General features: G+C 41.2%; 1 protein-coding gene, 2 long non-coding RNA genes and 1 pseudogene across 4 annotated transcripts; 2 read left to right on the top strand and 2 right to left on the bottom strand.

The window, feature by feature from the left end:
* Nucleotides 1-606: 606 nt before the first annotated feature.
* Nucleotides 607-28,505, bottom strand: STOM (stomatin). The gene is made up of 7 exons (XM_079926521.1): nucleotides 28,334-28,505; nucleotides 15,265-15,368; nucleotides 14,248-14,320; nucleotides 13,142-13,224; nucleotides 9,747-9,950; nucleotides 8,635-8,769; nucleotides 607-2,682 (listed from the first exon to the last, which is right to left on the bottom strand). The coding sequence occupies exons 1-7, from the start codon at nucleotides 28,392-28,394 to the stop codon at nucleotides 2,488-2,490; spliced, it is 855 nt and encodes a 284-aa protein (XP_079782647.1). The 5' UTR covers nucleotides 28,395-28,505; the 3' UTR covers nucleotides 607-2,487.
* A 2,645-nt stretch (nucleotides 28,506-31,150) lies between these two features.
* On the top strand, nucleotides 31,151-38,131 carry LOC307188852. The gene is made up of 4 exons (XR_013829077.1): nucleotides 31,151-31,482; nucleotides 31,864-31,943; nucleotides 33,125-33,286; nucleotides 38,037-38,131. It is a non-coding gene; the product is annotated as an uncharacterized lncRNA (long non-coding RNA).
* A 302-nt stretch (nucleotides 38,132-38,433) lies between these two features.
* Nucleotides 38,434-39,486, bottom strand: LOC307188851 (kunitz-type protease inhibitor 2-like; annotated as a pseudogene). The gene is made up of 2 exons: nucleotides 39,191-39,486; nucleotides 38,434-39,139 (listed from the first exon to the last, which is right to left on the bottom strand). The product of its transcript is annotated as a kunitz-type protease inhibitor 2-like (transcript).
* Nucleotides 39,190-52,358, top strand: LOC307188853. The gene is made up of 3 exons (XR_013829078.1): nucleotides 39,190-39,403; nucleotides 43,921-43,960; nucleotides 52,273-52,358. It is a non-coding gene; the product is annotated as an uncharacterized lncRNA (long non-coding RNA).
* Nucleotides 52,359-72,089: the final 19,731 nt, after the last annotated feature.

The following is a 72,089-nucleotide window of genomic DNA, read 5'->3' on the forward strand; positions in this document are numbered from 1 at the left end:
GCAGGTAACACCCATTAGTTTTATATCATTTATTTCTCTTTTATTTATTTATTTATCTTTTGAGGTACGCGGGCCTCTCACTATTGTGGCCTCTCCCGTTGCGGAGCACAGGCTCCGGACGCGCAGGCTTAGCGGCCATGGCTCACGGGCCCAGCTGCTCCACGGCACGTGGCATCCTCCCGGACCGGGCCACGAACCCGTGTCCCCCGCATCAGCAGGCTGACTCTCAACCACTGCGCCACCAGGGAAGCCCTAGTTCTCTTTTTAAGTAGGGGGTATGCCAGTGTGATTAGCTGGGTGACAGTAAGAAGTGAGGTCCTGTCCTGTTTGGATTAAGGCAAAGGGAAATGAGCCCAGCCAAGGATTCAGTGATCTCAAACTCCCCAGGGAAACTGCAGGCAGGTGCACCAGAGGGAGCCAAGACATGAGAGACGGCAGATGGACCACGGCCTCTCCTCCTCCTCTGGCCCAGGAAAAGCACACAGAAGCCAAAGCGGCTAGTCCAGGACTGGAGGAACTGATGTGCCGCTTCTGAAAAACGAAATCCACATACACGAAATGCAGGCAGAACGAGACTCACCCAAAGAAAACTCTCACCCAAAGAAAATGAGTAAAAGTGCAGTTTATTATGTACAGCATTGGAAAGGGAGGCCACCTGGAAAAAACTCTCATACTAACACTGTCATCCTAGAGCTCCTTCTATGCCTCCTCACTCCCAGGCAATTTAATTCCAACCTTTTGGACTATGAATCCACAAGGCAGAAGAGCGAAGGTTGTTTGGTATCTGGAGATAGACTCAAGGAACAGAAAGCACTGAACCTCTAAGTCTGACAAGAGATTTTCAGCCAGGATATGTGGTTGTCTCCTGGTCCTCAGTGGTCGAGGGTGAGCCACCTCACGAAAGAGACAAAATCATTATTTAAAAATTCAAAATATAAATGCAGCTTGAGTTCCAAGCCAGAATGCTCTGTATATTGTATATCTAATGAACTCTACCAGGCACCTGGATCCACGGTGGTTCAAGGTTTTGTAAAATAACCTTAGAAATGGGCTGTCAGGAGGGGACTCTCGTAGGCTGGGATTTGACAGAGTGACCCAGCTAAGGACAGATATGAAGGGCAGCTTTGGGTAAGGAAGCTGCTATTCTTAGACTTTTCTAGGTGAACTCAGAGCTTCAAAGAGGAAGTGGTACAAATGTCACCAGGCGGCTTTCCAGACCAATAGAAGAATGCCAGGCTACTTGGCTTCACAGGCATTTGTGAAACGGAAGATGCTTCTTAATATTACAGCAGTGGTGGTTCAGAAGGGCTGACCACTTCCTCCTCCAGCATCACCGTATACGACAGAAAAAAAAAAAATCACCAGGGAAATAAAAAGGATTTATACCTATATAGATATGCTAAGCTTGAGAGCATCTTCCCAAGCTCCTTGGATATTGTGTGCCCGAGAGACTATGAATTCCTTCTACTACTTAATGAATGGTAACCAAGATAGCTCACAGTGTACACGAGTCGATAGCATGCAGACAGGAAAATATAATGGTTTTCTGAAGATATATTTTTTTAAAGTATTAGTCCCTTAAGCTATTCAAATGGGTATATAAACAATGGCTTATAGAACTTAGAGAAAATTTTATTTAAAAAAATCAAAACTATTTAGAACCTGATATATGAAAATAGGCAAAAGTGAGAAAAAAAAGCACTTTTGTGACAAGTATTTAGCTGGTTTGAAAGACCACAGAGGAATCATTTACTCATAAAGGGGCTCAGAGAAGTTAAAAAAACAAACCACCCATGTTATTTTAAAAGGACGTCTACAGCAATGGATTTAGAAGTCTTTCAAGGGTTAGGGTCATCATTTTCCTTGGTCTTCCCCTTTTTCTCCAGTGCTAACAGGTGCTGGCAAGGACATGTCTACCCTTAAGTAAGGATTATTTTGCAGCATCGGGGGGTGTGGGTGGGGCAGTTTGAGTTTAGAAGGTAAACTGATGTTAGGGAAATTTCCTTAGCTGAGACTCCCCGGAAGTAAGGCACATCTGGCCCAGAGAAGCTGGTTGTAGCCCGAGGTCACTGTTCTCTGCAAAACATTTGTCCAGCCAGGGTGTCGGGTTGGGATGATAGTCTGCCTTCCTCCTTTTGGCCTGGCTGCTGACAGAGGGCACAGAATGACTCAATGAGATTCGAAAGAAGATGGATTTAACCTATCGCATAACAATCTAAAAATACGAACTTTGAAGTATTTTAGAGTGAGAGATTATCTTATATAAATCATCACTCTCACGTACTATTTACAAGCTAACAACCTTCATCTGTGGCTAGCCAGGAGCACTACACGTTCTAAGAACATCACACTCAACATATGGAAAAAGGAAGGGAGGGAAGAAAGTCAAGGTTCCCACCCTATTCCCTCCTTATGGGTTAGAGGCTGGTTTGGTCCCCACTTCATCCTTAGGAGGGAAGAGGTCATCTCTGCATCGGCCTACATGGCTCACTGTTTTGCCCCCATGATGCCTTGCAGCATATCTATGGGCAGAGGGAAGACGATTGTCGAGTTTTTCTCAGCAGCAATGGTGGTCAGTGTCTGAAGGTACCGGAGCTGAAGGGCAGCAGGAGATTCGGTGATGACCATGGAGGCTTCTTTCAGAGCCCTGGATGCATTCATTTCTCCCTCAGCGGCAATGACCTACAGAACAGTGGCAAGGAGAAGTCAAACCAGAGAACACGGGCGGGTGTTGAGCAGTTCAAACCGGGGTACGTCTAGCTCAGGTGGTACACAGAGCCTTCCTGAGAGTCAGCCAGAATAATTCTAAGGAAATCAATTTCCAGACTCAGTTCCTGTATGTTCTTTTTCCTGTAACTGATTTGCGTGAATATGTGCCCGAGGGCAAGACATTCTCTTTTACTATTTATTGCCTTTCTCCCATTTCTAGGGCACCAAACAAGGGGACGATTCAGAATACCGTGTAGGGGCTGAGAAAGTGAATGACCCCAGTGACTGGATACAAAGCCTTTTGCAAGTCAGATGGATTTCCAATGCTTTGATTTCAAAGAAAGGGAAGAGGACCTTATTGTACTGCAAGCGGATGGATAATTAAAAGTATTTTTTGATGAAAGATCACTGTAGGATTTTTTAGCACGTAAATTCAGAGGGAGTGCTAAGAATTGTATAAAGTTACTTAAAAAAAACCTTCCAATTCCATCTACTTATTTATATAAATAAGGTTTCTTACTCCTTATACCTGTAAAAATGAAAAGTAGAATTGATGCTGAATATTGTCTTATTCTAGCAATAAGTAACAACCATCTACAAAGACATGGATTCATTCCTCATTCATCTCATTGAGACCCTTGCTTGTAGTCAGAGAAATTTTAAAAATATTTTAACTTATATACTAAATGTGTTCCAGAAGGGTGAGAAAATAATTCAGGACAAAATACATTATATTAGGAAAAGACTCTGTGGGGGAGGTGGAATGGAAATAAAAGTTCAAGGAGAAAAAGAAAAAATGAAAAATTCCTAATTGCTAAAAGAACTTATTCTTTCATCATTCTATAAAACAGAGGATGAAATCATTACGTTATCGAAATTTCACTGGATACATTTAAAAGAATGATGTTAACAGTTGCATTTCAAAATGTCAATTTTTAAAACATGCCAGGACTTATATGCTTGACAAGTATATACATTCAAAATGAAAAATTTTACATGTCTATTTAAGATGTGAGATGGGACGTAGAGTTTTTCTAAGTTCTTTGAGGGGTTACATGAGCAAAAAGTTTGAAGATCACTGGAGTGGTGGGGACGGCAGGGGCGATGGAGTCTGGATGGTCTTAAGCTCAAATCGCAAACCTAACCCTTCCTAGCTGAGTGTCCTCAGAAAGGTTACAGTAAGTCCCCCACAAACGAACGAGTTCCACTCTGAGAGCACGTTCGTAAGTCCAATTTGTTCGTAAGTCCAACAAAGTTAGCCTAGGTACCCAACTAACACAATTGGCTATATACCGCTGCTTCTACACTTGCTTCCAGACATCCTGGGCTTGAAATAAAGATACTGTACTACTGTACTCTATGCAGTACTGTAACGTACACAAAAGCACAACCACTTGGAGAGGATGCACGCACACGACAACGTAACCCAGACACGTGCACTAACTTATGTTGACTGGACACGCACTAACGCACGTTTGCATCTTTGAAAGTTCGCAACTGGAAGGTACGTAACTTGAAGGTTCGTATGTAGGGGACTTACTGTATTTAACATTCTGAGTCTCAGTTTCTTATTCTTAAAATGGGATAGCACCTACCTCGTGGGACCATTGTGAGGAAGACAGAGAAAGTCTATTATATGTTGAGTGTATAAACAGAGGCTAATTATGTAGGAAGGGCAAGCGCCAAGTCAAGACCTAATTTTTGGATCCACTTATACCCTAATTCCTAAAAGATTCAGAAGTCAAATCAAGGCAGTTACTTCTAATTCGTAATCCTAGGAGAAGAGGTGTAAACACACCATAATCCTCAAGGCTAAAAGCGTAGTTAGGCTGTTCTCACAGGGATCTCAAAATATTAATGGCTCTTAACACTGCTGTGAATATCAGAATTGAAAGCAATAGTCTTATGACCAGTACAATTTCATTGACGTATACAGTAAACGTTGGGGGGCCCCCAGGTGTCAAGCCCTGTGAGGGGCTAGGGATAGAGGCGGACTCCCCTGCCTCCCTCAGCTCCTGGCCAAGTAGGGGAGACAGACTGGAAGCAGATCATTTCATTCCAGTGTGACAAATGCTGACAGAGACATGTACAAATGCCGGCACTGAAAGGAGAGCAATTTTTGCAGAAGGTGAAGTGGTGAGGTTACAGAAGAAGCTGAACATTACAGGACGAAAGCCTTGCTGTCTGGATTAAGATGAGAAAGAATATTTCAGACAGAACACATGAAAAGGTACTGAGGTGTAAAAAAGCTGGTGTATTCCAGGATCCTGTAAGGGGATGAGCACTATGGGGAAGAAGGAAAGGTAGGGGATGAATGAGGCAAGGTTGGAAGGTGGGGGGGTGAACGGGGCAGAGGGGAAGGTGGGAGACGAATGGGACAAGGTGGGAAGGTGGGGGGTGGGAATGGGGCCGGGTAGGAAGGGCAGCACAAGCTCGGGTGTTTGTCTTCACCCCGGAGGCGATGGGAACCCTCATCAGATCTAGTTTGAGCAAACACTCCGACAGATGTCTGAGCATCAGTAAGAGAAAAGACCGAGAGGGGGAGCTTTCAGAGTGTTTTGGTGCCAGTCACCGGCAGTGGGGATGGAGGAGGAAACAGACTGGGGCGCTGCTCAGGAGGGAGACTCAACAGTGTGGGGCAGACTGGGACGGGACCAGAGGGGCACAGAGGCTGAGTCCAGGTTCCTGGATTGCGGTGCATTCGGTGAGACAGGGGATACTTACTGGGAGATGGAACCCAGAAAAGAGGATAAAAACCTAAATTTATCAAGGCAAACCATTATGCCCTACTAGATGTGTGAGAAGGGGCCAGTGCCAGCTATACTGAAAGGGACTCCGGGAACTGTCCTCCCAGGCAAACACTGGAGAGAACGCACAAGCCGACCCTGCCACGAGAATGGCAGGCTCTGATTTTCTTTCCACGTCATCTCAGATGCCCAGTTAGGTCCTTTTTTCTGTCTGGACATGGACCAACTGCAAAGATAGCTCATCTCCCACTACCAATCAATACACCATCTCTTGGCTGGGAAGCCAGACCCACCCGGCTGTCTCACATTTTGTTAATAGAAAAGCTGCTCTGAGTGAGCTGCCCAAGAGGTGAACACGATACCACAGGCTGTGTCTAATACAGGCCAAGCGGGCACTGCGGGTAGGATGTTAGGAAGCAACGCAAGCTACCCATGGGTGTGTGCACCTTCTGCAAAAAGTGCAGTAGTCCCCTGTCAATCTGCACTTCATCTTTACAGACCGTCGTGTCGAAAGCTGGCATTTTCAGGTACGTGGGCCGTCCTGCTGTCTCCTCCTGTGGCCTGGGGGGGCTGCTCTGAGGGAAGCGCCAAGAAAGGTGACCTGCATTCTTGCACCCCACCCTCTCAATTATTAGATGAGTAACCCCAGAGATAGGAGCCTGAAAGCACATGCCAGGCACTCTTCTGAGAACCGTGAAAAAGGAAATAAGGGAGAATTTGCAAGCACGGAAGACATTCCATTTCCAGTCATTAAGAGTTGGTCTGAAAACTTTAAAAAGAGGTCCCCCTAACGTATCATAACACGTTCAGGATAATCTGTCCTCTTTCGTGACCTTTCTTCTCACAATTACGCTTGTGAGCACTTACACGTTCATCTCTTTGCTGTGCGGTGCACCTTCGTATGAACCACATGTTTATTTACCCGTCCAGCTAGCAATGGATATGTGGGTAGTTGCCAGTCGGGGGTAATTACAAATTGCTGCTGGAGCACTGGAGTGAACACTCCAGCATGTGCCCTTTGGTACACAAACATGTGCACTCCTCGCACATACAGACAGACAGACAGTTCTGCAGAGCGGCTGTACCGATCTATATTCTCACCAACAAAACCTCCTCCCTCGCCCACACTTGGATCTTTTGTTTCCTTTTTTCTTTTTTTAAGCCGTTCTGGTGGATGGTTAGCGTGGCATCTGCTTGTGACTTGCATTTGTGTTTCCCTGACGGCCAATTAACTTGAGGAATTTTTCTCTGAAGTCTCTTCATCTATAGACTCTCCCACCCTTTTCCTCTGCAATTTATTTGTTGAAGAAATGGTGACCCCTATTTCCCTGAGAACTTGAGTGCAGGGCCTTATGGCTGTTGCGGGGTCACTGTACCTTATGGAAGGATGAGACTCATGGTGATTCTGCGTGTTAACCGCAACCTTAAAGACAGCCTCACCCAAGTGAGAGCACAGTAATTCAGAATTCTAACCAGCTTCCTTTATCTCTTCTTATTGTTAGAAAGGGAAGTCAGGAGTTCTCTTTCTTAACTGGTGAGAATGCTGGTAGAAGAGGCTCGGTCCGTCCTGGAAAGTCCCAGAAGAGGCAGTGGGGAGCAGAAGAAATTCTAATCTCCATGGTCACTAATCAACTGTGTGCTTTTCAGGGAAACACATAACTTTTCTGGGCTTTGACGTTTTCATCTAAAGTGTGAGATGGCAAATAAGTTTCATGTTTAGGGCCAATTCCAAGCAGTTGCAGGCTGTCGCCTGGAGTGTTTCAGCACTGTTCTAAGGTCAATTCAAGCTCAGGGGAAAACGGTGCTGTGGTTAATTACTGGCCTGGGAGCCTGAGGGTGGAGTGGCAGCCTCTGGGCCAGGTATTTGTCACCTTCAGAAGATAATCCCTAAGGACCCTTCAGGCTCCGATACTCTACGTATTCTATGTATGATAAATTCTATTATTCAATATGGTTTGGAAATGGGGCTTTTGGTTAATGACATATTCTAGGTAAAAGCGATTCCTAATCTTCCAAATAACTAAATTATAGTGGGGCATATTTAATATCATTAGCACAAATGTAATTTAATCTTCTAAATAAAATATGATGGTTTGGAGAGAAAGTACTTGAGGGTGTTGTAGTGTTATCACAAGCATCAATGAACACATCAGGCAAATCTAAAAATCCTGGTCAGTAGAAAATTCTGGATGCAGTGTGTCAAATGAACTACTATTCTATTTGGTGCTGGCTAAAAAATTATAGTGACCAATCCGTAGCTTACAGGGCATCCTAACAGAAGGGCAGGGTTCTGTGGTTAGCCAATTATCACCAGTTACTACTGTTTTCTAACGGCAACAAATTGGTTCACTCCTGGTATCCTAGGAGATCTGTCACATCCACAGCAACCACCCCTATGAAAACTATCCCTCTTCCTCCACCCATTCATAGGTAAGGTGCCGTGGGACCTTATTAGGATCTTTGAGTGAAGTTGGACTGAAAAGAATCACTCTGCTGTGAATTTGGAATCGGGGCTGGTGTGTCTCCTTCAGCGTTCAACTGGGGAGACGTGCACTTGGGACGTGCACTTGGGAGTCAGACGTGCACTTGTGACCTTGGGAGAGGCCACAAACAGAAAGATAAGTGACAAAAAGAGAAGAGGAGAGAAAGGAAGAGGAAATAGTAAGAAGAAAGAAGAACCTGGGAAAAGACAGAGAATGAAACAGAAGACAAAAATAAGGAAGGAATGAATGGTAAGCAAACTGATGCAATTGCCCATCTGCTCTGAAGTCAGAACTGTTAATGTGTCCTTAATAGGGGACTGGGAGAATAATGTATGGGATGTGCAGTTAGAACGAGGTAGATCTCTGTGCACTGCTATTCCCAGGAGATACTGTTGAGTGAGAAAAGCAAGGTGAAGAACAGTCATGTATTGTATGATCCCACTTTTGTAAACCAAACAAGCCAGTAGACTAACAACCTAGTCAAATAAACCCCAAATGGAGATCTTCCAGTATGTACACTAAGCTGTGAAGAGTGCTGGCCTCTGGGGGAAATGTGAAGTGACGGGGAGAGCCTTCATCTTCACTACTTCAGGATCGTTTCAATTTTTTACAACAAACACGTTTTCCTTTGTGTAATTAAAAAAGAAAACTCAACAGGAAAAACAAACGGGCTACAAAAAAAAAAAAAAGGTTACCTTGGCTCGGGCCTCCCGGGATGCCTCTGCTTCAGCAGCCATGGCTCTCTGGAGCTGCACAGGGAGCTTCACATCCTTAATTTCCACACGTTCCACCTTTATTCCCCAGTCATCAGTGGCATCATCCAGAGTAGTCTGTTAGGAAGAGAGAAGGAAGCTAGGAATGTTCAGCCCCACCCCGTGGCCTAAGGTAGCTCTGTTCATGGGGATTTGGAGCGGGAGAGGCACTGGTGGGGGGTTGCAGAGAGATCAGTTATCCATGCAGGCAGGGAGGCTGAAGTGGGGGGCTGGGTTACTGGGGAGCGGATCCTGATTCCGTTACTAATAAGCTAACGTGGGCTGGCAAACGTTTTCTAAAAGGGTCATATAGTGATTGTTTATTTTCAGTCTCTGTTGCAACTAACCCTACCCTTGTAGGTCAAAAGCAGCCATGGGTAGTACGTTAAACAATGGGTGTGGCTGTATTCCAATACAACCTCACTTATAAAAACAGGTGGCCAGCAGACTCCTGAGCCAATGTGACTCTGTGTGAGCCACGTTATTTCTTTGGGCTTCAGTATCCTCCCTTTACAACGGTAGGAATGAAATCATTCTATTCTATTTCATATGGTTGTTGTGGGCATCAAGTAAGACCAGAGATTTCACACACAGTGAAGTCTATACAAATAATAACAGTTCAGATTTATAGTACTTGATCTTTTCTGAACAAGTCAGGTTTGATTCGTCATCTGTTACGTAAGCAAGACTGGAAAGCGTAAGAGTTGCAAAGGCAGTCACGGGACTCGCACAGAATGTGGCTTTAACTACCCCTGCGCTATCTTGCAGAACGGCCTCTGAACTATTATGCTAAAGAAAAAGGTTAACACTAATTCTGGGAGAAAAAAATACACACTGGAGGGAATTAAAAAACAATGCACACATCGGAGTGTTATTAACCCAGGAGCTAATTATGTGAAAAAAATCCCCTTCCATCAAGTTTGGTAAAACTTTTCTACAAAGAAAAAAAGGCCGGTGATCCCCCAACTTGACTTGATGAAAAGTTCTCAAATACCCATTGACCCTTTGCTTTATTTTCCAACTTCTGTGAGATGCAGCACTGGTGCGCTCCTCACCTGCATGTTGTGTGCAATTTCTTCCCTGTCGGAGAGGATCTGGGAAAGGTTCTTGGTGCCCAGGACATTCCTCAGAGTCGTTTGTGCCAAAAGACGGGTTGCGGAGTCAGCGTTGGTGATGTTCGCCACAGCTAGGGTAGCGTTCTGAACGCGGTAGTAGACCACGCCGTCCACACTAATTGTCACTGAATCCTTAGTGAGGATCTACAACACAAAGGAAGCAATTTTACAACTGTCAACCACCTCTTTCTTTAATAAAACCGTAAGGAATGGTATGTGACAGAACACCTTAAAACACTAGCTCATCGTCTTTAGTAAGTGCTGTTGACTAAATGTTTGTGTTCCCCCAAAATCCATGTTGAAACCCAATCCCCACTGTGTTGGTGTGTGGAGGTGGGCCTTTGGGAGGTGATTAGGTCATGAGAGTGAACCCCTCGTGAATGGGATTCGTGCCCTTAGAAAAGAGGCCCCAGAGAGATCCCTCCCCCCTTCTACCATGTGAGGACACAATGGAAAGACAGTGGAAGCAGGCCCTCATCAGACACCGAAGCTGCTGGTGCCTTGATCTCGGACTCCTCAGACTCCGGAACTGTGAGCAACACACTTCTGTTGCTTGTAAGCCACATAGTCTATGGTGGTTTGTGACAGAAGCCCCAAGGGACTAAGAGAGCAAAGCATTAGAATGTTAACTATGTCTACAAAATTTTAACAAAGTACATTCATTTATTTATTAATTCCATTTCTTCATTCGATCACTTAACAAATACTGAGACTTAGTAGCGGTTAGCAGCAGGAACTGTGCTATGTTCCAGGGATAAAGGTATGAAAAAACTTGGTTCCCACTTTCAAAGAGGTTGAGGAATCAAGGGAAGCTCTAAGGGACTAAGGATGGACAGTTTTAGGTGGCAGAGGTGATACATGAACTAAGCCTTGAAAAAGGAAATAAACATTTTCTGAGGATAGAGGGAAAGAGTATTCAGGGCAGAGAGAATAATGTGTGAAAGGAACAGAGGTACCAGGGAGCCGAGGTTTGATGAACTGTAAGTAGCAGAGTGTTACTAGAACAAAAAGTGAACGGAACTGTTTTCGTAGGGTGAGGTCCAGGTGGAAGTATATTTACAGCAGGCTACGTGGAAATGCTCAACAGGACCCAATGAATCAGTGCTTCCTAGCACATCCAAGGGCAAAGTCCTTGGTTTGGTGTAAAGCCCTTTGACATCTGCCCTCTGGCTTCATTCCTCCCCACTCCTGCACACACTCTATGCTAGATGACATGCAGGTCCCCACGTGCACCATGGGCCTTTCTGCAGATGGCCCTCTCCTTGCATGTCCTCCCTTCCCTCTCCCCCACGGCTTCAGGCTGGAGTGTCCTTACTCATCATTTAAGACACAGCTCAAGTGTCCTCTTCTCTATGGAACTTCCCTGATTCACTCGGCAGAGTTAAACACGCTTTCCTTTGCCCCTTCACTGCAGTGACACGATTTATCTACATCATCACTTCTCTGTTAGACTATGAACGTCCTGAGGGAAGTTTGTCTTTGTATCTCTAGCACTGGCAGAGCACTTGACACACAGCAGGTAGTCAGTAGACAAGAGATGAACGGGACTGAAACGTGGTCCCAGGAATACAGTGAGGGATGAAGAGTGGGAGTGAGAGAGTCAGGAGACCCCAACTATAGTTTCAGCTCTGCCGGCACCTCCCTCGGTGACCTCCAGCAAGGCCTTTAGACTGACTTAGCGATTCCTCATTTGTGAGATGGGGCTAATAATACGGCCCAAGTCTATGCAAATTTCTCTGAAGGTCAAAGAAGAAGATGTTTGGAAACGAAGCCCTTTTGCAAGTGTAGAGAGCTATGTACGTGGAAAGTAATAAAAACAATGATAGTACACAGCAGTTTAGTTCTGCAAGGCATCAAAGCAGTCATCCTTTTTTTTTAGTAACCTAAAAATACTTCTAACCTGGAAGAGAAGTGGGGGATTTGTAAATAGATACACAGTATATTACCATCTTGTGTGAAAATTAATCTTTTCCTACGATGCGATGGGAAAAGGTGTATCGTTTCTAAATGAGTTCTTGCCACTGTGACTCTACCACAGCTGGAGCTCTGTAAAGTTGCATCCTCGCTATCTACTGATTATTGTAGGCGGAGTGTTTATCTCCCTCCGCAGTAAGTTCACAGGGGATCAGAAAAAGGACTGCTTGCCAAGTTCCAATCCGCTCTGTGTTTAGAAAGCAGCTGGAAGGCAGAAGCTCACAGTGACCCTGCCAGACGCCTGCCATGTTTACAGAGGAAAGTGCCAGGAGAATTCCCCGCTGCCCTGAACGGGGCTCCTAAGGGCCAATCTTCCACGCAGAGAATACAGCAATGCTCTCAGTCTTGTTCTTGGGGGTGAAAATGATTTCCGGTTTCACCTGGTATGTGTGGATTATGAAGTCTGACCTCCCTAACTACTTGGCTCAGCGCCAGCAGGGAAATGCCTGAGCTGGTTTCTGGATTTTGTGACAAGGCTCCACCACTCTGCTGAGTACCTGGCCTGTGGCCAGAAAACACTGGCCGTTTTCTTCTGTCCCTCCCGTCATCATGTTTTTAGGCTTTCTATCTGCGACGGTTATTACAACTCCTTAGACACGAGTGCCAGGATGGCCATCACCGCGTCAAGGGCCAGGACGGACCTGCTGTAGGATGCACTTAGCATGGAGCTGTGGGGAAAGCACTGCACAGGGAATCCGAAGAGCTGCCTTTGAGTCCTGGCTCCACCACTGTAGTTTGGAGGAATTCCTCTGTCTCACTGCAACCATCTACTTTCTGGGTTCTGCTGTGCGTTTCAATGGTGGTTTGTGGAGCAATTTGAAAAAGCCTGAAATAATTACTAATATAAAACATGATATGCTTATCTAAAGTACCAAAGGGGCAGTTTCTAATTCTTTGGCTTCTAACCAATTTATTTAGAATACAGTCAAGAACCGTAAGAAGAATATCGTATCAGAAACCCAGAGAGGAGAAGTGTGGTAGTAAAAATGATGACAACGGTGATGACAGTAATATTATACTTACATTAACATGACAGTACGTTTTGTAATAATAGTAACGACAAGCACTTTCATAGCACTTACTACCTATCAGCCTCTGCTCTAAGCACTTTACATAGAGTATCTCATTTATTCCTCACAAGAACCATATAAAGTAGGTCCTGTTATTATAACCTCTATTTTATAGATGAGGAAACGGAGGCACAGAGAAGTTAAAGAACTTGCTCAAGGTCACACAGCCAGAAAATGGTGAGGGCAGACAGCCTCTAAAGCCGTGCTCTGACTACTGTCCCCTGCTGCCTCTCAACGCCAGGCCCCTTCCCCGGTGACAGCTCAGTTACTCACAGCAAAAGACAACCTTACCTCCTGAGGAGGAATATCAAATGAAATAGTTCTCATGTCCACTTTGATGAAGCTGTCAGTGCACGGCAGAATAAAAAACAAACCTGCAACAGAGACATACACGAGATTAGAGAGAGACACCAGCACCTGACCAGCTCACCGCACCATTCAGTTCTAACAGAATCAACCTGATAAACCGAAAGAAAGCAGTTCACCTCAGTGAATGAGCCAGAAGCCAGGAATGTCATCCTCGACGCCCGCTCTTTCTTCCCACATCTAACTGTCCCCACAAGACCTGTGGATTGCATCTCCTTACTTCACTGTTACTGTCGCCCATTTGTTTTCCCTTAGACCAACGCAATCACTTCCCAAGTCATCTTTCTAATCCTTCTAGTTTCTCTCCTATGAACCAACACAAACCCCTGAACAAGCCGTACAAGGTCCTGCACGACCTTGACCCCGCTTACCTCTTCACCCACTACGCTCTCCTCCCGTCCTGCACTCTGGCTGGGCCGCCTGCAGTTCCCTGAGCCTACAATGCTCTCCTCTGCATTGCTCTGCACATATTCTGTGCTGGGAACACCTCTCCCCTGCCTCACACCCTTTCCTGGCAAGATGTCACCTCCAGAAAGCATCCACTAGTTGGGGTCATCACTCTTCTCTGGGTTTCCACAGCCATCTGTGACTGTTTGACCATAATACTTATCACGTGGGATTGTAACTACCTGTTTCCTTGTTGGTGTCCCACCTCCAGGCAGTAAGATCCTTGAGGGCAGGGACTGTGTTTTCATCTCCCTTGAATTCCCAGAGCCTGGAACTCAGTGGGAGCTTAATCGAAGTTTGCCAAAAATAATGACTGAAAGCATTTATTTCAGTAGGGACTCTCACGCTCTAATTTCGATAGCTGTGGCTATTCTTGGCCTAAGATAAACTTATCAACTCAAGTAGGAAAGGGAGGGGAGAGGCAGGGGAAAGGGTAATTTCTGGTAGGCAGCACTGCTATTGTTGCACAACTTCTGCTATGAGAACTCTCTTCTGAGTCAACAGAGACCCTCATAAGGGAAATCACATCAGTAAAAGGACGAATCTCGTTCTCCAGGCAAACAGTTCAGAATCCTAGTACTGACCAGGTCCTTTGGCGCCTCCTTGTAAGATGCGACCCAGTCTAAAGATGATGGCTCTTTCATATTCTTTTATGATCTAGATTAAAAGCACAAATAATAATTTAACATGAGGAGTACAAGTATTTATATGCATAGCTTTCAAAATACATATTTCTGCTCCAAACAAGTGAGATGCCTCTATTTTCTTTTCTTCTCTATAATCCAGATAATAGCTATAGGTAACATGGTTAATGTTTAATCATCCCTGCCAAAATAACCAAGTTATTTACTTTTATTATGGATCATAAAAGCAATAGATACTCCTTGTATAAAATCTGGAAAGTATAGAAGAGTATACAGAAGCAAATCCACGCTCCTCAGCTGTTAACATTATTATCCAGTTACTCATGCATTGTCAATACAGGAAAAAAAGCGCTAAAGTCCTCATAGCTTGTCTTCTGATTCCTTAAATTATAATAGTAACATAATCTGAAAATTCTTAGAGCATATTTTCTCTTTTTAGGAATATGAAAATGATAGTCATTTATCACAGTATTAATAACTTTATAGACATTATTAACGTTATTAATGTATTACTAACACATGCCAGGTGTTGTGATAAGTACGTAATTCATTTAATCCTCACAACAGCCCTATAAAGCAGGTGTTGCTATTTCCTCACATTATACATGGCAAAGGTCACACAGTAAATAATGGCATCAGCAGTCACACCTCAGCATCCTGACTCTGGAGGACTTGTTCTCACAGGACTACCCCACATCCCTGACTCCAGAAAATTTTAGATGGTGATCCCTACTTTAATCGTCAGGAGGGGCTGACTGGGCAGTGGCTGAAAAGAAGTCTTAAGATTCCATGATAATTGGTGACTAGAGTTAAGAATTATAGGCCAGTATGGTCTCTCTCTCTCTCTCTCTCTCACACACACACACACACACACACACAAACAAACACACACACACACAGTGGGCTTATGTACTTAGGAGTTGACCCCTTTCCAGATGTTGATGAAATATTCTTTACCTTTATGCACATCCATATTGACAATGGGAAAGTTAAAACTGTGAACAAGAATGATATGGCCACCAAAATCCATCCACAAGGTCCCAGGCCTGCACTGGGGCTATCTGTGAAAACCAAAAACATACAGCTCTTATCACTGTTCTTAGCATGGTCCCCCCATCATCTTCATCCTTGCTATTCACTGAACACCAGCTGTTTACATGTATTTTCCCATCGAATCCTCATAAAAACCTTGAAGTGCAGGTGCTACTTTCCCTAATTTTTATTATGCAGTGAAGTGATAAAAGTAAGAGCCAATCCCAACTACCAAGAAGGTTACAGTTTAGCGGGCAAGACAGACAAACAGATCATTATAATACTGAGTGCAGATACAGTGTCCGTTCAGCATATTTTGAAAACACAGAATAGGGGTAACTCACACCACACCGCTGGGATGGAGGTGAAAGTAGGGTGGGGTGGGGTGGGTAGGCAATGGTGATGGTTGTCAGAGGGGCTTCTTGCAGGATGTAATGGTTAAGGAAAATACCAACGAAAAGGGGAAGGAGGGCAAAGTGAATTGAAGCCGAGGGTACAGCACAATTAAAGGTGAAAATCATATGATACACGCATATAAGCTCATTTAGGTCCTCTTTTTAAAAAGGCCACCTGTAAAATATCTCACTGGGTATATGCACAATGTATCATCCACATTGGTTCTGATTTCTTACTATTATGAACAATGCTATAACGAACATCTTTGTACATAGCTTCCCTCTCACATTTCTAATAGTTTCCCTTTTCTGTAACATGGAATCGTTTTTTTCCTTCTTTTTTTTTTTTGGCTGCGCCATGAGGCTTGTGGGATCTTAGTGCCCCGACCAGGGATTGAATCCACACCCTTGGCAGTGAAAGCGTGGAGTCCTAACCACTGAACCGCCAGGGAATTCCCTGAAGTAGCTTTTGTCTGATCACAAAGATAATACATGCCCCACTGCAGAAAAATTTAGAAAAGTATAAGAAGGGAAAAATCATTCAATTCAGAGATGATAAATATTCTTCCAAACTCTTTCTATGTGCATGCATTTTTCGAAGTAAATAAATAAAATTTGTCACCTATGTTTCTCCCCTCTAGATAGTGTTCTTTCACCTTCTTTTTTAGCCTGTCGCTATGCATTTGTGCTTCTTCTGTTTTAGTTTTAATTTTTTATCAGTTAAACTTGCATAAAGTTAAAAAAGTCAAACAGTTCCACGAGTACAAGAGGGCAGTCCCCTGCTCACCTCTTGCAATTTCTTCTACTCAAGGCAACCGCTCTTTCGGCTGAATATTGTCGTATTTAACCCCCCTGTTTCTAAATAATACACTGGTTTGGTTATTTGTTGCTTTTTTCAGTGTTGAGCTTTATCTGTTGACTTTCTACCCCTCCCCCCCACATAAATATACCCATCCTTGGAATTGCATCATAATTTTGGTTAGATCAATATCAAATTTTATATTTCATGAATATGCAAATGCCATTCAGAGCTAAGCCACGTAGTGAAGCATAATTCGTTTTCTTTTCCTGTACAACTTTTTTTTTTTTTCTGGAGTCAATGTCTGTCTTTTTCCCCTTTGCTTAGTTTTCAATGTACTTATTGATTCAACCCCAAACGCTTCATCAATCATCTACACCTCCTTTCAGCAGGCTCAGGTATTCTACCAATTTCACCTTCCAAAGAAGAGTCTTGGAGTCATGTCTGGACCTATTCATGTTCCTGGTGCGGCAACCATCCCTCTGATCGCCTTTCACTGTCATCCTGGGAAACTGCCTTCCCTTCCTAAGTTGTGTTTCCCACTCTCTGTGTCCAATGTCTTCCTCGTTTTTAGTTTGTTTTTCCTTTCTGTGGGGGACAGAGGGACTGAACAGGCCGAAGGATAGATCGCTTTTCTTATCAACCACAGAAGGCATCTGCTGTCTTTCCAGGAGCTCTTTTAATAATGGGAGGGAGGGAGGTGGTCAGAGGGGAAGAGGTAGGCCAGGCATGGGTTACTACTCAGATCAGGAGGGGCAAAGACAGCAGCAAGATGGGGCTTTGAATAAATAGGAGGCCAAGAAAGAAGCAGAGTGACGGCTGGGAGCACGAAGAAAAGACACACGTGGGTATCCAGGTCAAGTGCTCTAAAACATAAGATGAAAAACCAGAAATACACGAGTACTTTGGTTATACACGACTTTGTAGTTTTCCGATCCTGTGTCATAGTGTCAGGTTAACATCCTAATGCGTACTTAAGTAAAAGTGAGCTAAGTTAATCCTGGAGGCTTCTAAGTTATCATTTTGAGGGGTACGGACATGTTCAGTGAGAGAATACTCCAAGCAACGCCACTTCTCCACAGGTGAAGGAGCCTATCAGGTGCTGTCATAACGGATACGAATCACAGCAGCCTTTTTAGACAGTTTGTTATACTTCATGCACTGTAATAAATTACTTTAGACACGTATCTCATTTACTCCTTACAAAGCCCTGGGAAGTTAGGTGTTTTTAATTCCACTGTACAAATGAAGTGACTGAAGCAACATCTTTCCCAAGGTCACAAAATGGAGGACTTGGGATTCAAACACAGGTCTTCTCACTCCAAAGGCCACGTTCTAAATCAATTCACTCTTTGACCCTTTGCCTCTGAATTAAAAAAAAAAAAAAAAATCCTTTAAATTAAAGAAGTTGTTGTGTTTGGAGCACTTCCTCAAGACAGAATCCAAGCTGGGAAAGCATGGTAGGAGTTCCAGGAATGAATCTGATATTCTTACAGAGGAAGCCCCCTTAATTCCAGCTGTGCCTATTTATAGCAAGAGACAGTCTCAAGGCTCATTGCCAGGCTCAGGTCTAGGTTTCCAAAATGAAAGGAATTCCAAACAAGGAAGAGATGGGCCACAAATACTTATCTGACAGCATTTGGTGCTTTCTAAAATACTGCCCCAAGTCTCCCATATTCCAGGCAAAGTTCTGTGTCCTGAACTGTAATAGATGATAAACTCCCTGAGGGCAGGGATGTTTCTTTTTTATTTTTATATTCTCAATGTCTAGCACAGTACCTTGCAGAGAGTGGATATAAAGTACTTAGCCAGTTTTCCAACTAGATATGTAATTTCTTGTGCATTTATATCCCTTATTAGATGAATTTCCTGAGAATAGGGAATGTTTAAGTTTCAACTTTCTGTGACTTCTTAGCTGTGCGATCTTTACCTCTCTGAACCTTTGTGTCCTTACTTGAAATAATCAGACTGGCCTTGCAGGACTGAGGCAGTGCTCAGTAAACACAGATGACAGTTTTCTGTCATTCTCCTATTTCACTCAAGTGTTCAATTTCCATGATGAAAAATGGGAAAATAGGTGGCTTTTACTCTTCTTGATAAAAGCCTCTGAAACTACTTAATTTTTCCCTCACTTTGTGCCTCCCTCCTGCCAGGCTAGGCCTGGACATTCAAAGACCTTCAAGAAGCTGATTAGTGAATCAAATTATTAAGTTATTGAATTATTATCTACATAAGGACAAACGGGAAAGTACAGCCCAGGTTTTTTGTGCTCAATTTCCACTATGTTGTTGAAAACCCCAGATGAGTATATGGGATTTGAACGCAAATCAAGAGGAAGAAGAAATTAAGTGGATTTTCTGAAAACTGGACTTGGTCTTTTTTTGCGGTACGCGGGCCTCTCACTGTTGTGGCCTCTCCCGTTGTGGCGCACAGGCTCTGGATGTGCAGGCTCAGCGGCCATGGCTCACGGGCCCAGCCGTTCCGCGGCATGTGGGATCTTCCCAGACTGGGGCACGAACCCGTATCCCCTGCATCAGCAGGCGTACTCTCAACCACTGCGCCACCAGGGAAGCCCTGTCTTTCACTTTTCAAATGCTCAGCTAGAAATAATCCGAGCGTACACACTGGAGAAATGGTGCTATTTCATAATATTCTAGTGCCTTTAAAATGAAACGATCCCATTCTCAACCCTGAAACTCTTCCCCACCTGGTTATAGCTTAAAAAGGTGCATAAATCACATTCCTCAGAGAGGTGAGGCTTAAACTCCACCAGGCTGTAAACAAACTCTTAGTCATTTCCAGTCAGTACAGCCCAAAGAGGAAAAGAAATCTCAGTTACTCCCTCAAATTTTATGAAATTCATTTCCTTCAAGATTCCCACTTATTACCCTGAGGACTGAATCCTCCCTCCTACCTTTATGAGGTAAAAGACAAATAATGAACAATAGGTATTTCTGAGACATTTTGGTTGATATACTTGTTGATACTTGCTGGGTAGGAACAATCTTAAAGATTAGGGATCCCATGATACTTGGTTGTAAATACCACTTTGCCATGGTTTAGAGTACTTTTTTTTTTCTTTTACTACAAAACTCTTTCCTGAAAACCGTGGTAGAATAAAATTTTAACCAAAGCATGGTATTGAAAATGGATATAAGCCCATACATTAACATTTTTTAATTGAGCATTCAAACTGGGCTTACCTCCAGGAAACTAACGTAAATTTTTAAAAATATTACTTTTTTTTCTTATTTTAAAAGTAAAATACTGTCACTATAACATTTAAAATTATAGTTTAGAATAGAGGAAGAAAAATAATCTATACTTTTATATCTCTGGACGGTGATTATTTTCTGCCTTGCTATTGGACACACAATATATATGTGTCCTTTTTTTCAAAAATGAAATAATGGTATACATAATAATTTTAAATCTGTTTTCCCCCCTATATTGTGGACACTTTTTCATGTCAGGAAATACTCTTTATTATTAAAGGTTGAATAATATTCTATCGTTCCATATGATGAACATTTAGGTTGTGTCCAGTTTTCTCAATTAGAAACTCTTTTGCTTTGAATATACTTTCAGCAAAGTTTCCATACATCCTTATTGTGTAAACTAATTTTGCTGAAAAGATGAAATTACACAATTCTTAAATTTCTCTTATTCTGGAGGTACATTTTATTAACACTAATAATCACCATTTATTAAATGCCTATCACACATCAGCCACAAGCTAACTCCATATATACATTATTTCTCATGTTTACAAAAATCTGTAAAGTAGGTATAACATATTCCTTCCAGAGTCCCAAAGTACTAAAGCAAAAGAATTTCTGGAAAGAGACAAAAGAAAACAAAACAAAACCATGAAACAAATGGAAAAAACAAAAAACAAAACCAAGTTGTACAGTAATTTTTGTTGGGTTGGCTTCCAGACAGGCAGTAAAATATTCTTTTCAAGATTATAACAGGCATAATTTCAGAGTACTGCATATTGTTAATGATCCCATATCAGCTGATTTCCTTTACGGTTGATTGAATTTGGCACTACTAGAAATCATGTGAAATAATAAATTCCATTTACCATTGGGACTCTATTCTAAAGTTCAAAAGATACGGGATTTCTTCTTCAAGCAAAGGCCAGAAACATACCTTCACGCAGTATGTGAAAATCTGACTGAGTCATACACATTACTACACAAAGAAAAGGTAAGCCAAAGAATTATTGAAATACCAACATTTAAAGCACAATCTTTTCCTTCCTCTTTCCCAGTATACAGATGAAATGCTTCATGTTGTAAATTGCCAAAAACGTTGTTGTTTGGGTGGGGAAAGATAGCATGGCTAAGAATTTAGTCTCAAAAACACGTTATCTGGTTCTAATAGCAACTTTTAAGGGGCAATAGTAGGTCGAAACGAAAGGTCTTGGCATTTTTTGAGTTTTTCTTACAAGCATACATATTCAGCATACAAGTGTTCTTTTTGGCCACAACTACTCCTCATTGGAGATTCCATCTCAAGGTGTGGTAAACTTTTCCTGTAAAGGGCCACAGAATAAACACTTAAGGCTTTACAGGCCAGAAAGTCGGTCTCAACCACTGAATACTCTGCAAAAGCAGTCACAGACTATACATATATGAATGAACAAAGCTGTGTTCCAGGAAAATGTAATTTATGAACACTAAAATCTGAGTTCCATATAAGTTTCAAATCTTCCTCTTTTTTAAAAAAATGTATAAATATAATAAAAACTATTCTTAGCTTGTGCGGCATACAAAGCAAGCAGTCGGCCAGATTTGGTCCACAGGCCATACGACTCATTCTAGTTCTATCTCATATAGTCATCTATTTGAGGAGGAGGACATTGTGAGTTAAAGAAGACATCTGATCTTTCTTCTGGCATTTCAAGTAAGGGTACAGTTCCCAGATTCCTAGTTTCTCTTCCCTTTGTTTTGAAACAAGGTCTTTAAAAGACCTGATAAATAAGAATTCAAGGCGGAAACAGGCAAAAGGGCAGATAAAATATTTTATTTGAATATAAATACATCTTCAATTTATCAAAATTTTACTATGACTGAGTTTTTCAAATGACTGGGATTTTAGGAGAAAGACAGAAAAGGGAAGGAAACGATAGAAGAAAAGGCAAATAAGAGAAATGGAAAAAAGGAGTTAAGAGAAGAGAGACAACAAAAGTGAAGGCAGCATCCTGTAGAGAGAAAGATTCAAACAGGTAGAGGGGAGAAAAGCAGAGCTTAGCACATAGTAGGGTGTCAATAAACAGATGTTGAAAAAATGATGCTGTTTACTTGGCAACTGCAACTTGCAGTTCATTGGGCAGAGGTTTTGAAAGCAAACAAGCACACACTATAACCCATCTTTCAAAAGACTATTTTAATTAGGCATGGTTTACAGTTCTTCAAATGCCCTTATCCTTAAACCTCTAGGGAAGAAATTATGCTCTGGACTGGAGTGGCTACAGGCCAGATGGTATCAAGTTAAGAACCATGACTGAAGACCATAACTTTTCCGCCCTATTATAAACCTGTAGATACTAGACTAAAAGAACTAGTACTGATGAAGCATTATGTGACTTGAATTACAAAACTCAAAATGTGTTTACCATGAGACAGTAAGGAGAGGAAATGGACTAGTCCTTTTAAGAAAGATTTTCAATAAAAGTTGAAATAAAGGGAATGCTGTGCTTAGCTCAAGAAGAATCAGGAGGGCTTCTCTGGTGGCACAGTGGTTAAGAATCCACCTGCCAATGCAGGGGACACGGGTTCGAGCCCTGGTCTGGGAAGATCCCACATGCTGCGGAGCAACTAAGCCTGCGAGCCACAACTGCTGAGCCAGCGTGCCACAACTACTGAAGCCCACGCGCCTAGAGCCTGTGCTCTGCAACAAGAGAAGCCACCGCAATGAGAAGCCTTCGCACCGCAACAAAGAGCAGCCCCCGCTCGCCACAACTATAGAAAGCCCACGTGCAGCAACGAAGACCCAATGCCGCCAAAAATAAATAAATAAATTTATTTTTTTTAAAAAAAGAAGAATCAGGAAATTAAATAAATATTTTATTTCCCAAGCATCTTGAGGATTTTCTGTAGCTTTCCTTCATTCAAATATTTCTAGCCATAAAACAGGAGGAAAAAATAGGTGAGACTATCATCAATGATTTTAAATTTGAACCCCTGAGTCTTTAATAGGGTCCCCTCTCCTAACCTATAGCACTTCACCCTCTCTAAACACTACTTATCATACTTGTAATTATCTTATTCAGTGTCTTCTTCATGAGATTTTGGTCTTGTTAAAGTAGTACAGCATAAGGCTTCAGAGTTGGCTCTGCCACTTATTAGCTGTGTGATCTTTGGCAAGTGTCTTAGCTCTCTGTGCTTCACTCTAACCATCTAAGAAGAGGGCTAATAAGAGTACCCCCTCAAGGGTCAGTGTGAAGAGTTAAGTGAGCTATCATGGAAGACACCCAGTGCATAACAGATGCTTGAACAACATTTGTTAGGTAAACAGCTGTTGAATGAATTGAGTGATTCTGCTGGTTTTTGTTTGTTTTGTTTTGTTTTTGGCCGTGCCATGCGGCTTGTGGGATCCTAGTTCCCTGACCAGGGATTGAACCTGGGCCCTTGCCAGTGAAAGCGCAGAGTCCCAACCACTGGACCACCAGGGAATTCCCAGATACTGCTGTTTTCTGGGGAGGGGAAGAAAAGGCTGAGTATTACAGAAGATAAATGGAAATTACATGTCTGCATACAGGATCCCAGAATACAGTTCATCAATTTTTGGTGGTGAGCATGCTGTATGGTAGGTAGATAGAAACAGAAATACAATGTTGTATTCATGAAACTTATAAACCAATGTTACTTAAAAAAAAAAAAAAAGAATACAGTTCAGAATCGTCCTCTGTCCCAAAGCAGTGGTCATAATGCTTTCCCCAAATGTTTTCTTTCCTTTTCTCTTTTTAAAATCAGCCCTTTTCAACTGTGAGGTGAGAGAATTCAGGAAGGTAGAAGGATGGGCTGAATATGACCCATGTCTGGAAAGATAAAAATAGTTATGTTCAGAAAAACTGGAGAGAAAAAAACAATTTCATAATGTTATTAAGTTAATTAAATTTAGACTAGGCCTGAAATATACTAAACAGAACAAAACCCCCTCTACTTCTTCAGTTTTGTTTTTTTTTTCCAGCTCTTTTACTTGGATATCTTAAAAGTAACTATAATTAGGTTTTTCTCATAAAAGTCTTTGGAGGGCAACATCATTTTCATTAAATAATGGGAAACAGAAGCATAAGGAAACTAGATCATGAGGTTTCCCATTCTTCAACTGAGGCTGAGTAGCTAAACAGTGGCTAAGAGCTTGGAGTTTTGGTGCCAGATTTCCATTCTACCACTAAATTTTCTCATTAGTAAAATGAGGGACGAGAACAGTCATTATCTTACAGGAGAAAATATGTAAAATGCTTGACACTTAGGAAGCGTTCAATAAATAGTAGCCATTATTATTATCAGAACCTTAAGGTCATTACTGATACAGTTTATAGGAATAAACTTTGTATTAAGTGAATTGCCTTCTGGGACCTGAACACCATAGAGAAAATATCGACTAACAACCTGCCTGGGGACTCTGTCTTTGGAGGAGAAACAGACCACATTTGGGGAGGTAAGTTGGAGTCCCGAAGTTTCCTGGACCGTCTTTTATACAACTTTTTGTGCATAAATTTTAATTTCCTGTATAATTACTAGGCTTCCCGAACAGTCATTGTTAACCTTTTTATTCTTTGTTTTCCCCATTAAATAATATCTTAATAATTTACACTTTAAAGTTTCAAAAGTACATTCATATAAATTTTCTCATTTGATACTTAAAACCTTGGGAGTTAGATACCACAGTAAGATTAAGCCCAACATGAAGACGAGGAATTGACTCTGGAGACTGAGACTTCCCAAAGTGATGCTACTGAGGTCTCAATTCAGATCTTCAAATTGGAGATTCCACTCTCATTTCGCTATCCTATACCATCCTACCATCAGTGCATATCCACAACTAGGTAAGGCTGGTATCTAATTTTCATTGTCTGATATTTTAGGACAGACACATTATTGCTCGTATCTTCAAGGCTAATCTAGAGTATAGAGGCTCAGAGTATAGACAAAGGTTCAAAAAGAATGGAGGAACGATTTGTGTGTCAACAGGCAACTGACACACACTTCCTTCTTTCTACTGTGACCTCTAACTGCTCTTTCCACACTTTCATAAGTAAGAGGAGATTCCTTAAGTACAGTACATTATCATAACAATTATAATCCCTTTATTGATAATATAAACCCAGACAGTCTATCTGTATGAGGAACATGTCCACACCCTAAAATCAATAGTTTGGGTTGTAACAAACTTAATAAAAATAAACTGTAAACAGAAAAACATCTCCACCAACGTAACCAAACATTTAACAACTTGATCTACTCTATGGGGGTCTTTATCTCCCTGCTTCCTTTTACTTTCAACAAATATTTTTGCAAATCTACTATGCACTTGACCCTGAACTTATTACAGTGATGAAGGACACAATCACTGCTTTCAGAAGCTCTCCTGGTCTAACAAAGGTGATTATAATTGATATTTATAATCTGTGCAATAAACATTACGACAGAGGTAGGCACAAGATGCTGGCAGACACGAGGAGAGGTGCTCATTTCTTCTGGTTACAGTAATTTTCAGGAAAACGTTTTCCCACATCTTCTTAAAAAACAGACTGAATCCAAACTTTATCACTTTATCAACATTAAAAATTTTTTTCTTCAAAGCTGACCAGGTGATCAGTGACTCTGTCTTTTACAGTGTACAAGTTACACCATCAGGTGGAACCAATGACCTATTTAATTATAAAAAATTATATAAATGCCAACTTTTGTAGACTTGGTTGTCACTTGAGTTAATCTATGACCATTGATGGTTTAACTCAGATTAATTATTAAATAAATTACAAAGTTCTCCCCAATCTGGTCGGCTATAACAACTGAAATAAACAAATCAGTCCCTTGATTCTGCTTATTTTCAGGCGTTCTTCCGAAGGGATTTATTCTGTTGACATGGCTCTTAATTATAACCATACATTTCTTTGCAATCCACCTGCATTATTTCATTAGAAAGCGAATGCACTGGCTTTAAGAAAAACTAGTCTTGCCCTAGGTTTGGTCATATTTATGTTCCTAAGACTAATTATCAGCAAAATCCTAAAGGGGCAGTTTGGACTTTTATATTCCACTGCTTCTCTCAGAAGCAGCCCTCTGGAGCTGTCTAGCCAGGGGGTCTTGATTGAAGCCAGGTTCCTTTGGGCTTTATTTACTGTCTCTCACCTTCAGTGAAGTACTGATGTTTGACAAGTTCCTCCTTTTGGGAATGCAATTTGGAAGCAGCTCTAGGATAGGTAAAATGATTTGGAAAATCAGCCCAAGTTTGAACCTCGTTCACAGGTGTGGGTGATTTTTCCACTCTGAGCCTCCGTTTTCTTGCTGTAAAGTGGTAGATAATGACACTCTCCTTGTGGAGCTGCTAGAGGATTGCATTCGATAATGCTTTCAAAGCATTTAGGCTGTATTTGGCATATGGCAAGCACTCGATAAATTCTATTTAATAAATTCTAGTAGTGGTTTTCCTACCAGTGTCAGGTCTCTAAGGCGTACATTTTTAGAAAGGTGACAGCGGGACTTCCCTGGTGGCACAGTGGATAAGAATCCGCCTGCCAATGCAGGGGACATGGGTTCGAGTCCTGGTCCAGGAAGATCCCACATGCCGCGGAGCAGCTAAGCCAGTGAGCCACAACTACTGAGTCTGAGCTCTAGAGCCCGCGAGCCACAACTACTGAGCCCGCATGCCACGAGCCCGTGCTCCGCAACAAGAGAAGCCACTGCAACGAGAAGCCCGTGCACTGCAATGAAGAGTAGCCCCCGCTCGCCGCAACTAGAGAAAGCTCGCGTGCAGCAACGAAGACCCAACACAGCCAAAAATAAATTTAAAAAAAAAAAAAAAAGGTGACAGCGACCAAGCAAAATTTTGTTTGTATATATAATTTTCAGAGGAAAGGGTGCACAGTTTTAAATAGATTTTTAAAAGACTTCTGTCTAAAAAGTAGTGTAGAACCAACAAAGAGTTTAGGCGTGAAAGCTGTTCTGTGACCATGAAAGACAACTAACATTAAGTACAAAGATCATGTTTATTCCCAAAGAACTTCTACAGATTTCCCACTGCAGTTTCACCAAACTTCTAACATTGTCCTCACAGTCCTTTAGTTTCCCACCAGGACATCAGGGTACAGATGAAAGGATCCTGCCTACCTTCCTTTCTAGGAAGAGACAACTGACTATCAAAGAGGCCGGACTGCACAATTTTTATACCGGCAGGTTTTAGAATCAGTCAAACCCAGATTTCAAATATGACTCCATTACTTATAAACTGTGTGACTTTAAAGTAATTTAACTTCTCTGAGTATCAGTTTCTTCAAGTACATCCTCTCTGTCACACTCCTGATTTGGGAAAATAACTGTCCAAGGTACAGAAAAGAGGAAATAAGATTTCTGTAATTCTTTTGATGTTCCTGGGGGAGGAACTAAAGACAAAGATTGCTGGGGAAAGGAAAAGGGGACATATGGGATCGGTGGACAAGGCTGGCATTACAAATAATCAGAATAAATAAGTCCAGTATAGTGTTCTTTGTGGGGTGATGGAAAAGCCCACCCAGTCCCCTGAACTTCTTTCACTATGTCATTCTGTCTGAAATTCCATCCTTAGAAATAATTCCTTTGGATCACTAAGAGCCCCGGGGAGGCAACCAGTACTCCCAAGTGGTTTATTGCCTCTCTTTATGAATGCCTCCTCCCCCGCAAGGATAGCCAATAAAGGTTCTAGGTGATAGCCCTCTCAAGGGTACTAGTCACAGGGCAACAAATTGAGTCACTCACACAATTTCTGCCTCAAGACTGGGAAGGCCCTGGTAGGGTGGGGAACTTACAGTTCCTTGTGAGGGACAAAAGTCCGGAAGGCGAGGTTTCTAGAACAAAGGAAGTGGATGGGGCAGAATGGGGCAGAAAGTGAAGCTGTAAAGAGATACAGGAAGGATGCTAAAAAGAGACTTCCTTCTTTTCTTCCGCAAATGTGTCGGGAACATGTGGCGAAACTACACAAGTCGGTCTTGCGGCTTAATAGGAAATTGGCAGGGGTGGGGGGTAGGAGTTCTTTCTAGTTCGGGAGGACGGCGGCGCACTCTGGGGGTGGGCGAGGTTTGGGTAAAGGAGCTGGCCTCCGATGGGGCGGGAAGGAAGGGAGAGTGGGGCGAAGACGCAGGCTCCCGGGTGTGGCGTGCAGGTCTGGGCCCGGCTCCACCACTCGCTGGCCGCCAGTTACTCAGGCACGTCCTCGTCCGCGTGCATGCCACGAGATAATGAGCGGAAAGCGCTGGCACAAGGCCTGGCATCTGGCAGCCGCTGGATAGCGCGAGCCCCTGCTCTGGCTGTGGGCACTGGAGACGCGCCCTCTGTTGCAGGGTCCACAGTGTGCCGGGCACTGGGCTTGCACTCAGCACCCTAACATCCCTAAACCTGACCCCCAGCCCGCGAAGTAGGGCTCGTCATTCTCAGCGTACGAGTGGGGAAACCGCGGTTTTGAGCAGCGGTTGCTCGGCTAAGAAACATCCGAGACCTTCCTGGGACCTTTGGGCTAAGGCTCGTTCTCGAGAAGGTTAAGGGGCGGCGGGTGACCCCAAGGGCCTCGCCAGGGGCACAGGGCTCACCCGTGAAGGAGTCGGGAAGCCGCCGGGCTTGGGCTTCCGCTGATGGCCGCTTGTCAGACATGATGCCCGAACCGGAGTCGCTACTCTCAGGTCGCCGTAGCCTGGGCCGGAGCGGGAGCGGCGAGGAATGCCCGGAGGCGACCCAGGAGCCCGACTCCCAGCCAGCAGCCCCGCCCACTGCCCGCGGCCCGGCCAATCGACGCCCAGGACCGAGGAGGACACGCCCCCACCCTCCACCGCCCTCCCCTCCCGCGCGGCAGCTTCTGGGGAGCTTCCCGCTATCCAAGGGCTGAGGGGCGTGGCCTGAGGGGCGAAGGACCCCTGAGGCGGGGGTCCGGGCCGGGGGCAGCACCGGAAGGGTGGGGCGGTGCCGGAAGGGAGGGGCGGAGGCCACAGGGCTGGGAATTGCGGCTGAAGAGACAGGGGACGGGGTAGAGAGGATGGCCTGAGAAAAGGCTACGAAGAAGAAAAAGGCGCCCCTTCTGGGCAGACGAATTAGAAGAAAATGGTGCCTTCCTTGGGCGGGGTAGGGTCCGAGTGAAGGGAGGAGGCAGAGAGGCACCTGTGTTGTGTGGCCAGAGTGAGGGCGCCGCGCCCAGCCCTAGACTGGGAGCACCCATCGTGTGAGGGGAAGAAAGCGGCGCGACCACCCTCGAGCCCAAGGGAGTGTATTCGAGTGTGGTGCCCTTTATTCAAGTAAAATCCTTTCCGAGCCCTTGCCGTCGCCAAGCAGCGTGCTCATTGCTAGGGGCGGAGCGGGCAAGGAGCAGACACGGGGCCCGCCCTCGTGGAGTTGACACAGGTAACAAGCAAGTAAACAAGTCATTATACGGGGGGAAGAGCGCGACGAAGAGCACGGGGGACTCAGAGGATAGCCGAGGGCAGCTACTCTAGTTAAGGGGACAAGGGAAGGCCGCTGTAAGGAGGTGGCATTGAGGTGTGACCTGAAAGATGAGAAGGAGCCACCCTTGGGAAGGGGGACTGGCGGGGCGGGAGGTCGGAAAGGGAATCCCAGGCGGAGGGAAAAGCACAGGCAAGAGTATTCCGCACCTCACGCTTTGTGGGTGGTGGCTGAAACCTCACCTTTGAAAACCAGGCTGTGTTTTATTCTCGATAAAACTTGTCCGAATGCAAACCGTTCAAAGTATGGTGATGCACACAAGCAGGTGCACTTTTAAAAACATTTCATGCAGAAATAAATACAGATTCTCAGGAAGTTGCAAAGGCAGTGCAGAGAGGTTATAGGTACCCTCTACCCAGTTTCCCCCAATAGTTACGTCTTACTTATCTGTAGTATCAAAGCCAGGAAATTGACAGTGGCGCAAATGTTTATATAGTTCTATGCCATTTTGTCTCAAGCATAGATTTGTATAACCACCACTACAGTCAAATACAGAGCTATTCCATCACCACAAAGTTCTCCCTTTGGCCTTGTAATATCTAACACTTTGTGGTGTTTGGGTAATTGAAATGGTAGACTTTCTCTCTAGTTTTAGGTCTGGAGCCTTGTGGTGGTCAGGGTAGAAAGTGGAGCACACACGATTGTTAACAGGTGTTAAGAGAGTGGCTGATCATCGTTGCTTTGGGGTGCAGACACTAGTGTGGTTCACGGCTAATGCAGAGCTCTCAAGTTGATCTCCAGTCACATGTGGGAAGGAACTGCTTATATTCCTGGGGGTGGAGTACAGCTTGTGCAGTCACTTGGTTTATAAGCCTTCTGGAGCAGATAAGGAGGGGAGTACAGTTATTTAATGATCCTTTCTCTCTAAATTATCCTGGAGAAAGTCCACAGCTTCATTTTTTCCATTCCATAACGAATAAGCCCCAGAGGCATGAACTTCCTGTTTATGCCGCGGTTCCCAGGAATGAGGAGCAAATGCACAGGCTGCTAATTAAAACTTTTAATAAAGGAGGGCTTGATTACACATTGCATAATCAATTTGTGAAAAAGTATTTAGCTTGCATTTTTGCTGGAAAGGAAAATATTTCAGAATGAATTTAATGTTTGTACTCCTGCCTGCTGCGTTGATTCAATTCTCAAGGCAATTCCAACAGCATCATTTCTGGAGAATTAGAAAAGAGGCTTCACCCTTTGGGACAAAGAATTTGGTAAACACTTGTTGGCCCTGGTTTCAGGTTGCATCAGTTCGAGAGCTAATTCCAGGCCCCAAGCTGAGAACAAGACTTGACTTGATTTTTAGATTACTTTCAGAATAGATCGGAATTTACAGATTTAGGTTTTAAAACGCTGAATTTCACTTGCCCCTGAAACTGTTGTATTCTGGCTTTCTTATGCATATTATGTATAAATGTATTGATTAAATGTACTTTAAAAATAAATATTATTGTATCACCCTCTCCCTTTGGGGGAATTTCTAGTCCTAAAATTTCTTCCAGTAGTGATTAGAAGTTAGAATGTTTTTTGAGAACTTTATGCTTTAAAAACTGAGACTTATTATATGAAATTACAAATAATTTGAAGAGAGAAAGAATTACTTCTCCTATTATTGCCTCTAACAGAACTATTATCATTTTGGTGAATTTTTCCTCTAGCTGTTATTTAAAGTATATTTGCATATAAGTTAAAATCAGAGTATTTATTCCATATTTCTTTCAAGTTTTATTTTGCTGTTATTTCCCTAGCATATTCAGGGTACCAAATTAAGTATTGATTGATGGTGACAGCGATGACATTAAGACATGGAGATGGGTTTGAGACAGACATGCACCATGAATTCATAATTGAATAAGTCAGAAGGAAATTTAATTAGTCTTTTTCCTATGTCCACATAAGAAATGCTTTAAGAACAACAGAGAAAAGTCCTTATTTATTTTCTTTTCCTTTAAATTATGATTCCAGGCTGTTCACAGTGACTGCAGTGAAATCAGCTAACCAGATGCTTTTGAGGGGACAGCAGTACCAGCAAGCTATGTCTGTATGTGGCATTTTCACCAGGATGGGTCTAACTAGGTTGATCTGTTTCTCTATGTGGACTAATTCACTTTTATTGTGTTACAGCAGCATTTTTGTCTTCTTAGCTCTTCTGTTCTTCAGGAAATTACTCGGGAACGGAGTCATAACAGGAGTTTCACCAGTGGCTTTTGTACATTTGAGCTGTGGCAGCAGACCAATTACACCACAGCACTTGGTGAGAGCACTGGGTGTTTGTGTCCTCAGGTCTAATGAAAATAAAAAGCATTACTGAAACATTGGTGGTATTTAATAGAGTCATCTATGGCAAGAATTTTATTAATCTTCTTTATTTATCAGTTCACAAAGCAAATATTTGTTGAATGCCTATTTATGTGCCAGGCATCGTTGTAGGTGCCTGGGATAAAACAATGAACAAAAAAGACAAAAATTCTTGCCCTCATGGAGTTTTCTTTCTGGTATTCCTTTCCACATGTATTAGTTTGCTAGGGTTTACATAACAAAGTACCACAGACTGGGTGGCTTAAACATCAGAAGTATATTTTTCTTACACCACAGACTGGGCGGCTTAAACATCAGAAGTATATTTTTCTTACAGTTCTGGAAGTGAGAAGTCCAAGATCAAGGTTCAGCAGAGTTGGTTTCTTCTAACGGGCCTGAGGGAAGCATCTGTTCCAGGTCTCTCTCTTTGACTTGTAGATAACTGTCTTCTTCCTGTGTTTTCACATCATCTTCTCTTTGTACACTTCTGTGTACAAATTTCCTCTTCTTATAAGGACACCAGTCGTAGTGGATTAGGGCCCACCCTAATGACCTCATTTTAACTTAATTACCTCTTTAAAGACCCTACCTCCAAATACAGTCACATTCTAAGGTCCCAGGGTTTAGGATTTCAACATGTGAATTTTGGGGGAACACAGTTCAGCCCGTAATACCACATATGACTATGGTGTATTCAAATCTTTGTCCTGCTTGTTTTCTCATATTAATATCTCTGAGGTATTCAAAGTCATGTATGTTTCCCTGTAAAATGTATCCAGGTAACCTATAATTATGAGTGATTATTTTTCTAGACATGATTTATTTTTAATAAATACTGAAAGTTCTTGGTTAGGAAGGATTACTCTGCTAGGAATGTTGCCCCATCTAGTGGCCGCTGTATTCAACTACTTCTGTCAAAGTTATAAAAATGAATAAAGGGGCACTATGTTGGAGAAAGGGTTCTCTTTTCAACAGGCTATTATTCACAGGGCACTAAGGATTCGTGATAAAAAAATATTTTATCCATCACTGTATGTGGAATGAAAGAGAGGTCTACATAATGACACTATTTTTAATAATTCAAGTAATATCAATACCATCATTTAATATCACTACCAGTTACTGTTTATTTTTTATCTCCATGAGGAAACTGAGGCTTGGTTTACTCCCTTGCCCAAGATCTCACAGATTATAAGTAGTGTTTGTTTGAAGTCTATATGACTTCAGAGTGTAAGCGCTTAATCATTCAGGATAAATAAAAAGAAACAAAAAGACTCAAACATTTTGTAATGCATTCCTAATAAGTGACACATCTAAGCATACACCTAAATGAGTACTCAGTTTGTCTTCAATCTTGATATATACTTCACCTTTATCTTGAAATGATACTTTATTGTTCAGTGTTTGTATCGTTGTTGATGTGCTGTGTCAAAGTGTGTCTGTCTGTCTTAGATAATGAATTTATAAAGGACACAATCCACAACCAGGTCAGTATTTATTGCATACCTTGAATTACGTCGAACATTTAAAATAACTATTAAAAAGTTTGGACTTTTTTGGTAATTTTAAAGAATAATTTTTGTTTCTCTATTATACAGGTTGAATGCGGCAGCTAACTTGCCTGGAAACATCAGGAAACGCTTCTGCAGAAAGCTGAGTTCGATAGGATAAATACAAGTTAGAAAAGGATGCCTTAGGAATACAGAGAAGCCCTTGTAACTGCATGGGAGTATGACAGAGTTTGACATTTTGGGAGAAATGTAAGTAGTCAGATATGCAGGGAGTGGGAGTGATAAGAGATGACAATGGACTAAAAGGCATATGCCAAACTGAGAAGGAAATTATGAAGCCATAAGTTATGGAAGATCTTAGCAAGAGAGGTGGAATGAACCCTTCTTATCAAAAGATCATGTAATAGGCAATCTGAATAGGTCTTTATCTATTAAAGAAATTGAATAAGTAATAATCTTCTAAAACATAAAGTCCAGGCCCAGACGGGGTCACTGGTGATTTCTACCAAACATTTAAGAAAGAAATTATACCAATTCTCTACAGTCTCTTCCATAAGATAGAAGCAGAAGGAGTACTTCCTAACTCATTCTGTGAGGCCAGGATTACTCTAATATCAAAATCAGACAATGACATTACATAAAAGAAAACTACAGACCAATATCTCTCATGAACATAGGTGCAAAAGTTCTCAACAAAATATTAGCAAATGGAATCCAACAATGTATAAAAGAATTATATACAGTTACATATAAAATGGTGTAACATTTGAAAATCAGTCAGTGTAATCCATCACATCAACAGGCTAAAGAAGAAAAGTCACATGATCCTATCAATAGATGCAAAAAAAGCATTTGACAAAATCCAATAGTCATTAATCGTAAAAAACTGAGTAAGGTAGGAATAGAGAGGACTTCCTCAACTTGATAAAGAACATGTACGAAAAACCTACAGTGAACATCATGCTTAATGGTGAGACGCTAGAAGCTTTCCCACTAGGATCAGGAACAAGGCAACTCCTTTTCAACATCATATTGGAAGTCCTTGCTAATGAATAAGACAGGAAATGGAAGTAAAAGGTATACAGATTGGGAAGGGAGAAAATAAAACTGTCTTTGTTTGCAGAAGACATGACGGTCTATGTAGAAAGTCTGTACTTGTACTCTTACGGTATTATATAAGGAAGCAAAAGAAAGGAGGAAGTTAAACAAACGAAGAAAGGGTCCAGAACAAATGGCTTCACATTTAATAATGGTGTTTTCTTATGTAGTTAACAATTGATATATGAACATAAGGTTATTAAAATGAATGATCCCAGTATATCATTTGCAGCTAGCTGAGCGTAAAATATCTTCTTGCTATTCTTGAAAACTTTTTTCTTGGACTTTAAGACATAATGGCTTGGAGCTACTGGATACAGTTACTACATCATTGGGCATTTTATGGGTGCTGTTTGTACACTGTATCTTTACTTTAAAAAACCTTTCTTTAAAGAAGTTAACAGTGATCATTTCAATACTAGCCATTAAGTAATGCAAGTATAGTAATGTAGCATTTGATTATTGTGCCTGTGCTCCCTGTCTTTTTACAGTACTGCATTCCCGTAGGTCATGATAAGTAATCACTCATGTTACCTTTTTGCATATTGCCTAATCTTCATTTATAGAAGAGGCAAATGAGTGAGGCAAATAGAGGTGTAGTTAAGATCACAGGCTCTGTGCCTCCATTGCCTGTGTTAGAATCCTTGTTCCACCATTTCCTAGCTCTCTGACCTTGGGCAAGTTATGGAAGAATAAGTGAAATAATCCATGTGAAGTGCTCAGCACAGTGCCTGGCACATAGTAAGCACTTCATAAGTGTTAGTGGTTACTAAAGTAATTGTATATTACACAGACATTATATACTATTTTTATTATTACAACAAACAATGACAACATAGATTTAAACTTAGGTAGCTCTGACCCTAAAGCTCCCCCGTTTCCCTCTATCAACACCGTCTCTGTAAATTTTTAGTCATTGATGAAGACAGAACTGATTCTCTTTAAATTGCTTTGGCTCCGTGAAAGAAGGTTTGCCAGTTTATCAGTCCAGATAGAGTAGATTATGCTGCATTAATGAACAACTTCCATATTTCCATGATTTTCCACAAAAATCTTTATTTCTTACTCCCATTTCATGTCCTGGGATGACAGAGGCTTTTTCATCATAGTCACCCAGGGATCTCAGCACATCTTAACAGGTGCTTCCACCATCACCAAGGGAGGGAAAAGGGGCTATGGTGACTTGTGCGCTGTCTCTTGAAGCCTTCTGCTTGGAAGTGACACATGCACTGATGCTTATGTTTCATTGGCCAAAGCCAGTAACACAGCTAGGTCCAACTTCAAACAAGCAGGGGAAAGTGCAGTTTTCTGGGTTTAGGAAAGAGGGAATTAGACACCAGTGAGCAGCATTAATAACTACCATACCAACAATTTGAATTTTTTTCAGTTTCCTAAGTTGATATTTATCTTTTCAATTTCTAAATCTGCCCCCATCCTTTCTTATGTATACAGATATTCCTCAACTTATGATGGGGTTATGTTCCAATAAACCTAAGTTGAAATCATAAGTTGAAAATATTGTAAGTTGAAAATGCGTTTAGTACATCTATCCTACTGAACACCATAGCCTAGCCCAGCCTACCTTAAAGGTGCTCAGAACACTTACATTAGCCTACAGTTGGGCTAAATCATCTCACACAAAGCTATTTTATAATACAGTGTTGACTGTCTCATGCGATCTATTGAATACTGTACTGACAGTGAAAAACAGTATGGTTGTCTGGGTACAGAATGGTTTTAAGTGTATCAATTGTTTCCTCTTGTGATTGTGTGGCTGACTGGGGGCTGTGGCTGCCCAGCATCAAGAGAGAGTGTCATCGCTAGCCTGGGAAAAGATCAAAATTCGCAATTCAAAGTACAGTTTCTTCTAAATGCGTATTTTCATGCCATTGTAAAGTCAAAAAATCGTTAAGTTGAACCATTGTAAGTCAGGGATGTTTGTATAGATTCTTCAGGAAAAAGCCTAAGTATAGTTTCAGAGAAACAGCTCTCTTTCAGAGAGGTATATCAGAGTTATCTGGAGACTTTTTCAAGATCATGTGCCCAAGGCCCGCCCAAGAATGGAAATATCTATAGGTCAGGCTCTGGGTGTGTATCTTTTGAAAAAGCTCCCCAGATGGTTCTGGTTTGCTCCCTGTTGTGACTATGCAATTGTAAACTCGTATTTGTTTTCAAGGGTTGTCCTTAAGACAGATGGGAGGAAACAGAGCTGAAAGGGTCAGAAAGAGGAAGGCATCAGGAAGGCACTATGACTGAAGTGTAGCAGGGTTCTCAGCTCAGGCTGAAGCTGTGCTCACCTCACAAGTTAGTATATATCTGGCTTCTGGCATGGGTAGGTGACTCCAGGGTTCCATTTACATAAAGGAACACCAATCCTCATGAGAAAGACCTCACCTTAAGGGAGACTTGACCCTGCCCCAACTTTTTATTGAAAAAAATTTTTTCAGAAGATTAAAAGAATTTACCCACCACTTAATTCAGTAAGTGCTAGCATTTTGCCATATTTGTTTTATTTATTTATCTTTTTTGACATCCACTGATGGTTGTTGCTTGAATCAATTATTTCATTGAGGGGCAGGGGGTGCCAAATGGTGATTTTCTGATTCTCCCATTCTTTTTACATTTATTATCACTATCTAGCATTCTTCAATAAAGAGGAGCTTTCCTTTATCAACTGGAGATGAATTAAGTTTTTCCTAAAAAGGCAGAATAAATAAATGCTTAATTTTTTAAACTAGGGAAGATTTTTCAGGAGCCTATGTTTGATTGAAGGACATTTGGCCAGCATTGTAGTGGACAGATGATCTAAATGGCTTATGCATTTAGTTCTACAGCCCAACTCTCAGACTCAGAATGATAGAGCATGGTAGCTAAAGTGGAAAATGGTGTAGGAATTATAGTGGCTGTAACACTGAGAACAGAAAGTGTCAATAGCATCAGTTGCAAGGCTTGGGAAGTGTCAGAGGACAGGACCCATGGCACAGACATCGGCAGGTTCCATCAGGACTGGTACCTGTTGGTGGGTCCCAGTAGCTAGCTATAGTACCGTCGGTGGCCACGGCAGCATGGCTGCTGTTTTGTTCATTAGCAACGCCAGGAAACAGCAGCAGCAGAAGAGCAAATGGCACCAACCAAGTGGGTAATCAAGAGGATTTTTCTGTAGAGCATCCATGAGGCAGCCGTTGGGGCACCCAAAGCTGTGGCAGGGAAACTGGAGCTCTTGAAGTGCTGGTAGAGTCCGAATCAGAGTCAGAGACATACGGATTTGGGAGACTTAATACTTTACTCTTGGGCTGGTGTGATCTGGGGAAAAAGTGCTGCATCTTACCAAGAACAGAAAATGGTGAAGAAAGAGTTTTAGGCAAAGGAAACTCAAGGGATAAAGTGATGTATACAATTCAAAAGGCAGGGAGATGATGGCAGGTGGATTAGATTGAAAGAGAAAATCCAAAGATACCAGTTGACTAGTTGAGGGAAGCAGGAAATCTGTCGGTATTTCATGACAGGCTTAGGGAAGCTAACCACCTGGCAGAAGTCCGTAGTGCATGGATGGCTGAAGGGCCAGTTTTCTGATCCACAAGTATATCTCTCTCCATTTATTCAAATCTTCTTTTCTGCTTCTCAGTGCCATGTGATTTTTTAATAGTAAATACTGTTTCAATTAAAAGAAAAATTAAAAGTTTATTCCTGATAGAATCCACATACCCTGAAGAGTTAAAATGGTCTGAATATAAGGTTTCTTCTAATCTGTACTGAACATAGGGGTTGTGGTTACTAAAAGTTAGTCAAACCATATATAGGAAGTAAACTAATGATTGCTTTTCCCTTCCACTTTTAGGATTTTTTTTTTTAAGGGAAGGCCATTTTTATTAAACTTGTACATTTTACTTCTTCCTTTCAGAATCCTAATTAAAAAAACATGTTTCTGCTTACTTTAAAAAACAAAACAAAACAGAAAACAAACAAAGGAAACTATTAAACATTACTTTTGTGATCGGAAAGGAGACAATAGGATTCAACATAAGCTAAGAAAACTATACGTGGAGCAAAGAAATAAATCGAAGAGGAACCGACTCCGATCTAGGGCTAAGACCATTTGCAACGTGCACAGCCCTTCACTAAGAGAATTTCCAAAGCAAACCCATCCCGGGAGACCAGGGAGCAGCCCTCTTACCTTCTGGATTAACAAACAGACCAAATGCCCTAATGATCGCGCAAATACAAACCAATCACTCTATTTGAAAAAGCACAGATGCGTTCAACACTTGTCTCCCCTCCCTTCCCAGATTCTCTTCATTAACGGGGGATTGAGGAGGGCAGCAGCCCCTTGGCGGCAGGGCATTCACAGGACGTAAGTGTTCTTCACCAGCGGCTCTTTGTCGTCCCCAGAGCTCCGCACAGTCCGGGGGGTGCGCTCCTGGTTCCTCCGCGCCACCCTGATCAGGCAGACCACGGAGGCTCCCAGCAAGAGCGTCAGGACCATCACGAACAGCCCTGCCAGGACCACCGCTTTAGTGCAGGCCAGGGCAGGACACAACTGCTTGCCGAAGCGGCGCTGCACGCACTCCTCCTTGGAGGGGTAGCTGTTTTTATTGCCCCGGCATCCGCCGTAGGTGAAGTTATCACAAGAGTTCTTCTCGGCATTAAAGTACCAGCGTGGGAAGGATGCACGGCAAGCCCCAGGAACGGCCTTGGCAGTGCAGTGTTCTTCACAGTTGAACATATCACTGGACAGGTCATCAGAATCCTGCCTTCCGGGAACACTTGGGACAGAGGAATCTGCTCCATTCCTGGACAGGTCATCGATGGTGTTTACTGTGACACCAGCACACTTTGCAAGACACTCCTCCTTGGTCATGGAATTATTGTCATTCCCTCCACAGCCTCCGTACACAAACTGCTGGCAGGATCCGTCAGTGACATTGTACCACCACTTAGGGATGGAGGCCCGGCATTTCCCCACACTCTTCGAAACTCGGCAAAAGTCTGTGCAGCTGTGTGTGGCTGGAGAAACACCTCACTCTTAGTAGATGCCCTTGCTTCCATGAACGCCACATTCTCCGTCGGCCGCCTCAGCGGGAGAGGAGCAGCGATGCCAGCAGGGTGAGGAGTGCCCAGTACCGCCTCAGCCCACACAGCTGCGCCATGAGGGGCTCCACCCCTAGGATTTTTTTTTTTTAAATATAAAAACAAAGTGACTTTTTGTCACACTTTCCGTAAACATTGGTTTATCCATGGAGAAATGGAAACTTTTTCTACTGGAAGAAGGTAAGCTGAGAACTACTGCTGTGTTTGGTTCTATTTTTATTATTTATTAATCAAATATACATAGACTGAAAAGAAAATAAAAAAACAAGCTATGCATTAAATCATGGCAAACAGTCTGTATTGTAATCTGCATTTCATAAAATTAAGGAGTGATTTTATACAAATCCCCTCAAAATTAATAAAATTAAATTATGCTTAGCATTCAACTAAGGGATTGTAATTCAGCATAGTGGAACTATCTTTTTTTACTATAAAAGCTACCATGTGTTTATGGAGTGGCAGTACAGTAATTAGTAAAAGTGTTTGGTTTTGTCAGTGATTTTTTTCCCCTTGAGTGGAATTAATCAGTTTTTATACTCTGTAAGCAGTCATTGAATCATTCTTAGTTCTGTGTCAGGTAATTTAGTCAGGTGATGAAATCATCACAAGACTTTTTTGAGAGCTCTAGACCTTCCAAAGTGGCAGAAAGTTAATTGTTGCCTCAACAGTACTAACAGGGGCATTGGGCATGCACAATTTTGTGGCTGCAAGGAAAGTGAGCAGCACAGTGGTGGTATTTAGTGGACTTCATGTTCAGAAGAAGCCTCCTCCCAGAATCCATCATGTAATCCTTAATTTAGAAGCAGGTGAACCATAGTACTAACCAGAGAGCAAGTGAAGTGCAGAAACAAGAGACGAAGATGTTCTCTAAGTCTTTTTTTAAAAAATAAATTTATTTATTTATTTATTTTTGGCTGCGTTGGGTCTTCGTTGCTGCGCACGGGCTTTTTCTCTAGTTGCGGTGAGCGGGGGCTACTCTTTGTTGTGGTGCGCGGGCTTCTCATTGCAGTGGCTTCTCTTTGTTGCGGAGCACGGGCTCTAGGCGCCTGGGCTTCAGTAGTTGTGGCTCGCAGGCTCAGTAGTTGTGGCGTACGGGCTTAGTTGCCCCACAGCATGTGGGATCGTCCCGGATCAGGGCTCAAATCCGTGTCCCCAGCATTGGCAGGCGGATTCTTAACCCCTGCGCCACCAGGGAAGACCTGTGTTCTCTAAGTCTTGAAGTGATCTTAGGCAGTTTGTAAATTGGTGTATATTGTCTTCAGCATCCTTTCACTTCTCTTATCTGCTTCTCTTCTACTTCATAGTGCTTGGTGCTAACTACCCTAGTTACCACGTTGCCCCAGTCCATTCAAGCCTATCTTCTCCTGTCAAAGCTCTCTTTGCACCAAAATTACCTACATTCCTGTTTTGGAGAGTCTCTGATATTAGAAAAAAAGTAACTTCACTGTAGTGATTTGCCCTAATGAGTACATGGATTATTAATAGCCAACCTCTTAACATTTTCAGATATAATTGTTATTTTAAAGAAGAATGCCTGTTCAAATGAATTTAAATTTGGAAGAATTTCTTTCATTATTAGAATGTAAAAAAAAAATTCAGGCCGTTTCAAGAGGGCATTTTTGGGGAGGATAGGAGTGAAAGCAGTTTGGTTATCTCTTGGAGACCAGTACTGCGTGTACTTAGAAACGTAAGCTATTCAGCCTTTCCACAGTTTTACTTCCCTATGTGAAGAGCCTATAAGTTCTTAAGCTCTCAGTTCTTTCACACTGTCTCTTTTGACGATGGTAGCAGGGATGTTGGTTTTATTGTATGAGTTGTTTGAAAGGTCTTTCCTGTACCTTGGTAACTAGGTTACTAAGTATCTTTGTGATTAGGTCTCTGTCTTGAGAGACTTAGTTGAGGAGGAAAAGCAGATGAAGAAACATATGTAATAAGCACTTTAATAAAAAAGTTTCTTAGAGGAATTGACATTTGACTTTACTAATTAATTCAACAAATATTAACTAGGTACCTGCTATGTGCCAAGTACAGCCTGGGTGCTGGGAATACAGTGATTAATAAGATAGGCTTGGTCCCTGGCTCCATGGAGCTTACTATCTAGTGGTTCCAGACAGTGGGCTGCAGGCAACATGTCCTCAGGGAAACGGTTATTACATAGAGGTCAGACAAAATGCAGAGACTTTCTTTCATATTCCATGATGGTAAAGTGGCATTCCGTATGCAATGGAAAAATAGCCAATCAAGTTATTTTGTATGATTATATGGAACTATGTACGCACTGAGGAGGAAGCTCTGGGGAATCAGATAGCTGTTGCCATAGTTCAATTTAAAGGGGAACAGGTGTGATTAAACCATGATGGGTGCCTTTAATCGCATGGGGTAATTTAAAGCAAGCAGGTGACATACTCAAATTGCAAAAGTGTTGCCTTAATAGAATAAAACTCAAAAGCCTTTATGGGATAGTGTTGTAAAAATCTCTTATTGCTTGTAGTCATAGGGCTGAGGTAACTGAAAACCAAATTCAGAGACTGATTCTGTGATTTGGTAAATTATATTAGTATGTGAATCCACATACTTTGCCAAGCATTTTATATGAATGTCAGGTTAAGCTAAATTAGGGAAGAGTGGGGTCTTGACAAGTGGAATAGTAGTATATGAGAGACATCAAAGCTTAGAGAACCCCAAGCTCTGAGATTTATCTAAAACAGACTTCTCAGCTGTGGCACTATTAACATTTTGGATTGGATTATTTTGCTCTGGGGGGCTGCCCTGTGCATTGTAAGATGTTTAGTAGCATCCCTGGCCTCTATCTACCAGATGCCAGTAGCACCCCAGCCCTGAGTCATGGCGATCAAAAATGTCTCCAGATATTGCCAAATGCCTGCCCCCCAGGTGAGGCAAGGGAGGAAATTGCCTCTGGTGTGAGAAGCATTGGGTAAGTGTTACCTGTTGTGCAAACCTTGCCTAAGGAAACCATGACTCATTGAGGGAGAAAACTGAGAAGTCGTCTCATGCTCCATCTCTCATTATTGCTTATCTGGTAATTCAAACTTAACGTTTTGTTTAAATCATATTAACCATTTTATAAAACTAAAACAAATTACAATTCTAGAATTAGTATCCATCTGTCAGTGTGAAATACATAGCTTGCTTCACACTTGTTATATCTAGACATATATACACACAGACTTAAGAGTAATATGAATTATTTAATATTACAAAGTGTTTCTCAGTTGCTGTGTATAATGGTATTGAATAGTATGCTAATTAGTGCATATCACTGGATACTCCAGCTAGAATTTGAAGTGAAATTTAAAAAGATGGACATCTGACACTCTTGAGACTTTAATATGCAAGTATCTATTTCATCCGTGCTCTCAGGAAGAAAGATTGTCAAACTAATTAATTTGTATTTTCTCTTACCGAAGTGCTTTTGCTGTTCATATTCCTTCTGTAGCAAAGTCTGTGTTTGACAGCAGAAGCACAACCCACATTCCTATACAGCATTCAGGGACAGTCACCTTTTATTTAGAGGAGAAAGGAGGACAAGAGCAAGCGAGGGGGAGAAGCATCTTCAAATGAAGTTAGTGTCACAAAAGGGACATACTTAAGGTTATAGATTGCACTGTGCCAGCACTGGGTGCTGGGCCTTGATTGATAACGATACCCATGTGTTCTTCCATGAATTTATTCTCTCATCTCTCTGATTCATAGGGCTCTCTAACAAGTGGGGGGCCCAGGCGCTCAGTTCTAAGGCTGGCGTTGGGTCTTATCATTCAGTGTGCACAGTTTAGGTCCTGCTCCTGTTTCCCAGTAGGGTACCTGCACCACAGCTGTTCAGTCATTCTGCATTTACCAGTTCCAGTCTTCTGCAGGAAGAGTTAATGCCATGAGGGAGGGGAAGTAGAGCTCTATCTCCTTTTCTCCATTTTATATTTTTATATCTTTTTATTTTGAAATTTTAGATTTACAAAAAAGTTGCAAAGATAGTACGGAGTACCTGTACACACTTCCCCAAGCTTCCCCAAAAGGTAACATCTTCCATAATCAAGCTGCATTTACCAAAACTAAGAAATTAACATGAGGACAATACCGTTGACAAAACCACAGACTTTATTTGGAGTTTACCAGTTTTTTCACTGATGCCCTTCTCTGTTTCAGGATATTACACTGCATTCAATCATCATGATCTCTTAGTCTCCAAGCTGTGACGGTTTTTTGGTCTTTCCTTGTCTTTTGTGACCTTGACAGTTTTGAAGAGTACAGGTCAGGTGTTGTAGGCTGCCCCTCTATTTGGGTTTGCCTGATGTTTGGGTTTGTCATGATTACATCAGGAATATGGATTTGAGGGAAGAATGCCACAGATGAACTGCCCTTTTCACTGCATCGTATCAGGAGAACATGACACCAACATGACTTGTGACTGGTGATCTTAAACTTGAGTGCTCACGTAGCTAAGGTGGTGTCTCTGGGTTCTCTCGTTACCTGTGTCTCTCTTCCCATACCCTAGTCTTTAGAAGAAAGTCGCTAAGCTCAGCCCACACTCAAGGGGTGGAGAATGTACTTTATTTTTTTAAATTAATTTTTATTGGAGTGTAGTTGCTTTACAATGTTGTGTTAGTTTCTATTGTACAGCAAAATGAATCAGCTATACATATAAATATATCCCCTCTTTTTTGGATTTCCTTCCCATTTAGGTCACCACAGTGCATTAAGAAGAGTTCCCAGTGCTATACGGTATGTTCTCATTAATTACCTATTTTTTACATAGTATCAATAGTGTATATGTATCTCAGCCATAAAAGGGAACGAAATTGGGTCATTTGTAGAGACGTGGATGGACCTAGAGAGTGTCATACAGAGTGAAGTAAGTCAGAAAGAGAAAAACAAATATCGTGTATTAACGCATATACGTGGAATCTAGAAAAATGTTATAGATGATCTTATTTGCAAAGCAGAAATAGAGACACAGACGTAGAGAACAAATGTACGGATACCAAGGGGGAAGGGGGGGTGGGAGGAATTGGGAGATTGGGAATGTATTTTAAAACTGCATTCTATCAGTCCTTATTTAATATCCCTTCTTACCCTGCCCCCCTCCCCCCACTTCCAAAAGTCCACTTAGTTCCTGAGCCTTTGGAAGATTCTGTGATATACATGAATTTAGTTCTTGGCTTTCCCCACTATATCCTAAGTCACTTTTCCACATTCCAGCCTTAATATTTTGTTGCTATTGTCTCTTCTTCTCTTCTCTCTGGATTTATAGGTTTATGAGTTAAAAAAAAAAAATCTCTTTACCGTACTTTCAGTGGAGTTTCAGAGGAAGTGAAATTGAATTATTATACTCAATCTGCCATCTTTATCTGGAAGCCGTGGGGGAAACATTTTTTAATCATCAATACTGACACTTAATCTGCATTATTTGCCATTTCTGTTTGTCATAATTCTACCATTGATATAATCCATGGAATCACTGAATGCTTTTTTTTGGTACCATTGTTGTGTTTCATAAAACAGTGTGATCAGTCAAGAAACTCAGTTCACAGCTAGAGAAGTAAGGCTTCTAGTATTGGTTGGTGTGATTGGCCCTGATTATCAAAGGGTTACCGTATTAGGGTTATAGTATTAGGGTTACTGTTATAAAGCTAGTGGCGTCTGGATGCTTTCTTTTACATGCCCAGTTATTAAGTTTAACAAAAAACAAGGCAGGCTTAGACACCTCAGGAATCAAAGGTGTCTAAGGGTCAGTTGACTAGGCAAAGAACTTTAACTGACTTACACTAGCCAAAGGCAACCAAAGCTTGAATTGATGGAGGAAGGGAGTTAACATATCCACTATGGCTTCTTTACCATTTGTGTAAATGAGGACTGTAGCTCTCCACGTATTTGCTCTCTTTCTCTCTCCCTCCCTTGGCTTTCACCTTTCCTCTAATTTTTTTTAAGAATTTTAAAGAGCAGTTTTAGGTTTATGATAAAATTAAGAAGAAGGTACAGAGAGTTCCCCTATACAGGCATACCTTGTTTTATTGTGCTTTGCTTTATAGTGCTTGCAGATACTGTGTTCTTTTACAATTGAAGGTCTATGGCAACCCTGCATCAAGCAAGTCTGTTGGTGCCATTTTTTCCAACAGCATTTGTTCACCTAATATCTCTGTGTCAATTTTGGTAATTTTCGCAATATTTCAAACTTTTTCATTATTATTACATTTGTTGTGGTGATCTGTGATCAATGATCCTTGATGTTAGTATTGTGTAATATTTATTTGGGGGAGCCATTAACCATGCCCATATACGATGGTGAACTTAATTGATAAATGCTGTGTGTATTCTGACTGCTCCGCCGACTGGCTGTTCCCCCATCTCTCTCCCTCTCCTCAGGCCTCCCTATTCCCTGAGACACAACAATATTGAAATTCGGCCAGTTAATAACTTCACAGTGGTCTCTAAGTGTTCAAGTAAAAGGAAGGGTTGCACACCTCTTACTTTAAATCAAAAACAAGAAATGATTAAGCTTAGTGAGGAAGGCACATTGAAACCAAGATGGGCCAAAAGCTAGGCCTCCTGCACCAGTTGGCCAAGTTGTGAATGCAAAGGAAGTGTTCTTGAAGGAAATTTAAAGTGCTATTCCAGTGAACACACAAACGCTAAGAAAGTGAAACAGCCTTATTGTTGATGTGGAGAAAGTTTTAGTGGTCTGGATAGAAGATTGAACCAGCCATAACATTCCCTTAAGCCAAAGCCTAATCCAGAGTAAGGCCCTAACTTTTCAATTCAATGAAGGCTGAGAGGTGAGGAAGCTACAGAAGAAAAGTTTGAAGCTAGCAGAGGCCGGTTCATGAGATTTAAGGAAAGAAGCCATCACTATAACATAAAAGTACAAGGTGAAGCAGCAAGTGTTGACATAGAAGCTGCTTGCAGCAAGTTTTCCAGAAGATCTAGCTAAGGTAATTAATGAACGTGGCTACACTAAGCAACAGATTTTCAGTGTCAACAAAACAGCCTTATATTGGAAGAAGATGCCATCTAGGACTTTAATAGCTAGAGTGGAGAAGTCAATGCCTGGCTTCAAAGCTTCAAAGGACAGACTGACTCTCTCATGTTAGGGGCTACTGCAGCTGGTGACTTGAAGTTGAAGCCAGTGCTCATTTACCATTTTGAAAATCATGGGGCCTCCCGGAATTCTGCTAGATCTACTCTGCCCGTGCTGTATAAATGAAACAACAAATACCAGATGACAGCACATCTGTTTACAACATGGGTTACTAAATATTTTAACCCCATGGTTGAGACCTACTGCTCAGAAAAAAGGATTCCTTTAAAAATATTACTGCTCATTGGCAGTGCACCTGGTCACCCAAGAGCTCTGATGGAGATGTACAATGAGATTAATGTTGTTTTCATGCCTGCTAACACAACTTCCACTCTGCAGCCCATGGTTAAAGAGTAATTTCAACTTTTAAGTCTTGTTATTTAAGAAGTACATTTCATAAGGCTGTAGCTGCCATAGATAGATATTCCTCTGATGGATCTGGAAAAGTAAATTGAAAACCTTCTTGAAAGGATTCACCATTCTAGATGCCATTAAAAACATTCATGATTCACGGGAACCGGTCAAAATATCAACATGAACAGGAGTCTGGAAGAAGTTGATTCCAACACTCATGGATGATTTTGAGGGGTTCAAGACTTCAGTGGAGGAAGAAACTGCAGAGGTGGTGGAAATAGCAAGAGAACTGGAAGTAGAAGTGCAGCCTGAGGATGTGACTGAATTGCTGCAATCTCATGATAAAACTTTAATGGATGAGGAGTTGCTTCTTATGGATGAGCAAAGAAATTGGCTTCTTGAGATGGAATCTACTTCTGGTAATGATGTTGTGATGATGGTTGAAAGACAACAAAGGATTTAGAATATTACATAAGCTTAATTGACAGCAGCAGGGTTTGAGAGAATTGGCTCCAATTTTGAAAGAAGTTCTACTGTGGGTAAAATGCTATCAAACAGCATTGCAGCCTACAGAGAAATTGTTCATCAAAGGAAAAGTCAATTGATGTGACAAACGTCACTGTTGTCTTATTTTAAGAAATTGCCACCCCAACCTTCAGCAACCATCACCTCGATCAGTCAGCAGCCATCAACACTGAGGCGAGACCCTCCACCAGCAAAAAGATTACGACTCGCTGAAGCCTCAGATGATGGTTAGCAATTTTTCTTTAGCAATAATGTATTTTTATTATTTTTTTTTTGCGGTATGCGGGCCTCTCACTGTTGTGGCCTCTCCCGTTGCGGAGCACAGGCTCCGGACGCGCAGGTTCAGCGGCCATGGCTCACGGGCCCAGCTGCTCCGTGGCATGTGGGATCTTCCCGGACCGGGGCACGAACCCGCGTCCCCTGCATCGGCAGGCGGACTCTCAACCACTGCGCCACCAGGGAAGCCCTCAATAATGTATTTTTAAATCAAGGTATGTACATTTTTTTTTAGACATAATGCTATCGCACACTTAATAGACTACAGTATAGAGTAAACATGACTTTTCTATGCAATGGGAAAATAAAAAAATTCATGTGACTTGCTTCATTGCGATATTTGCTTTATTGCAGTGGTCTGGATCTGAACCCACAACATCTCTGAGGTGTGCCTGTACTCCCTACCCCAACATATGCACAGCTTCCACCATGATCAACATCACTCACCAGAATGGTACCTTTGTTATCAAGGATAAACCTACACTGACACATCATAATCCCCCAAAGTCCATAGATTACCTCAGGCTTCACTCTTGGTGTACATTCTGTGGGTTTGGACAAATGTATAATGACATGTATCCATCATTATTATATCATCCAGAGTATTTTCACTGCCCTAAACATCCTCTGGGCTCCAGCTATTCATCCCTCCCTCCCAGACCCTGACAACCACTGATCTTTTTCTTGTCTCCATAGTTTTGCCTTTTTCCAGAATGCAAAGTAGTTGAAATTATACAATATGTAGTCTTTTCTCATCTTTCACTTTCCTATAATTTTATATAAAGTGTTTTGATATTGGTTATGTTTATCATTTAGTGACTAGGTTGCAGTTTTTTCCTTTTTATGCATTTTAATAATTTTTATTACTTTTTCAATAGGTAATGCATCTTTGTGGCTCAAAAACTAAAACAACATAAAGAGTATATATTGAAAATTCTCCCTCCTGTCTCTGTCTGCCTTGTTCTTCCTTGCCCCACCCCCGTTAGTAACTGGTTTTATTATTTTTCTTGTGTGTATTTTTTGGTGTTTCTTTATGTAAGTACAAACATATTCTTATTCTTCTCCTTCTTACACAAAAGATAACATACTATTTAAACTGTTCTGTGCTCTGCTTTCTTCACTGAATAATATGCATTGGTATATTTACAGCTCTGTGGTTGTCCCAATGTTTGTTTAACCAGTTCCCTATAGGAAATGGGGTTTGTTTCTCCTTTTTGGCATTGCAAACAACACTGCAATAAATAACCTACTACAAACCTCATTTTGTGGGACTTCCCTGGCGGTGCAGTGGTTAAGAATCCGCCTGCCAACTCCGGGGACACGGGTTCGAGCCCTGGTCCAGGAAGATCCCACATGCTGCGGAGCAACTAAGCCCGTCCGCCACAACTACTGAGCCTGCGCTCTAGAGCCCGTGAGCCACAACTACTGAGTCCGCGTGCCACAACTACTGAAGTCACCCGCCTAGAGTCCGCGCTCTGCAACAAGAGAAGCCAACGCAATGAGAAGCCCACGCACCGCAATGAAGACCCAATGCAGCCAAAAGTAAATAAGTTTATAAAAAACAACAACAACTACAAACAACAACAACAAAAAAAAACCCCTAATTTTGTAAGCGGGTAGGTATATTTGTACCTAAATACCCAGAAGTTGGAGCATTGCAGAATATTGACTTAGTATTATGGTGGATCTGGAGTGGGATTAGCTGTCAGGGACAGGGACAACCAGAAAAATAGCACCCACTTCTAGTATTTACAACAGAGAAAATGTAATGCATGGAAGTGGTTACCAGGTGATAGAAGAGCTGAGAGCCTAACTGAGAAAGTTAAGCAGAAGAGCCACAGCTTGTAGCATGGAGAGACATAAATGAAAAACTGTGTTACTGAATCCCAGAGCTATGTGTCATCTGTTGGAGACCAGGACCTCTAAGGATCTGTCTAGGGGGAGCTGGGTCCACTAAGGAGGTGCAGTCCCTGCCAAAGAAGTGCCTGAGTTAGAAGAGAGAAGAGAGAAATGTCCTGGCGTATGCCTTCCCTCCCTGTCTTCCAGTCTTTCAGAAATCAGCTGATAGTGAGTTTGGGTATCACAGTTAACAGAGGTCAGCCCCCTGCAGTCCAGAGCAGTGCAGCAGAAGGGCAAAGAATGGATTTGAGGACAAGCGCGTTCAGAGTCTAAATAGCCAGCTCTTTTGCTACTCAGCATTTAAGTTCACCCTTCTGCCCATGTTTAATACCTTCATACTTCTGCCTGTCATACAATGACACTCTCCCTTTCTCCCCAGACGAGAAGAGAGACTCAAAGTCCCATTAGTCATTGTCTCCTTCTCATGTTCAGGATCTACTGGTGAGCCTCACTCCTCTCCAGCAGCTCCAGATGTGACTTTTTGTGACCTGGTGGCCTATGAACTAGATTGTAAATTAAGTTTCACCAAAACTCCATACAAAACTGCAGGAGAAGGGGAAGGGGGAAAAGTAGAAATCATTGGTTAGTAGGTACATAACAAAAATATGCATTAGTGCTATCATCCTTATTGCTGTATAAAGTCACAAGGTCATAGTTGATATTTATCACTTCCCTCTTTTACTTCTTATTCCATATTTCCTTTGTTTCTAGCTAGCACTTCAGGTGGTTGTGTTCTTCACTTGGCAGGTGACTGTATCAGTCAGGATATAGTCACAACAACAGAAAATACACTTGGCATTTCAACAGAGAGAATTTAATATAAGGAATTAGTTAAGCAGTTTTGGAGAACTGAAAAGGCAAAAAAGGGGCTACTGAGCTAACCCAGAGATAGGAACTGTATGATGAAGCTGTCACTCCTGGGGTTGGGGGGACAAAAGGAAGCTTGAAGGAGAGGATCCTGAGACCTCCGAGGTGGTCTCAATAGCTGACTATTGCTGATATCTTTGATTAGACATGTGAGGCTGGTTCTAGGAGTGCCCCACCCCCAAGCTGAATACTGTAATTGATAACCACTTGTCAGGAAAGGAGTGCATCCTTTCTCCCTCCTCTTCCTTGCAGGAAGTCAAGTGGCAAAGTAGAAATATAGTTCTCATAGTCCCAACGTAGCATCACAAAGCAGAGTATAAAAGTGTGGGTTTGAACTGAGAGACAATGGTGTAATAACTGGGACAGCTCATCACTTTACCTATTCAATATCCATACACAACTTTCTACATGTATTTCAACTTCCTGTACAGCAATAACAAATTTCAGCTTTTCTTTAACAAGACACAGCTGTCCTTTGTAGAAATAGGCACTCTCACCTTTTCCACAAAAAGAAAAGGTCGCAAGTGTCATTTTATTGATCTTTGAATGATGTCAATTACTCCTCCAGTTCAGTTAGAGTCCCTCTTGAATATCCTGTACACTAAAGATGAAACTGTAAAGTTAACCACTGCCATTAATTCTTACATTGCGAAGGAAGAAAAAATTAGTTTGTATATACACAAATACATAAACACACACATATACAGACATACAGTGAGCAAAAAAGAAACTAACGTTTAGATATTAGTCCTTTCTTCTCTCTAGTCATGAGCTTGTAGTTGATACTTGTAACTTCTTTCTTCCCCTACTCATTCTATATTTCCTCTACTCTGAGCCAGCACCTGTACCAGGTGGTGTGATCCAAAGCTTCATTCCTAAAGGCTCTGGATCTTCAGTGGTCCTGTCTTGTCTTGGTTACTGTAGTTTCCCACTAACTTTTGCAGTGAGAATATAAAGGAGAAAATGAATATAGGTGACAAAAGGGAGATAGAATTGACCAATGTGGTGACTGATGACGTGGGTGGGAGGGGAGAACAAAATATGTGCATTAAAAATTTTACACAGATGTGACACAGTTCTGGTTTGAGTTTGAGTGGAGTGAGATCTGGGATTAATGTAGGGTTGTCAACTGCCCTGGTTTGTCCCAGAGTCAGGGATTTCCTAGAACATGAAACTTCCTGCATTAAAACAGGGAAAGTCCCTGGAAAACCGCAATGAGTTGGTCACCACAACCTAATATAAACTGGCAAAGACTGATTAGTGACAGTAGCTTCTTGGCATGAGCACTGAGTCACCTTCTGGGATAACCAGTCTTTAGGGAGTGAGTAGTCAAGATGTGCTAAAGTTGTCCCAGTAAGAGAGCCTTTAACTGGTGCAGGGAAATGGTGATTCTTAAGACTCCATGGTAGCTGTCATTCAGATCCATCCCCAACCCTTGGAACCCATGGATCCAATGGTGAGTTCTGGGGAGAGAAGAGGTTGGGGGTAAAAATCTGTGACACCTACCCCTGCAACAGAGTGTGACCCAGAGGGGACAGATTCTTTCTCACCACAGATCACCCACAGCTCTGGAAACTTGAAGGCTCTAGTGCATTAATGACTTCAGTTGCAGGTGGGTTGGGAGGTTACAAGGGTTGGGGAGGAGGAACTTGGTAACATGGACTGGCACATGGAAGCACTGAAATCCTCAACAGGGCAGGATAACATTTATGCAGGTGGGGTATAAATCAGTGAAATTTGAGTTATTACAGCAAAACATGACATCTGCAGGCTGGGGTGTGGGGAGGCCAGAGGAAACTTGGCAACACTTAGGCTTTTCTTGAAGCAATTCCAGTCCAGAGGAAAGGATTAGGTTGCTTTCTTTGTAATATTGTGCCATCTAGCGTTAATTTTCATGACCTCCTTTGTCCTAGTTAGATGCTTAGAAAGAAGCAAATGAATTAAGACAGTTTCCAAAGTCATCAGTCATATTTATTTCATGTCCATCAGTTCTTTTGTTTATTTGACAAATACTGATTGAATACTTTCTATATGCCAGTTACTTTTCTAGGCATTGAGATTAGAGCTGTGAACAAAATGGACAAAAACGCTGAACTCATGGAAGCTTACATTTTTGTGGGGAGAAAGACAATAAATAAGGTAAATAAGTAAATACAATATATAGTATGCTATATAGTTATAAATGGTAAAGAGAAAAAATAAGGAAGGAAGAATTAAGTTTAAAATTTTGGAGAGAGGGGACTCTGTAATTTTAGACCAGGTGATCAGGGAGGCCTGACTGAGAAGATGACCTGTGAGTAAAAAACAGAGATAGTGAGGGAGTATTCCAGGCAGAGGGAATGGTGCAAAGGCCCTGAGGTAGAAGCATGCCTGGTGAGTTCAAGGAACAGTGGGGAGGAGTAGACTGAACTAGGGGGACAGTATTAGGAGATGAGGGCCTTCGGGATCACAGCAAGGACGATCACATTTATTCTGAATAAGATGGGAAATCAAAGTTTTGAGCAGGGGCATGGTCTTATGTACAATTTAATATTATCACCCTGGCTGCTGTGTTGAGAACAGACTGAAAGGAGGCAAGGGCAGAGGAGAGTGATCAAGATGACGGAGTAGAAAGACCCTGAGCTCACTTCCTCTCATTAACACACCAAAATCACAACCATCTGTAGAATAACCATGGTTGAAAAAGTCTGAAACCTGCCAGAAAAGATTTTCTACAACTAAAGACATAAAAGAAGGAACCACAATGAGACCAGTAGGAGGAACGGATATGTGATATAATAAAATTTCATACCCCACAGGTGGGCAACCCACAAACTGGAGAAAAATTATATTACAGAGGTTCTCCTGTGGGAGAACCATGTCAGGGCCCCAGCCTGAGAGTCCAGCACTGGGAAGGGGAGGCATCAGAGCATTTGGTGTGAAGGCCTGTGTGCCTTGATTGCAAAAGCTCCACAGGACTGGGGGAAATAGAGACTTTACTCTTAAAGGGAGCACACAAAATCGCACATGCACCAGGACCAAGGGCAAAAGCAGTAATTTCATAGAAGCCTGGGCCAGCTCTACCTTCTGGTCTTGGAGGGTATCCTGCAGAGGTAGGGTGCAGTTATGGCTCACCCTGGGAGCATAGACAATGGAGGTGGATGTATCAGGGAGCATTCATCTGCATGAACTCTCCTGAAGGCTGACATCTTGTTTGGGTCATAGCACCAAGACTTGGCCCAACCCAGTAGCCTGTAGGCTCCGGTGCTGGGACACCTCGGGCCAAACAACTAACTGGGTGGGGACACATTCCCCACCCCTAAGCAGACAAGCTGCCTAAAGACTTCCTGAGCTCACAGCTGCGTCTAGACATGCCCCTAGAATGGCCCTGCCCACCAGAGGGCCAACACCCAGCTCTACCCACCAGGAGGCAGGCACTGACCCTTCCTGCCAGGAAGCCTGCACAAACCTCTAGAACAGCCTCACCCACCAGGGGGCAGACACCAGAAGCAAGAAAATTACAGTCTGGCAGCCTGCAGACCGAATCCAAATGCAGGCCAGACACTACTCTGGGACCAGTTGGCCCCTGGCCCTTGGGTGATGAGAGGGGAGTGCACTCCTGGGATGCATAGGACATCTCCTTCAGAGGGCCACTTCTCCAAGTTTGACAAACCTAACTAACCTACCACATACATAAAAATACAGATAGCAATTTAGACACAGTGAGGCAACAGAGGAATATGTTTCAGACGAAGGAACAAGATAAAACCCTAGAAGAACAACTAAGTGACATGGGGATAGGCAATCTATCTGAGAAAGCGTTCAGAGTAATGATTGTAAAGATGATCAAGGAACTCAGGAGGAGAATGGAGGCACAGAGTAAGAAATTAGAAGTTTTTAACAAAGAATTAGAAAAAATAAAGAACAAAAAACAGAATTCAAGAATACAATAACTGAAATGAAAAATATGCTAGAAAGAATCAGTAGTAGACTAAGTGAGACAGAAGAACGGATCAGTGAGCTGGAAGACAGAGGAGTGGAAATCACTGCTGCTGAACAGAAAAAAGAAAAAGGAATGAAAAGAAATGAAGACAGTTTAAGAGACCTATGTGACAACATAAAGCATGCTATACTCACATCATAGGGATCCCAGAAGGAGGAGAGAGAGAGAAAGGGCCTGAGAAAATATTTGAAGAGATAATAGCCGAAAACTTCCTTAACCCGGGAAAGGAAACAGTCACCCAATCCAGGAAGTGCAGAGAATCCCATACAGGATTAACCCACAGAGGCACACACTGAGACTCATTATAATCAAAGTGACAAAAATTAAAGATAAAGAGAGAATATTAAAAGCAACAAGGGAAAATCAACAAACAATATACAAGAGAACTCCCATAAGGCTATCAGCTGATTTTTCAGCAGAAACTGCAGACCAGAAGGTAGTGGCACAGTATACTTAAAGTGATAAAAGAGGAAAACCTACAACCAAGAATACTTTACCCAGCAAGGCTCTCATTCAGTTTTTTTTTTTAATATAAATTTCTTTCTTTCTTTCTTTAATTTTGGCTGTGTTGGGTCTTCGGTGCTGTGCGCGGGCTTTCTCTAGTTGCAGTGAGCGGGGGCTACTCTTTGTGGCAGTGCGCAGGCCTCTCATTGTTGTGGCCTCGCTTGTTGTGGAGCACAGGCTCTAGGTGTGCAGGCCTCAGTAGTTGTGGCACGCGGGCTCAGTAGTTGTGGCTTGCGGGCTCTAGAGCTCAGGCTCAGTAGTTGTGGTCCACAGGACCAGTTTCTCCGCAGCATGTGGGATCTTCCTGGGCCAGAGCTTGAACCCGTGTCCCCTGCATTGGCAGGCAGATTCTTAACCACTGTGCCACCAGGGAAGCCCTCTCATTCAGATTTGATGGAGCAATCAAAAGCTTTACAGACAAGCAAAAACTAAAAGAATTCAGCACCACCAAACCAGCTTTACAACAAATGCTAAAGGAACCTCTCTAGGCAGAAAAGAAAAGGCCACAACTAGAAACAAAATTACGAAATGGAAAAGCTCATGGGTAAAGGCAAACATACAATAAAGGTAGGAAATCACCCACACACAAAGCTAGTAGAGAGGTTACTAGACAAAAGTAGTAAAATCGTCTGTATCCATCTGCAGTTAAGGGATATACAAAACAAGTAGATGTAAAATATAATATCAAAAACAGTAATCATGAGGGGAAGAGAGTACAAATGCAGGGTATCTAAAATGTATTTGAAATTAAGAGATCAGCAACTTAAAACAAGTGCACACGCACACACACGTGTGTGTGTGTGTGTATATATATATATATATATATATATATATATACACATAAATACATACATATATTCAGGCTGCTCTACAAAAACCTCATGGTAATGGCAAAACAAAAATCTACAATAGTTATACACACAAAAAAGAAAAATGAATTCAAACAACACTAAAGATAGTCATCAAATCACAAGAGAAGAGAACAAAAGAAGAAAGACCTACAAAAACAAATCCAAAACAATTAACAAAGTTATAATAGGAACATACATATCAATAATTACCTTAAATACAAATGAACTAAATGCTCCAACCAAAAGACATAGACTGGCTGAATGGATACAAAAACAGGACCCATATATATGCTACCTACAAGAGAATCACTTCAGATCTAGAGACAAATACAGACTGAAAGTGAGGAGATGGAAAAAGGTATTCCACACAAATGGAAATCAAAAGAAAGCTGGAGTAAGTAATACTTATATCAGACAAAGGAGACTTTAAAGTAAAGACTGTCACAAGAGACAAAGAATGACGCTACATAAAGATCAAAGGATCAATCCAAGAAGAAGATATAACAATTGTAAATATATATATGCACCCAACATAGGAACACCTCAATATATAAGGCAAATGTTAACAGATGTAAAAGGAGAAACTGGGGACTTCCTCGGTATTCCAGTGGCTAGGACTCTGCACTCCCAATGCAGGGGGCCTGGGTTTGATCCCTGCTCAGGGAACTAGATCCCATATGCGGCAACTAAGAGTTTGCACACTGCAACTAAAGATCCTGCAGGCCACAGCAAAGATCCTGCATGGTTCAACTAAGATCCAGTGCAGCCAAATAAGTATTAAAAAAAAAAAGGAGAAATTGACAGTAACACAATAATAGCGGGGGACTTTAACACCCCACTTACATCAATAGACAGATCATCCAGACAGAAAATCAATAAGGAAACACAGACCTTAAATGACACATAAGACCAGATGGGCTTAATTGATATTTATAGAGCATTTCACCTGAAAGCAGCAGAATACACATTCTTTTCAAGTGCGCATGGAACATTCTCCAGGATAGATCACATGCTGGGCCATAAACAAAGCCTCAATAAATTTAGGAAAACTGAAATCATATCAAGCATCTTTTCCAACCACAATGCTATGAGGCTAGAAATCAACCACACACACACACACACACACAAAAAAAAAAACTACAAAAAACACAAACACATGGCGACTAAACAATATGCTACTAAACAACCAATGGATCACTGAAGAAATCAAAGAGGAAATAAAAAAATACCTAGAGACAAATGAAAATGAAAACACAATCCAAAACCTATGGGATGCAGCAAAAGGAGTTCTAAGAGGGAAGTTTATAGAGATACAAGTTAACCTCAGGAAACAAGAAAACTCTCAAATAAGCAACCTAACCTTATGCCTAAAGCCACTAGAGAAAGAACAAACAAACCCAAATTTAGTAGAAGGAAAGAAATCATAAAGATCAGAGCAGAAATAAATGAAATAGAGACTAAAAAGCAATAGAAAAGATCAATGAAACTAAAAGCTGGTTCTTTGAAAAGATAGACAAGATTGATAAACTTCTAACCAGATTCATCAAGAAAAAAGGATAGGGCTTCCCTGGTGGCACAGTGGTTAAGAATCTACCTGCCAATGCAGGGAACACGGGTTTGAGCCCTGGTCCAGGACGATCCCACATGTCGCGGAGCAGCTAAGCCCATGTGCCACTACTACTGAGCCTGCGCTCTAGAGCCTGCGAGCCACAACTACTGAAGCCCACGTGCCTAGAGCCCAAGCTCCATAACAAGAGAAGCCACTACAATGAGGAGCCTGTGCACCACAATGAAGAGTAGCCCCCGCTTGCGCCGCGACTAGAGAAAGCCACACGCAGCAACAAAGACCTAATGCAGCCAAAAAATAATAAAAAATAAATAAATTTATTTTTAAGAAAAAGAAAAAAGGATAGAGGGTCCAAATCAATAAAATCAGATATGAAAAAGAAGAATTTACAGCTGACACCACAGAAATATAAAGGATCATAAGAGACTACTACAAGCAACTATATGCCAATAAAATAGACAACCTAGAAGAAATGATAAAATTCTTAGAATGGTATAATCTCCCAAGACTGAACCAGGAAGCAATAGAAAATATGAACAGACCAATTACCAGTACTGAAATTGAATCAGTAATTTAAAAACTCCCAATAAGCAAAAGTCCAGGACCAGATGGCTTCACAGGTGAATTCTAACAACACTTAGAGAAGAATTAACACCTAACCTTCTGAAACTATTCCAAAAACTTGCAGAGGAAGGAACACTTTTGAATTCATTCTATGAGGTCACCATCACCCTGATACCAAAACCAGACAAAGTATCACAAAAAAAGAAATTGCATGCCAATGAAATGATGAACATAGATGCAGAAATCCTTAACAAAATACTAGTAAACTGAATGCAACAATACATTAAAAGGATCATACACTATGATCAAGTGGGATTTATCCCAGGGATGCAAGGATTTTTCAATATCCGCAAATCAGTCAATTTGATACACCACATCAACAAATTGAAGAATAAAAACCACGTGATCATCTCAATCGATGCAGGAAAAGCTTTTGATACAATTCAACATCCATTTATGATAAAAACTCTTTAGGAAGTAGGCATAGAGGGAACATATCTCAACATAATAGAGGCCATATATGACAAACTCAGGGCTAACATCATACTCAATGGTGAAAAGCTAAAGCATTTCCTCTAAGATCAGGAACAAGGCAAGGATGTCCACTCTCACCACTTTTATTCAACATAGTTTTGGAAGTCTTGGCCACAGTAATCAGAGAAGAAAAAGAAATAAAAGGAATCCAAGTTGGAAAAGAAGAAGTAAGATGGTCACTGTTTGCAAATGACATGATACTATACATAGAAAATCCTAGAGACACTACCAGAAAACTACGGGAGCTCATCGATGAATTTGGTAGAGTTGCTGGATACAAAATTAATATACAGAAATCTGTTGCATTTATAGACACTAACAGAAAGAGAAATCAGAAAGGGAATTTAAGGAAACAATCCTGTTTACCATCACATCAAAAAGAATAAAATGCCTAGGAATAAACCCATCTAAGGAGACAAAAGACCTGTACTCTGAAAACTATAAGATGCTGATGAAAGAAATTGAAGACAGCACAAACAGATGGACAAATAAACCGTGTTCTTGGAGTGGAAGAATCAATATTGTTTAAATGATCATAGTCCCCAACGCCATCTACAGATTCAATGCAATCCCTACCAAATTACCAATGACATTTTTCACAGAACCAGAATAAAAAATTTTTAAATTTGTATGGAAACAGAAAACACTCCAAATAGCTAAAACAATCTTGAGAAAGAAGAACGGAGCTCAGGAATCACACTCCCTGACTTCAGGCTATAGTACAAAGCTACAGTTATCGAAACTGGTTTTGTGCCAGTGTGTATGGTACTGGCACAAAACCAGACATAGCGATCAATGGAAAAGGATAGAAAGCACAGAAATAAAACCACACACTTACGGTCAATTAATCTATGACAAAGGCGGCAAGAATATACAATGGAGAAAAGACAGTCTCTTCAATAAGTGGTGCTGGGAAAACTTGACAGCTACATATAAAAGAATGAAATTAGACGATTCTCTAACACCATATACAAAAATAAACTCAAAATGGATTAAAGACCTAAAGTAAGACTGGATACTATAAAACTCCTAGAGGAAAACATAGGCAGAATACTCTTTGACATAAATTGCAGCAATATATTTTTGGATCCATCTCCTAGAGTAATGGAAATAAAAACAAAAATAAACAAATGGGACCTAGTTAAACTTAAAAGTTTTTGCATAGCAAAGGAAACCATAAACGATGAAAACACAACCTAAAGACTGGGAGAAAATTTTTACAAATGATGCTACAAACAAGGGATTAATTTCCAAAATATACAAACAGCTCATACAGCTTAATATAAAAAGAAACCAAACAACCCAATCAAAAAAAGGGCAGAAGACCTAAATAGACATTTCTCCAAAGAGGACATACAGATGGGCAACAGGCACATGAAAAGATGCTCAATATCGCTAATTATTAGAGAAATGCAAACCAAAACTACAATGAGTTATCAACTTATACCAGTCAGAATGGCCATCATTAAAAAATCTACAAATAATAAATGCTGGAGAGGATGTGGAGAAAAAGGAACCCTCCTACACTGTTGATGGGAATGTAAATTACTGCAGCCACTATGGAGAACTGTATGGAGGTTCCTTAAAAAACTAAAAATAGAGTTACCATATGATTCTGCAATCCTACTCCTGGGCATATATAGGGAGAAAACTCTAGTTCGAAAAGATACATGCACCCCAAAGTTCATAGCAGCACTGTTTACAATAGCCAAGACATGGGAGCACACATTTAGATTTTTGATCAATTTTGAGTTAATTTTTGTAAATGGCCTAGAGTTATTTTTGTGAAAAGATTTTTTCCCCTCTGACTCAGTTTCTTTAAGATATTCTAATTTTCTATTTCTTCTTTAATATTTTTATTTAAAAACTTTAAAAGTTAAAGCAGGGCTTCCCTGGTGGCGTAGTGGTTGAGAGTCCACCTGCCGATGCAGGGAACACGGGTTCGTGCCCTGGTCCGGGAATATCCCACATGCCGCGGAGCGGCTGGGCCCGTGAGCCATGGCCGCTGAGCCTGCGCGTCCGGAGCCTGTGCGCCGCAACGGGAGAGACCACAACAGTGAGAGGCCTGCGTACCGCAAAAAAAGAAAAAAGTTAAAGCAAAAATTAACCACATTAAGCTCTAATGCTTTGTTTAAGGTACTAAGTGAAAAGTTTCAAACGATAAGAGATAGACATCACTTAGTAGGGTTTTTCAATAGTCATTTTTATTATGAAATATTTCAGACATAGAAATGTAAAGACTATTATGATGAACATGTACCAACAATGAAGCTTAAGAAACAAAACATTTCACATCTAGATGAAACATACCGTGTATCCCTTTCTAATTGCATTTCCTTCCTATCACAAAGGTAACCACAATCACAAATTTGCTGATCATTCTTGCAATTTGTATCCTTGTATTTTTACCTATATGTGTATATCCCTAAATAGTATGTAGTGTTACATTGCATTTTATAAAGTAATATGTAAATGATAGTATATGGTATGTGTCCTTCTACGGATAGAAATGTTTCTGCTGAAGTTTTCTATTTTTTCATCTGTTTTGAGATAAGTTGGAATTGCTTGTTAAAGCTTTTTTTTTTTCAGCAAAATCAAGAGTTGGATTTTTATTTATTTATTTAAATTAGTTTTTTATTGGAGTATAGTTGATTTACCATGTTGTGTTAGTTTCTGCTGTACAGCAAAGTGAATCAGTTATACATATACATATATCCACTCTTTTTTAGATTCTTTTCCTATATAGGTCATTACAGAGTATTGAGTAGAGTTCCCTGTGCTATACAGTAGGTTCTTATTAGTTATGTTATCTATTTTATATATAGTAATGTATATATGTCAATACCAATCTTCCAAATTATCCCTTGCCCCTGAAGCATTTTTTATGATAGCTGCTCTAAAATCCTTGTCAGATAATTCTAACATTTGGTTTATCTCTATATTGATATCAGTTGATTGCCTTTTCTCATTCAGGTTGTGACTTTTCTGGTTCTTGGTATGACGAGTGATTTTTTGTATCTGAACATTTTGAGAATTAAGTTATGAGACACTGAATCCTATTTAAGTCTTTTCTTTCAGCAGGCAGTCACCCTGTTTATGTTTAGTGCATAGTCCCTTGCTTACTTTTTTCAGCTGTGACAATATAGGTTTCAGAGCCTATACAGCGATTTTCTGGTCCACTTCTTTCCCCTGGCACCACCGGGGCCCCTGTTTGATCCTGCAGATGCTGCCTGCAGGGGCCGAGTGTGATTTCCCAGGCAGATCCTGCTAGGGGGAGCATGGGAGATGCTGGGCCATGGGGTAGTGAATGTTTCCCTGAGCCTGTTCTCAAGGCTACCACCCAATGCCTGCCTAATCACTGATGGTGTTGCCTAAGGAGTGTGGAAGGCACTTTCCTGGGGTCCCCAATGCTGCTAGGTGGTGGATGGAGGAGGCTGAGTCTGTGGGAGAGAGTGTTTCCCAGGAACTTCTCTTTATCTTCTATCTCTATCTTCTTCTCTCTAGCTTCTCTCTTCTTCTTACCTTGTGCCAACAGGCTTCTTATTCCATCTGTGCCAGTGCCACTGAGGGAGGGAAACATCTGCCTGGGCCTCCTTCTGCCTCTGGTGGTAGTGCTGGGAGTCCTTCTTTGCCACTGAATGGAGGCCAGGAGATTTTGGATATAGGTCTCCCTCTGCTGCTGAGTGGAGGGCCAGGAGACACTGGGCCTATTGATACTTCTGGTAGAGTCAGCTGCCTACTCTTGCAGGTGCTGCTGGTGCAGGCAGAGCAGGCCAGCCAGGTACAGAGTGAAGATGGGGTTCCCCACCAGGTCTCAGCTGTGCTGCCTCTTTTCTGGGTCTTCAGCCAGAGAGAGCTGGCTTTTCCTAGAACTTTTAAAAATCTACACCTTTTGGTGGTTTGAGTTGTGGGCCTTCTTCAGTGCCCAGTCTGGGATATATGGGAGACAAAAAGAAATCTCAGGGACTCACCATCATGTTGTTCCTCAAGTCCTAAGGTCCCTAGCCAGCCTGCTTCCTCTTTCTGCTTTTCCGAGTCCTTTTATGGTTGTCTGTAATTATTTCCAGGATTTTATTTTATTTTGAGGGAAGTAAAAGGGAAAGTGCGTCTTTGTCATCTTGTCTAGGACCAGAAGTTGCAAAGAAAGTAGGCTATTTTATTTTATAGTTCATTTCCTAACATTTTATTATAAACAGCAAGAAGGAAGCTTAGAAATCTCCTTATCTACAAAACCAAGCTCATTAGGTACATATTCCATTTTCCACATATCTGAAGGGGGCAATGTTGTCATGCTTTCTGTCACTACATAACAAAGATCCCTCTTCCTACAGTTTCCAATAATATCTTCCTCACTTCCTTTTGAGCTCTCACCGACAGCATCCTCAAAGTTCAGATTTCTACTAACAGTCCATTCAAAAAAATTTAGGCTCACTCTATCATGAGCTGGAAAATCTTTCCAGGTTCCATCTACTGCCCAGTTCCAAAACCGCTCCCACAATTTTAGTATTTTTCATGGCATCACACCACTTTCAGGTACGGTATCTGTATTAGTTATCTATTGCTGTGTAACAAATTACCCCAAAACTTAATGTCTTAAAGCAGCACATCTTTATTATCTCACAGTTTCTGTGGTTCAAGAATCTGGGCATGGGGCTTCCCTGGTGGCGCAGTGGTTAAGCATCCGCCTGCCAATGTAGGGGACACGGGTTCCAGCCCTGGTTCAGGAAGATCCCACATGCCACGGAGCAACTCAGCCCGTGTGCCACGACTACTGAGCCTGTGTGCCTGGAGCCTGTGCTCTGCAACAAGAGAAGCCACCACAATGAGAAGCCCTCGGCAACTAGAGAAAGCCCGTGCACAGCCACAGAAGACGCAACGCAGCCAATAAATAAATAAATAAATAAAATATATTTTTTAAAAAACAACAATCTGGGCATGGTTTAGCTGGACCTTCTACTTCTGGGTCTCTCACAAGGCTGCAATCAAGGTGTTGGCTGGAGATAAGGTCTCATGTGAAGACTCAACTGGGGAAAGATCTGCTTCTAAACTCACTTACATGGTTGTTGGCAGAATTCAGTTCCTTGAGGGTTGTTGGACTGAAGTCCTCAGTTCCTTTCTAGCTGTTGGCTGATGACTGCCCTCAGTTCCTTGCTATGAGGGCCTCTCCAACATTTCAACTTGCTTCATCAAAGACAGCAAGAAAGAGAGTCTGCTAGTAAGATGGAAATCACAATCATATGTAACCTAATCATGAAAGGGACATCCCAACATCTTTGTTATATTCTATAGATTGGAAGGAAATCACTACATTCAGCTCACAATACAGCTGGACAGGTGGGGGGACTACACAAGGACATGAATACCAGGATATGGGGATCATTGGGGACCATCATAAGGTCTTCCTGCCACAGTCATCATCAATATTCCTTATAATTTTAATGTTTTCAATAGCCAATAATCCTTATCTTTTATAGACTACTTACTAAGACTCAGTTTTTCTCCCAAAAAAGAGGATTAAAATAATAACCTATTTTGACTTTAGAACCTCTAGCTCTTAGAACTATGCTATAATGCCTCACTAGTTTATGGAAACATAGTGGATATGACTACATAAAGATTCTTATGAAGATGATTACTCCCTTTCCTGAACCACCATGCGTTTTAGCCGTGTCTTCCTTATGAGTTTTTGGCACTTTTAAGCTCGTAAAAGAAATATTTATGATTAGTTTTATCTCCCTTGCTAGACTGTAGGCTGCTTGAGGGCACATTATATATTTTTGAAACATTTTTTCTATCCCTGACTGCATCTAATATACTTACCGTGGAATTCAGTAGATATCTAATTTTTTAAAATAAAATTCTTGTAGCATTAAAAAGAAAATGAACTCAATATCTTTGTAACAATAAAAGTAAGATACATATTTCATAGAATGTCTTTAGTTCACTTAAATTTAATCAGGCACTAGATAGAATGAATACTAATTGTGGAGATTAATCACAAGCAATATATATCCCAACACTAAAAAAACTGAGTAAATATTTGATGAGTGAGTTGATGAATATTTTTTCCCTTACACATATCCCTTTGATTATTTGTGTGTATATCTATCTGTCTATCTGTCTCTCTATCTACCTATGTACCTATTTATCTATCCATCTATCATTATTTTTTGGGAGCACATATTACAGCCAAGCCTATGGTAATGTCCAGCCTTTTGTAATATTTTTCCAGGACCCGTCTATTGTAAGTTCCATCTTATATGACTGGAGCAAGCCAGTCAGTTGTTGTTATTACATCAGGATGTTTTCTGTTGAACAGACAAGAAACAAGTTAAGCAGCTACCACTTTATTATGACAGGAAAAGTTGTTGTCTAAGTGATAATAGCTAATGATTATCAAATACTTACTATGTGCCTGGCATGGTGATTAAGTGCTTTCCATTACTCATTTAATCCTTGCAATGTCCTGTAAGTACTATTATTATCCCCATTTTTCATATGAGGAAATTTAGGTCACAGATTGGTTGAGTAAATTGCTTACTATCACACAGCTAATAAATGGCAGAGTCAGGGTTCAAGATCAGCCAGTGGGCTTCAGAATCTATACTTTAGTCATTATGACATACTGCCTTTTGAGCCCAAGGATTTTTTATTTGAGCTCTGACTGGAGCTTAAACTGAAATAGCCTGGTATCTGAACAGTTCTCTGATTGTTGCCTAAAGTAGGCAGCACCACTGTCTCCTTATATCTTCCTTTCTCCCTCCCCCCAACTTCTTCTTTTCCTCTTTCTCCCTCCTCTTTTCCTAGAAGATCCAGAGTATTCTCTTTTCACCTTCTCCTTAATGCTTTAGGCCCATCACTACAACCTGGAAGAAAACGTGATTAGTCCATAAAGGAAGAATGACATTAGATTTGCTTCTAATAATAACAAAATGACAGCAGAAGTAGCAGTATTCGTAGTAATAAATAGTTTGGCTGGAGGCAGGGCGTTAAACTATTAAAGTCAATCAAGACCTTCATTTTGGAAGGAATTGAATACAAAGTGAGAAGCCATTTTGCTATTAATGATTGCAGGTTTTAATCACAAATCCAGACCCAGACAAGTGTAGGATTTGGCAACACTTAATAGTATATTAATAATAATATGATAACAAATTCTTCTAAAGTGACCCTTTTACTGTTTTAGCTTATACATTTATTTATTTTTTATACATTTATTTTTAAACCCTTTCTGTTCTTAGAATTAATAGTCATGCACTTCTATTTGACTGTAAGTCTCAAACTCTACCTTAAAACTGGCCAGATGTATCCTTGTCACAGTGATGATACTTAGAAATTAGGCATGCTACAGATGCAAATCAATATCTATTTAAGACAATGAAAGGGTTTGAAGATTATCTCTCTTTCCTCATTAGATCTGATTAAAGATTTGCTGCCAGAATGAAAGAAAAAGAGTCTCTGAAAGCAGAAAGCAATTAAGAACCTGTGTTTAGAAATTGTTTGATAAAACAGAAGAGGAAGAAGTAAGAGCAGAGACTTAGAGTCATTAGATTTATACTCTAGGTATGAAACTCTTCGCCTGGGAGGTAAATCTGACCAGAGGATATCCTCTGCAAAGGTGGCTTTCAGTAGTCAGGTCGACAAGATGATCTACCCTCTGGATGTTAGCAAGATGCCTTGCTTAGCCTCCCTTGTGGAGGGCTTAGTGTCTGTATACAAAGAGGCCCCAGGTACTTGGACTCCGGTGGAGATGATGATGAGCTCAATGACATGAATATCTCCCAGTGCTGAGTGCCCAACCTGCCAGCAGCAGGGGCCAACTCTGAGCCCACTATATGACACCATTTTTCAGGGACCAGCAGCCAACTGATGGCTGCTTGATTATATTAGACTCCATGATGAAAGGGACAGCAGCTTTCCCTCAGGGAAATGTTTCATGTTCAGGATAGGGATTTGCTTTCCCACCCTACAAATCTGTCAGCTTTGTTGACTTGCAGATACCTTATTCATTGCCATTATATCACACATAACATTGCCTCCGCCTAAGGTATACATCTCAGGATGAAATGACATTTGGCTCAATTCCATGAAGTTCTCTTGTCTGACTATGTGCCTCACTCTCTAGAGGCAGCTGGCCTGGTAGAAAGTGGAATGGCCAGGGAAAGTCTCAATTTCAGTGATAATTTGGAGATAATTCCCTGAAAGTTTGAGGTACTATCCTATTGTATACCATTCATGTTTTGAATCAATGAGCGATATGAGATACCATTCCTTCCAAAGCTAAAATACACGGTCCAAAAAGCAAGGTGGGTGTGCAGATGTTCCAGCTCATGATTGCATCTAATAACTCACTTACAGAATGTTTACTTGCCATTGTTGTAACCTTGGGTTCAGTGAGTTTAGATCTCCTAGATCCCAAGGGAGGAGTTCTTCCTCTAGGAAATAAGTCATGGTTCTATGAACCTGATAGCAGGTCACTTGGGGTTCTTCATGATGCTTAGATAAGAGGCAGAAAATGGCATTACTTCACTGGCTGGGGTGGCTGATCTTCATCACCGAGAGGATATTAAGATGTAGTTACACAATGATGGCAAGGAGGGCTGCATATAGAACCCAAGAGATTCTCTGGGGTGCCCAATAGTACTCCCATTTCTAGTAATAATTGGCAATAGGAAATTGTGGCATCTCAATAAGTTGGTACCACTAAAGGACTCAGAATCTTCAGGAATGGAGGTTTGGGTCACCCTAACAGATAAGAACTCTGGCTGACCCAGGGGGTTAGCAGAGGATAAGGATACCATAGATTACCAACATCCTGAACAGTTACAGAGGTGGGATTGTAGCCATGATTTATTATGTTAATTATATTTTTCCCCTTTCTCTGCCACTTTATAAGAAGACCACTGGAGATGGCTGTTACAATTTAGGTTCCAGGTGGGAATATGGCTGAATTGCCATTACCTCATCTCTTGACAACACCTTGTAGCTAATGGGACTGTGTTTCTCCTGTTTGGGGAACATGAGCTTCTTCATCTAAGTGAAGGTTGAGAATTGATGCTAAGAGGCAAAAGGGGGGATTGTGCTAGTTATTTACCTTCTCCTTATTTATCCTTAGACCTTCTCTGCCCGGTGTTATGTCCTGGAAGCAGACTGGTCATCCAGTCCCCTGCTCTGTGGCTTCCAACTGGTTCTTCTAATAGGAGGCCCCAACCCAAGATCAGAGGGCAGGAAGAGAGGTTACCTATTCTCCTCTCTTTCTTCCAGCTTTGTTGAGATCTTGACAGTGGCTGTATCCATATACAACTGCAACTTCTATTGGTTGACTCTTTCATGGTTTCAGGAATCCCTGGTCTCCAGGAGCACCATTCCTTTCCTTGTCCCTTTAAGCTTAGGGTGGTCACAGCTTCCTGCTCTTGCAAGCCCCTGTGTGCCTCCATTTCCTTTGCTGGGTCCCAAATCTCTGCTAACAATCTCTTCATTAAAGTTTCTTTATGTCACTTGAGTTGCTTCTTTCATACCGTGATATATTCAGTATCTGAGAAGCTTAGACAACACCTCATGAGGCCTGAGTATTCAGCAGGACACAAAGTGACCTGCTCATGAAGTATATTGTTTACAACGAAAATTTCCAGAAAGAAGATACACAGATAAAATTCTGGTCTCATGGTACTATAGACTATCATAGGTGTGACATAGAAGCACAATGATGAGGGAGGGAAATAATATATATGGCCTAAGATATTTACATTCTTAGAAAAGAGAGAATAGGTATTAAAATGATTTTGATGCTAGAATGTGTCATTAAAATTTGATGAGATGTGAATCATGATAATAATATGGGAGGGAATAATTTGTTCAAAAAGTGTATCTGGAGAGAGAAGGTGGGGACCCTTTCTATAAGTCAAGGCTATATTGACCTATATCTAGTTCTAGGAAACTGAATATAAGTCTAAAAGGAGTAAGAATCAGAAGTGATATATTGGAAATAAATTTACTATGAATGGATAGAATCATGATAGAATAGTACTAGAGAATTTCCACCTCTACTCCTGCTCTATCAGTATACAATTTCTCCACCTCCTGGCTGGATCACCATATTAGCCTAGTTTGTGTTCTTTTCTTTTTTCCTCCATATTCACTTAATTCTATAGATAATATGTGTATAATATACACATATACATAGATATACATATGTATCCAGGCTTTTAAAATCTTGTTTGTTTTACAATAATGAAATAAGGCACACCTTTCTGCATCTTGTTTTTCTTACTCAATACAACCTTGTGAAAATCCTTCCAGGTTATCTAGACTAATTCTTATTAATTTTTTTTTTTTTTTTTTTTTTGCGGTACGCGGGCCTCTCACTGTTGTGGCCTCTCCCATTGCGGAACACAGGCTCTGGACGCGCAGGCTCAGCGGCCATGGCTCACGGGCCCAGCCACTCCGCGGCATGTGGGATCTTCCCGGACGGGGGCACGAACCCATGTCCCCTGCATCGGCAGGCGGACTCTCAACCACTGCGCCACCAGGGAAGCCCTCTTATTCATTTTTTAAAATGGCTGCATAATATTCCACAGTGTGGAGTTTAGCCACTTACTCACGAATAGGTATTCATTTTATTTTTGAAATTTTTCTCACTATGAAAAATGATACAATAAACTTTCTTAATCTTATGTCTTTGTGTACTGTTGCTGTTATATTTATCAGCTAGTCCTAGAAGTAGGATTCTTTTTATGTATGTTCATTTTTAATAGATGTTACCCAATTACTTTTTTTTTTAAGTTTTAATTTTTTTTTTTTTTTTTTTTTTTTGGCTGCACTGCATAGCTTGTGGGATCTTAGTTCTTCCACCAGGGATTGAACCCCGGCCCATGGCAGTGAAAGTGCTGAGTCTTAACCACTGACTGCCAGGGAATTCCTGGTCATTTCATTTTAAACTAAAATCCATGATGCTTAATAGTAAAGCACAAGGCCTCTAATGAAAGAATGCCTTCTACCACTATTATGTAATGGTATGTTATGTTATGAAAATGCTGACATTTCGATTAGTCAAAAGATTTCATGTATTTATTTAATCCACAAATATTGAGCCTCTGCTATGTCTAGGATTCTTTTCTAGGCACTTTCTATTGGGAGAGGCAGATAATAAATGAATAAACAAGCAAATAAGTAGTATACCAGATGTTGATGAATGCAATGGAGAAAAATAAAGCTGGGTGAGGGAAAAAGGGAATGGGAGGGGCCATTTTTTATGGGTGGTTGGAGAAGGCTTCACGGATAAAATAACATTTGTGTGGAGTCTTGATGGAAGTGAGAGAATGAGCATTTGACTATACAGAAGATGCATGGTTCATGCAGGAAAACAGAAGGTGCAAAGGCCCTAAGGTGAGAGCATGCTTGGTGTATCTGAGGAATATCAAGGAAGCCAGTACGATTGGAGTGGAATGAGGAAGACAAATGTTGAAGATGTTGGGCAGCTATTTTATCTATAATTTTTTTTCACCTTTTAAACTCTTTGAACTCTCTGGAAAGGCATCTTAAGAGAGCATTAGTTCTTAATGTTAGTAGCAGCAAAAACCTAGAAACAGTTCAAGTGCCCTTTAATGAAGCAGTAGATGAACAAACTGTGGTATATTTCCACAGTCAATTATTATGCAGCCATCAAAATGAATGTCAGTGATATGCAATTTGGAGATGAATTTTAGCAATCTAATATTAAAGGAAAAAATAAATCCCTGAAGATTACATACATCATGATACCCTCTTTATAAAGTTACTGATACAAACAACTAAAATTTTAAAATAGACTTTTCCAGAATACACATGGAGGATATAAGTTTATACTTTAAAAAATACCGTATGCTAACACATATATATGGAATCTAAAAAGAAAAATGGTCATGAAGAACCTAGAGGCAGGATGGGAATAAAGATGCAGACCTACTAGAGAATGGACTTGAGGACACGGGGAGGGGGAAGGGTAAGCTGGGACAAAGTGAGAGAGTGGCATGGACATATATACACTACCAAATGCACAGGGATATCGGCTCCGTGCTTTGTGACCGCCTGGAGGGGTGGGATAGGGAGGGTGGGAGGGAGGGAGACGCAAGAGGGAAGAGATATGGGAACATATGTATATGTATAACTGATTCACTTTGTTAGAAAGCAGAAACTAACACACCATTGTAAAGCAATTATACCCCAATAAAGATGTTTAAAAAAAAAAGTAAAATAGATAGCTAGTGGGAAGCAGCCGCAGAACACAGGGAGATCAGCTCGGTACTTTGTGACCACCTAGAGTGGTGGGATAGGGAGGGTGGGAGGGAGGGAGACGCAAGAGGGAGGAGATACGGGGATGTATATATATGTATAGCTGATCTACTTTGTTATAAAGCAGAAACTAACACACCATTGTAGAGCAATTATACTCCAATACAGATGTTTAAATAAATAAATAAATAAATAAATAAATAAAAATAAAAAAGAAAGCAAGGGGATGATGAACCAGGATTCAGGACTGTGGTTATTTCAGGGACTAGGACAAGGAAACAGAGTGGGGGTATTGAAAAGGACACAAAGCTAGATGTTGACATTATAGAAGGTTGTAATTTTTGCTTCATTAAAAATAAGCAAGAAAGCACACAAATAAATAAAATAAGTGGATTTTGCATGAACTAATGATGAGAGTAAGTCATGAAGCAAGGATTATTATTCCTCTAATTCTCTGCACCGGCAGTCCATTAAAAATATAAAAAAGAATTCCGATAAGATGAAATACAAATAAATAGTAAACATAGAGGTTGCTCAAATTCAATAATAATTACAGAAATACAGATTGAATTGAGATATTTCAACTAAGTTTTTCAAGTAATAAAATGTTTGATACTACTAGAATAAAATGTAGATATATAAAATAAAAATTATTAACATTTATCCTCTGTAGATTAGAAAATAAATAGTATAATTGTTAAAGGGCAATTTAGCAGCCTGAAGCAATATTTAAAATGTTCACAACCTCTTAAACCAGTGATGCCATAATGGGAATTTATATTACAGATAAATTCACACAGCAGTTTACAAAACATATGTGTAAGGCTATTTGTTGAAATATTACTTACAATAGCCCCCAAACTGCAAACAATACAAAACCAACAGTGAATGACTAATACTTAAATTATGGTATACAGCCATTATAAAGAATGAAATTCTGCCCCGAATGTTAATGCCAAAATCAAGAGGAGTCATTAATGGCATTTTTCAGGCTGTTACTAAAGAGGTTTTTTCTTTCTCCTAATAAAACCAGGAATGTTAAACCAGAAAACATCTTTCTCATTATGACCCTTAATTGCCTAATTCTTGATAAATAGGTCCTAGGATTGTATATAAAAGCCTTAAAAGTAAAAATTCCAAGTCCTGGAAACCTCCCAGGTTAGCTAAAATTTGATGATGAAAAAAAAATCTTCCCCATTCAAATAGAGTTATATTATTATTATTATTACTTCATGAGCAGAATTTTTGGTTCTTACTTAGGATTAAACCAGTCTGAGAGCTGAGGTTCTCTTGCTTCTTGACCCCTGGATACAAAATGAAAATCATGTTAAGAGTAATCTGCTCATTCAACAAATATATGTTGCACCCCTATAATATGACAGGCACTATTTGGTGCTGGTTCTATAACTATGAACATTCAGATAGTCTCCTGTCCTCAGGAAGCTGATAGATGAGCAGGAAAGATGATATTAAATAGATAATTACAGTACAGAGTGATAAGTGCTAATAGGGAAAACAGAGCATATAAATGGGGCATCCAACCTAAATTTGGGGTTAAGGGAAACCACTTGGAGAAGAAATAG

The sequence above is a fragment of the Stenella coeruleoalba genome, assembly GCF_951394435.1.
Source record: "Stenella coeruleoalba genome assembly, chromosome: 7".
NCBI classification, from domain to species: domain Eukaryota; kingdom Metazoa; phylum Chordata; class Mammalia; order Artiodactyla; family Delphinidae; genus Stenella; species Stenella coeruleoalba.

Coding starts and splice junctions, on each gene's coding strand:
- STOM (XM_079926521.1), bottom strand. CDS start 28,394: ATGTCTGACAAGCGGCCATCAGCGGAAGCCCAAGCCCGGCGGCTTCCC. Junction 8,770..9,746: donor AAATTGCACACAACATGCAG/GTGAGGAGCGCA, acceptor TCTTCCTAACAG/ACTACTCTGGATGATGCCAC. Junction 2,683..8,634: donor CCCGGGAGGCCCGAGCCAAG/GTAACCTTTTTT, acceptor ACTGTTCTGTAG/GTCATTGCCGCTGAGGGAGA.